Source organism: Diuraphis noxia, unplaced genomic scaffold, assembly GCF_037042655.1.
Source record: "Diuraphis noxia isolate RWA-SAM2 unplaced genomic scaffold, SU_Dnox_SAM2 contig0001, whole genome shotgun sequence".
Classification (NCBI taxonomy): Eukaryota; Metazoa; Arthropoda; class Insecta; order Hemiptera; family Aphididae; genus Diuraphis; species Diuraphis noxia.
In genome coordinates, this window is record NW_028301711.1 from 37854691 (window position 1) to 37926779 (window position 72089).

At 30.2% G+C, this 72089-nt stretch overlaps 5 protein-coding genes across 12 annotated transcripts; 1 reads left to right on the forward strand and 4 right to left on the reverse strand.

Moving 5' to 3' along the window:
- Positions 1-1013: 1013 nt before the first annotated feature.
- LOC107170102 (uncharacterized) lies at positions 1014-15772 on the reverse strand. The gene is made up of 8 exons (XM_015520160.2): positions 15569-15772; positions 8151-8296; positions 7904-8056; positions 7022-7172; positions 6586-6821; positions 5951-6106; positions 5788-5883; positions 1014-1134 (listed from the first exon to the last, which is right to left on the reverse strand). Exons 1-8 carry the CDS (start codon positions 15616-15618, stop codon positions 1031-1033), a joined length of 1092 nt encoding a protein of 363 aa, XP_015375646.2. The 5' UTR covers positions 15619-15772; the 3' UTR covers positions 1014-1030.
- Positions 15773-21356: 5584 nt separating this feature from the next.
- On the reverse strand, positions 21357-36921 carry Rbcn-3B (WD repeat-containing protein Rbcn-3B). Of its 8 annotated transcripts, XM_015523025.2 has the most exons (30): positions 36487-36921; positions 34834-35105; positions 32324-32525; positions 32143-32249; positions 31977-32055; positions 31743-31911; positions 31485-31678; positions 31246-31391; positions 31091-31181; positions 30812-30977; positions 30654-30736; positions 30420-30579; positions 29973-30196; positions 29713-29908; positions 29466-29635; positions 29161-29320; positions 28669-28806; positions 28332-28400; positions 27847-27939; positions 27276-27464; positions 26953-27211; positions 26633-26837; positions 26309-26479; positions 25695-25752; positions 25415-25636; positions 25162-25348; positions 24871-24988; positions 24636-24788; positions 23791-23973; positions 21357-23728 (listed from the first exon to the last, which is right to left on the reverse strand). In XM_015523025.2, exons 3-30 carry the CDS (start codon positions 32486-32488, stop codon positions 23447-23449), a joined length of 4437 nt encoding a protein of 1478 aa, XP_015378511.1. In that variant the 5' UTR covers positions 32489-32525; positions 34834-35105; positions 36487-36921; the 3' UTR covers positions 21357-23446. The 8 variants fall into 8 exon arrangements, with proteins under 8 accessions (XP_015378511.1, XP_015378640.1, XP_015378451.1 ...); XM_015523154.2 differs by lacking the exon at positions 34834-35105 and having other exon boundaries at positions 32324-32521; XM_015522965.2 differs by lacking the exon at positions 34834-35105.
- A 1703-nt stretch (positions 36922-38624) lies between these two features.
- Positions 38625-40637, reverse strand: LOC107168828 (uncharacterized). The gene is made up of 2 exons (XM_015518396.2): positions 40548-40637; positions 38625-40367 (listed from the first exon to the last, which is right to left on the reverse strand). The coding sequence occupies exons 1-2, from the start codon at positions 40635-40637 to the stop codon at positions 38625-38627; spliced, it is 1833 nt and encodes a 610-aa protein (XP_015373882.2).
- A 558-nt stretch (positions 40638-41195) lies between these two features.
- Positions 41196-43100, reverse strand: LOC107172635 (uncharacterized). The gene has a single exon (XM_015522929.1). The coding sequence runs from the start codon at positions 43098-43100 to the stop codon at positions 41196-41198; it is 1905 nt and encodes a 634-aa protein (XP_015378415.1).
- Positions 43101-49957: 6857 nt separating this feature from the next.
- Positions 49958-54776, forward strand: LOC149060655 (uncharacterized). Its single transcript, XM_089230050.1, is given in 4 exon segments — positions 49958-50024; positions 52223-52564; positions 52693-52785; positions 53557-54776. Coding segments are annotated over 4 exon segments (1722 nt in total).
- Positions 54777-72089: the final 17313 nt, after the last annotated feature.

Genomic DNA, 72089 nt, shown 5'->3' on the forward strand with positions numbered 1-72089 from the left:
AGAGAAATAACGAGATAAAGGGTCGTCGAAAGGGCGATCGTTTGATTAATCGTCGAGTGGCCTCCGTGATCGACGGCCTGTTGTACGCAGACCGCTGCTGCAGCAGTTTTGCAGGCACGGGACACATGTTCAATATTATAATACAATTTAATACAATAATATGTGAGGTCGAAATTTCGTGTACCGTGATGAAATTGTAATATTATCAAGCTCGATACTACTTTTATATTCGGCAATATAAAAATAACTTATATATGTAAAATTATGTTGTATTTGCACGTCATGCTCATAACAATAATAAAATATTAAAATATATATTATATACCTATACCTACGTAGGGACCTAACCTCATCGGCACGTTACACGTCGTCGTGTTCGTACACAGAAAATTTTATGGAGAAAAGACATGCGTGTAATGCGGGAAAAAACAAAACGGAATAAAAGTTATACGTGTAGTTGTATCAATTTATACTTTTGTAGCCAATACAGTGGTGGGACTTTAGTGTGTCTTCCGCCCTACCACCTTTGGCGGTTTTTTTTTTTTAATTTCGAATTTTTTTAAATTGTCTATTATATTTTTAATGTTGCAATATATTATTAAGATTTTAGGGTATATTGCTATTTATATAATATTATATATTGTCATATTTGCCTGCAATAGAATTTCGCTTGATACAAACTGTCATAAAAAGAAATAACCATCATAGAGTTAGCAGCACAACCAGAGTTGTTCTCTTGGAGTATAGTTGGTAGCATTAAAGTCAAATGTGTGTATAACTCTAATGGCGAAAAAATCCAACAAATTGTGGGAGTTATCAACATTGTCCGACAATATTGTACCCAATAAATTTGTTGTGTGTATACCTAAGTGTTTGTTAAGGTTGTGCTGTTAATTTTATGATAACTTATACTCGTATAAATATTTTTTCAAAAATCCCCCCCCCCCTTTGATAAACCTTTATCACTACTGGTGTCGATTACGTATATCGGGTATAATATTATACAAAAACTCTGAGGCGATTAACCCGTTTATTCTGTTCGGTCAAGCAATCGACTAGGCGTTGTTCGGCGACTTTCTCGGAACTCATCACTTCTTGTGAAACCGTATTTATCGCTTCCGGTGTGTTCATTACCTGCAACACATTATTTCACCCGTCAATCATAACGTATGTGGCTAAGATGGTGGTGGTAAATTAATTATTCTATCGACGACAAGAAGCCGGTTATGAATAAAAAAATTGATAATACATACAAACACAAACTGTACATGGAGGAATTTAATTTAACGACAGATTATATTATCATCAAGAGTACACGAATCGACTGGTACCTAATTGGTTACCGAGTCTAAATTTCACATGCCGAATTGGTTCGGGATTTGTTACCGTTTGAACAAGGTATTTTATTAAGTTGAGCCGAATTGGTTCCCATTAAAAATTAGTGTTTTATTGGGTAGCGCCGAATTGGTTCCCGTTTTATGACTCACATTCCTTCTCACTTTTATAGGCTTAAGACTGTTAACTTCAAAGTAAGATTGGTTAAAAATGTAAGTTAATGAATGTTAAAAAAATGTATAATAATATATACAATTTAAAATTGTTAAGGTCAACTATAGTTATCATTTAGGTTAGGTGTATGAAATAAAATAATAAAATATAATAATTACAATTTAAAGTCGTTGATTGGCAAATTTAAAGCCTCTTTAAATATTCAATTTGCGAAAGCTTCTCATCAATATACTCAGCTATATAATTCCCTTGGTATTGGTTAAGTTAGGGTAGTGAGTTATAAGTATACGTAAATCTCAATCGTTATCTTAATCGATCGAGGTATCAGCAATCATTTGCTAAATTACAATACAACAATATATTTACATTTTATTGTATATACTGTACGTAGAGTGTAGGACAATTTATATTTTGTATCAATTATTAAAATTCTAACTATATTACCCAAACACAAACGGGAACCAAATGAAAACTAACTCAGTTACTCCACACGAATCAAATGCAATTGATTACAATTCTTCAAACGGTCGTGGCTACTGCGGATTACAAACGAATAGACCAAATTACTATTGTTTAATCATTATTAACTAGTTTAATGTGTAGAGTTGTATGCTGATTGCTTCGAAAGACAAACAGATTAAGTAATGATTAGTTTGGTATGGAATCATTGATTAAGAAAACGGTTTCTTTGAAAAATAATTTTTGTTTCAAGTTTACCCGTGAACTCATGTATTTTATTATTATAAGTAAATTTTAAATTAATTAATGCCTCAATATTAAATGTAATTGCTATATTAATTTGAGTCATACAAAATCGTATCATATTACCTTTACCTTAAAAAAGAAATTATCACTTTAAATGATCATTTCATCCCAAAAGTTACTAGCTCTTGCTATTTAGGCTTAATACTAGACCAACGTTTAACCTAGTCAAACTATATTAAAAGTAAACGAATCATCTTAAACGCTAGTCGGAAATCTCTCTCCTACTTAATCGGTAAATACTCAAAACTAAACTATTCATATATAAAATTATATTGATGTTTATCTGGGCATACGGATTCCAGCTAAATGAGTGCTAAAATATCAAATGTGAATAAATTTTAAACCTTCCAATTCATAACACTTCACATAATTACAAACGTTCCATACTATGTTTCAAATCACACTCTTCATATCAACTTAAAAATTAACACAGCAAATGAAACTGCAAAGCTACCATATAAACGATTTTGTTCACGGGTAACCACCCAAATAGTGATCTAAACCAGTAAACCACGATTAAATAGAGAAAGAAATTCTATAAATTAAACAAATTTCTTTTATAAAGTGTCGCTTTTGGGTGGCTTTTTTTTTACGATTCACATAACAAATTAATATTTTATCCGCGTACATGCGTATTGTAAATTTAAATTATAGATTGTTTTAAAATAAAGTTAAAAAAAAATATTGATTTAATAAATAATGTCCACATCTTATTAAAAAAATCATAACGTTGTAACTATTTGGTATATATTTTGTAAAACAAATCAAAACTAAAAGCATATAAATGTGAAAAACTTATATTTTAACATTTTAGATTCTGAGAGAAGCGGACTCTGAAGGTATATTGGTTTTACAACAAAGTAAGTGATACCTTTTTTTTTTTATTTCGAGTGCCTAAAAAAACTTACCAGTTGTACATTTGTACCTATTAACATTACTTGGTCTTGAATTTCAAGAATGTGGATCTGATTAATTGGATATAATTGATAATTTGAGATCAAAAGTAATTATTATTCCCCAGTATTTTTCCAAATAATCAAGAAGAACCAATGCATACACTGCAACGCAAATTTTCGATATAATCGATTAACTATAGCCTGCCTCTGAGTAAAAAGTCTTACTCGCGTTTAATTAATATTGATTGACATTCATATGAATATCAACAATAAACAAAACAATCAATATATTACAATTCCTCTGATTAAAATTGTCAAAAATTAAGAGAACTACACAACTGATACAAGTTGGTCTGTAATTAAGTCCACCAACCAAAGAAATCACTCCAGTTAAGCCTACGAATCGTGCCAACTTCACAAAAAAATCCAATAAATCAATTTAAAAATTAACTGAAAAAATGTTTGTTTACTAAATTGATACAAAATACTGAAAATAATAATGACAAAACTCCAGCCAAAAACTCACTCACTCTCATCACCTAATAAGTTGACATCAACGAAATTGAACCTATTAAACCACTTTTTCCAGTTTTTATAGAAGGTGTTGTGGATTTTCCCGAACTTTTTAAAGCTCTTATTGAAATTATTATTGAAGATAACTTTATCTGTAAATCATATGATAAAAAAAAAAAAAGTCCAAACCTCAAACCCAGAATCATATAGAAATATAATTGTTTTCTTAAAGATGAGAAAGCTGAATATCATGCATATAAACTCATAGTGGATAATTTTTTTAGAATAGTTTTACTTATTATTATAAAATATAATTCTCAGGATTCAAATTAAATGGAACAAAACATCTTGATAATACGGCACACGGATGTTAAGTCTATTGCATTTTAACTTTTTCCTGATTTGCTTGACTTCTGCACATGTTGCTCAATTCAAATAAAATTAACTGTATTTCCTTTTAATTCTATATCAATTTACTCGTCCCCCAAAAATAATATAAAAACTTAGTTAATTAAGTTAGTTAGTTAACAAATGTTAGCAAATTCATCTACCCTTTATATTTCCAACCTACTTCTATAAATAATGATAAGAACAACGATAACTGAAAAGCGTAGTTCAGGAGCCTGTTATTCAGAATGTATAATCAACTGGAAAACTCTTTGAAAAAAACACTAACTTCACACAAAAATATAAAGATGATTTATAATCTCACTAATTATTTCTCAAAAGACGGCAGTTTGTGAGAAAGCCACACAAAAGAACTCCGTTATAAAACTTCTTAACTCCCTTTGAAAAAACCTCTAGTCTTACTTCCTTGGACCCTGAAAAATCTGAATTGTGTAAACATACATCTTTCTGAGATATTTCTACCATATCCAGATATATTTGATCTAGATACTATGAACCTTATCAATGGGTCTTCCAGTGCATCTCTTCAATGCACTATCCGAATTGAACCTTTCTGTCCAAACAATATAAAATATCTCATCCAAAAATACTCACAAAACAAAAATTTGAGTTTTATCTCATCACCGCTAAAGTAGTCAAATTTCTCCCTAAAAGAGCTATCTCACATATATTTACTATTCAATAATTAGACTGTTTTATTTTCCACTACTATGAAAGTTCTCAACAATCATTGTGATTCAAAAGTTAAATCAGCCAGCTGATGCAACCTCATCCTCCGATCTTCAGACCAACAAATCTTCTCTTTTTGTGAAGGTACTAGAAAAATGTATAAGTACTTAAATGTATCCTAACCATCATTATTGAGTTTAAAGTTCTGCCAGACTACCAGTTTGGTTATCGTTCTTCACATTTTACGATCCATCAACTGAAAGGGTAGTATATGCAATATTTTTCTTCTTTGAAAAATAAATTTTTTTGTACAGTTGCTTTCTTAGAAATTGCACAATTCTTCGATAGAATCTATCACGAAGGTTTTATACATGAATGAAAAATATTTCTTCCTTGACCTTTATCTTGTAATCAAATCATATATGTATAACTAAATGTAACTTCCAAGTACGATACGGATCTAACATGTCAAATATTGGCTGCAGTGCAAGTGATGGGGTCTCTCAGGGTGATATTTTATTTCCTATTCTCTTATTAGATAAAACAATCACACTAAATATATCAGTAGCAGGCCACATCACATTTACACTGACACTAGCTCTTTCCCCTGAGGTAATTCTAGATGGTGTTCTAATTCCATCTTGATCTACAGTATAATACCTTGAAATTACACAAGTACGAAGATAAATATATGACCACAGTATTAGAGCAAAAAACTATAACGGAACAACCGTTTTTGTATGTGCAAATTTTTTTAAATAAAATTTAATCTTTAATTGTATTTTTACTTATAAACGCCTTTGAATTCCATGCTATATGTTATTATATTTTAAATATTTTATATCTGTAACAGTATATTAAATAAAATAATAGTTTAGGAGGTATATTAATGATAATATATATGTTTGGTTGATCTCATTTTTACTATTTGCCACAAGGTCAATTATTCAATAAATCCGGGCCTGCTTGTAGGTGATAGTAAATATAATAATTATTTAAATAATATTTATGATAAAATATGGCTTACTTTCATTACAATACCCGGTATACTCATCAAACGTGGTATTACAAAACGATAGTTGATGATTGGATGAATCATCAAAAACAATTGGATTTCCTTTTACTGTAATTTGAAAGAAAAAAAAATAGTATAATCGGTCAATCAAAGATTGATAATATTTTCAATTTACTTTGAAATGGAACACATAATTTTTCATCTAATACGTTTGCCCAATTGTTCTTATGCGAGTATGAAATTTTTTCATACGGAGTGATGCCTTGAATTCCTTTTTGTGTCACCATAAACCATTGACATCTGTACCATAAATCTTGAATTTTTCCACTCCCTATGGGTTTTTAATCATATAAAATATATCGTTGTAATGGACTGCATATAATATAATTTTAAATTATATTTGATCTTTTATGAATGATCATAGATATTTCCTAAATAATAATCATTTTAATAAAGTTCTTAAATATAATAGGCACACTGACTACAATTAATAATAAAAAATAATAATATTTATACACCTCTCCGTTTTTCGTGTGATTTATTTTAATATTTTACAATTATTTAAATTGTGTATAATTAACACATGCCATATTATGATGGTGAACAAATTATAAATAAAATAGGTACGAAGTCAGCCCGAATTTATAGGTATATATAAGTAGTTATTCTAGTAAAAAAGTATGTCTGTTATATAAATATGTACTTATGTTAAACACATTATATACAGTATGTTAACCTTTTTATCTTTATCTTATTTTTTTAAGACAGTCCCAAATTGTATTGTTTGAATACTTACTTAGTATTACTTACCCATACTGTATAAGAGATTTCTTGTGTTTTTTGTTAATTTTTTAGACGCCTCGTCGAAAGTAAAAAATATTACTACATCCCCAACTTTAACCATATGATCAAGCCAATCATCTAAATTTGAACTATTATACTCATACGTATCAAAATTTTTAACATCCATGATGGTATATGTAGTTGAATCTATTACGGCTACGTTGATTCCACGACCACCTGCAGTTCGGTTGAATGATATAACGCTATATAAATTATAAAAAATTATAGTATCTATATCATATATTATTATGCGAGAACAAAATATTAAGGATATTTTTTATTTCAGCGCATTCACATTTTTATTAATTGATATTTTGTGATGTAAAATATTGTGCATATTATTGTCAATCATTTACACACGTACAAAAAGTACATTTTCCCAAAACAAAATTTTAATACATACTATTTGCCCATGATACACAACCTCGGAAAGTCAGTTTTATTTTTTCCAGTATATATATGAATTGGAAAAGCATTGTCCGAGCAAATGGTTTGTAATCCACAATTTGGTAAAATTTCAATTACTTCAATTGTTGGTTTTCCGTCATCATATTCTAAAATAACAAATATAAATTGATCAATAAACTAAATCTTTGTATTTTTTTTTCTCAGATCTAAAAGTAAAGATTGTAAGATTAAAAAAATATATATATATTTATAGTATCTAATATTGTCAGTTGAAAAATATCTTGTAATACCAATAAGCATGCCTCATCCGAAAATGTGTCAATATTTAAACGGCATGCATTAAAAATGAATGGACTGATTTATAATAATTATAGAATTTAAACTTGATAATTGATTTGGATTGACGTTAATTATATTTAACTAGCGAATACACAAAATATGCATGTTTAAAATTAATTAAACTTTAGAATCAGTTATAAAGGTATAATACCCACAAATGTATGTACTGTGTTTGCGCTTAAATGGCGTATAATATTATTCATCAAAGGTACTAAATACTAATAATTGTCAATTGATTGAATGTATTCGATGAATAGAAAGATTGTTTATCATAGGTGCCTATAATTATAATATTATGTACATCAATGCCGTGCTGCTGAAGGTGAATTCTTTGACAAGTCTACCATTCAAATGATGATGGCCAACCCCTATATTCTAGAATTCCTTTAAAAAAAATTTGAAATATTTAAAATCTAATGAAATTACGTTGTTTGAATATAATAATACGTGTAATACATATTATTATGAAATATAAATATGCATGCAGGTTTTATTTATGAAATATTTAATAACGCATAAAGTTTACGTATTTACCAACCGTATAATGTTTTGGTAGAGTTCCATAATGAAGTCTTCGTGGTCGGTATGGAAGATTTTTCATTCTTCAAGTGGAAATAATCCACGTAAACCGACTTGTATAGTAAAACAACCATTACGATGATTAAGCAGATGACGAATCGGAATGACGGACCTATTTTAGTATATAAAAAAAAATAATACATCAAGATATCGAAGAAAAAATTACATTATTTCCGTGAAACCTATCATCGTTTGTATTGGCTTACTCGACAGGATGTCGCAGAGCGAATCGTCCTTTCTCGTTCTGTTGTTATCATGATCACTTACGCTATCTCTGGCCCCGTTTCTCAAGTCACGTACAACCGGCAATAGTCCCAAAGTGTCCTTTTTCTTATTTTTTCTAGTAAAATTCCTTATAAAACAAACAACTTAATTTTTAATTTTTGGATAAAAATAGCTAGTTATTATTTATTAAATATTATTACAATGCATATACTATAATGCAGTGGCGGCCTGGGTTCATTTTTTTTAGTCGGCTAGAATTTAAAAAGGCCCCTGACCAATAAGACTAATAGCAAATGTGCAAATGCAAATGGCTATGGGCCTTTTTACAGTTTTACATTTTTAAAGATACCTAATCATTTTGAAGTTCTACTACCCCCCCCCTCTTCCAAAAAAAATGTATAATATGTAACTATTTTTGTAAGTACCTTATTTAGGTTTCAATTAACTTTACCCCTTTGGCTAATACGACTATCTAACACGATTTAAGATAATATCTACAAACTAAGTTATTTATGAACATTTAAAATAATATAATCTCAATCGGGTAATGGCTCTGGCTGTAAGGGCCCATTTAGCCAAAGGCCCAGTCGGCGATCGCCGACTCGCCGACCTGGCCAGGCCGCCACTGCTATAATGACCATATAAAAATGTATCTTTTTTTTTTTAATAAGATAAGATAAAATGTTCCTTTCCTTGGCTATCTACATTTATTGATATTTACAATGGTATATTTTTAACAATTTGAACATGATTATCAATTTATATAGAAATTTAAACAGTAAGATGAATTAGTGTTCATTAATATTAGTGATAGTTACGCCGAGACGTAACTGACTATAATATTTAAGTAACAGTGAACATATATAATAATATTAACAATACAAGTATAAACAGATATATATATATATATATATATATATATACAATATATGTCGTAGCCACTTCGTGAAATCGATCTTTTCATGAAAAGATGACCATTTTGTGAAATTCAAAAATATTTCACGAAATGGTCACTCAATTTTAACATAGTGTAATTTTTTTCACAAAGTGATCGTTCACTTTGTTTACTGAAATACAACATTTAACAACTTATTTTACCCTTATAAATTTAACTTAAACAATTATATACAGTAATAAAGTTTATTTATATCATTTTAATTTATTAACCGTATTGTGAACATTTTTTATTTATTAGAGCAGGAAAATGAATTGTGACAATGACTGTTACATTTTAGACTACCTTTAAAACAAACACATCTTTTGGTTTGACAAGCACTTTTACTCGAACATCTTGACGGAAACATCAAGTTTGATTATATACGTCATATTAACCTCGTCAAATAATACAATAACTACTTACTTAAATAATATCTAAATTATTCAATACGACTATTATACTGCAATTACTAGACTATCTGAAATGTGTAGATGATACTTATTGGTTTTGATAAAAGTCATAATTATAATGATGATTATGAGGAATTAATCTTGCGTGAAACTGTCCAAATTGTATTTGGAGGTCAGGGATTTTTAAGTTGTTCGTGTAAAAGTGTTTGTCAAACCAAAAGATGTGTTTGTTTTAAAGGTATAGTCTAAAATGTAACAGTCGTTGTCACATTCTTTTTCCTGCTCTAATTAATAAAAAAAAAATGTTCACAATACGGTTAATAAATTAATATGATAAAATAAACTTCATTACTATACGTAATTATTTAAGTTAAATCTACAAGGGAAGAAAGGTAGAATATATAGTTGAATGTTGTATTTACCAGTACAAAAAGTGAACGACCACCTTATGAAAAAAATTACACAATGTTAAGTTTGAGTGACCATTTCGTGAAATATTTTTGAATTTCACAAAGTGTAAAAACGTGTTTCCATTTCACGAAATGGTCATCTTTTCATGAAAAGAAAGATTTCAAGAAGTGACTACGGCATATACAGGGTGATTTTTTTATCGAAGAACACTCATACTCATACACTCATACTTTTTTAAATAATGAGTGTTCTTCGATAAAAAAATCACACTGTATACAATATACATATATAGTATATAGTAATATAGTATATAATATATATATATTATATAGTAATATAGTATAATATATATATATATATATATATATAACAAGTTATAAAGCTTATAGACGATACCAGTAACAAACAGCTGCTGTATATTGTGCGAAGTTGATAAACCAGAAGGTCGTGTGTCCACATTTTAATCTACGTTGAGGTGGATGTACGTATAGTTTATAGTGAAGTGAGCCAGAAGAGTTGAGCAGTGAGGTATGGAAGTTTTTTGATGAGGTTTTTATGTGGTCTATGATTTCCTGGATCTGTAGGTATTTGTGAAGGTTTTACATTCTTTATAAACCAAGGTGCGTTTGCAATAATACGTAGCACTTTATTTTGCAAAATTTGAAATTTACTGATGTGAGTAGTCGCGCATTTCCCCCAGACCGGACACGCAGAAGTGAGTAGTGGACGTAGAATTTGTTAAAAATATATCTAATCAACATAACATTATTGTTTGTTACTTTTTTGTATTTAACTTGAGATTTATATGTACATAATTTCATTACTTTCACATAGGTACCTATAATTAATTTCAGATACTTCAAAATCATGTTGAAAACAATTAAAGTAATTATTATGAACCAAACTTAAACAATACAATACTTATTGCACTACATTAAACTGTTATCACAGAATAATGAATTGATAATGATATATAAGTAGCCAACTATAACTCAAAAGACACAACAATTTATGATGTGCCTTTGAGAAATATTGAATTTAGAATATTGAGTTTTGATTAAACGATGTTCGTTTGAATTTAAAATAAATCTTACATAGAAGTGCAATGATTCTGAATACTAATTTGAATCAACATTTAATAGGCATAGTTCTATGAACATTTATCTTATGTAATATTTTGTGCGTTAAGATAATTTGTATTTAATCTTAAACAATTATTATTATTACATTTTATAACAAAATATTAACCTTTAACTATTAGCATAAAAAAGGGGGCTAGAGGGTTTAGTCTGTTGTATTGTTATTTATTCCCTATAAGGTTTTACTTTTTAACCTTTTCTGGGGCTCGTAATTGTAAGTATTTGGAACCCAAACCTTTATGCAGAAAAAATATAACTAAGAATCAATAATTAGAAACATAATATGTACTTATACAATATATAATATTTATATTGTGCATATAAGTATAACTTTGTCGTAATTGGTTCTAGTTTTTAAAGAAGAAATGTACTGTATTGATATATTATATTATCAAAATATAAATCTGTAGGTATTTGTTTACATAATGTTAATAATAGAATATTAGGCACGAATGTACGAATTTTTTTATCAATTTATAATTTTATATTATAAAAGTATATTGTATATTATATTAAATATTATATTTTGCATTGTCTATTTGAGTTAATACACTTTTTTCCCGATGATTAGTTACAATAAACAATAATGTGTTTATGAGTATCAATAGTATCATGCATCAAGTTTCAGATCGGTGTCCCAAACGCACCTATAATATTGGTTATTATATTTCGTGTCTGGAGAAGAATTAAAACATAAATCAAGTCGACTATGACCTAAAATAGATTTAGTGATCTGTTTTTAACTAATATAATATTATACTTATCTTATTATTTAGGTTTTTTTTTTTTAATGACGAGGTTACACTTTGATTGATTCTATTGTTTATTTTTAATTTAGATTTCTCGTGACTTTTAAATTCTGGAGACGCTTGCCACGATAGATGTGGGGCCGTGAAGCGTTCAGACTCATATAGGTGATTTAGAACTTAGGTTTTCTAAAAATCTAGCTCTTGTAACTTTTTAATCCTAAGTACGCTCATGGTTTTAACATACCCACAATAAGCTGTAGCGTAACACGAATGAACCCATCTTATTTTTTTGCATAAAAAACGCAACACGATTGCGCTCCATCAAATATAAATGTAGGCTTTTTACTAATTTTCGTTCCCAATTGTATACAAGCTTATAGATGACTACAAAATTAAATTGTTAGCTTAGTTAAAAGTGTTTTTCTTATTTAGACATTAGTACACACGGTACACTATTTAAAACAATTGATACACGACATCAAAAACTATACGAATTAGAATTTTTTAATAATAATATTTGATGTACATAATATATTATGCATGTATGAATAAAATCACTTATATTTCAGATACACGAAATAGTGATGTATTACTTTTAATTTTCTATAGTATAGATATTTAATTTTGTTCCAATTTTTTCCCAAGCTTGCATTATATATTTAAAAAAAATATTTTATATTTATATTGCTATTGCATATTAGTAATCTATAGTCAATAGTCATGTTATTAGAAATGTTGCCAATTATATAAGTTGAACTATTTTTTTCTGAAAAATATCATGTATATTTTATAATAAATTTAATATTATACCTAATATTACTAGATATATTAACAACTAGATAGATACCGACATACCGTAGAATAGTGTAAATATGTTATGTTATGTTATGGTATCATTAGCTTTATTATTCTGAAAATATTTTTTATTGAGTTAGGACCTAAATAATTATATACCTAAGTAATGGTTAAAAGTTTCAAGTCCTCAAGAATGATAATATGTTTTGAATTACCTACAGTAAAATAATTAAAAATGATATTTTACGTTTAATGCTCAGTTCTGTTAAAATTGTAATTTTAAAAGTCTATAAAAGACAATTTTACATAATATATATTATTTATAAATATATTATTTAGGTCTAAACTAGTGATAAACCATGTCAAGCATTTTTACTCATAAACAACATCATTCTTAAATATCTTAATCATTTATTTTATCAAACATTAAAAAAAGAGTGACCATTTTAAATATCATTCAAAAAACGATAACAATTTTTAAAAATAACATTGAAATGTATTGAAATAGTTTACGTTCGATCCCCTTATAATACCAAATAGATCCAATTTGAATCTAATTACTGCTATTAAAAACGACATCAGACAAAAAAAAACACACACTTAATTACTGGAAAACCAAGAACTAGAATGTAAAACAAATAATGGCGATGATAATGTAACATTCATTCATCATGAAAATGTAGATTATAAATTTCTTATATTATAATAATTATGACCTTATATATTATGATTTATGACTTATGCGTGTTTATATCATCACTATTAATTATATTATCATAGTCTCATCAGTGATTAGTAATCACTATAAACTAAACAATTATAAAATTAGTGGCGACCTAACAGAGTCTAACACGTCGTTTCTCTTTAATTATTCATACGTCCAAGTAAATTTACTCTTTATCAGATTTTTTTAATCTGAAATATTATTAAAACTATGTCAAATGTCAGTATGATATTGCTTTAAATTTATTTACAATTTAAAATTTGAATTTATTTTAACTAAAATATATATTTTAAATAGAAGAAAAACTTAAATAAGCTAGAACACGTCCATTATGACATTATAGACTATACCTATACTATACTATTACAATAATAATATACTATATCATAATTTTAATTTAAATTAGTTAAATGTTATTAATTTGACATGTATCTATACAACCTTTACTTTTAGTATAGCTATGCGATTACTTGATTTGTACTGTTTTATCATTTGACATAACATTTTTAAAAGTTTTTTTCTGTAACTTACCTATAAACATAAGGTAATTAATAAAGATAATTATATAAGTACTTGAAATGTTCACTATTAACTCACTATTAAAACATATTTTAAATTTAATTCTAGTTATTACATACTATAGTAATGAATAATAATAAGAGCAATGGTTTTCAATCAACGCAAAACCAATGCAATGGCATTCCAATATAAGTACTCAATAGGCAATTTATTCGACACCAACACAAGTAGGTTTGCTGTACGCCTGTACCCAAATATATACCCATAAAAATAAGGTATTATAATACTTTGTACACGAGAGCATATTATACAAGTTCTTATTTTTTGCACAAATTATGAGAAAAAACAGTATGATATGGAATTCAAATGAAGATTTGCCAGACGATAAATGCGTTCACGTAATATGAAACATAAATATTAAATAGCTCTAATAATGCATTCATACATTATACGAATCGTGATCGCGTTTTGTGACACAATAGATCAGTAGAACATAATACATATATAATTTCACTCTAAACTATACCACCAAAACCAAACTACAAAATTAAATCCAAAAATGTTTAAATAATAGTATGACTATATATGCTATTTTGAGAATAAATAAATCAAATATTTGTTGGATTGTTGGAACGTTGGAATTGTTAAAAAGTGACTTGTACAAGTAAAGTTACTAAAAAAACTTTATGAACCGATGAGTTATAAGTTGTAAAATATAAATCATATTATTTTCATATTTATAATATTATTTTTAAATATTTTTATTTATGTCATAGTGTGAATTATTCACAAAATGGACTGATTATAACCACGATTCGAGGGATAAAATATTATAGCTGAAAAACCTTGTCCTAACCAATATGAATAGCCGGACTATTAATCGTAGATAATCAAAAAATCAAATTCTTCTGTCTACAGTTCATGAAAAGATTCAGAACCAGATTTGAAGAAAATTCATGTAACATGAATTTCTTAAAATAACCATAATTATTACCTATTATTTTTATTTATGCCTGTTAACTATACCTGTGTCTTGTAATAACAAATTATGTGATATGCATAATTTTTTTCCTACCCGAAATAGTATAATCTTTCCGAGATTTTAAAATTTTTCTAGGTGACCGTATAAAGTGTCCTACAACCATAATAGGTTAGTTATATATGATATATATATATAGGAAATTTGTATTATTAATTATTATATTAGTAATAATTATTGAAATTATAACTAATTTAAAAAGTAAGTTATAAATATCCGAAATACGTACAATTATAAAAAAAGTACTATTATTGTACTAGGTACAACGTTATTACCCATGTTACAATAGGTATACCTATAAGGCTATAACAGTTCCATTTTTGACAAGCTTTCGACATCGCTGCAATTCTGCAAAGGTATGCTATGATACCAGTATATTGTCAAAATATCCCTTCCCATGAAAAATTGACCATCATATCATGTCCGATCATTTCTTGCGGGCCCTTTGAAGCACGCCGATTGAATACCGCACTACTCTTACGTAAAATGGTTTTACGGTATAAAAGTTCAATTAATATTATACATTGTATTGGCGATTATTGGTGCAATATTGTCGTCGGCGGTGGCAATTGACGATTCGTATGGCTACCTATGCAATGGAGGTATAGATAGGTACTACCTCATAACCTACATATTACCCCTACCCAACACATTATTACGCGCGTGTATGGCTTACCTGCTGATCATGTACCGGTGACTGTACACTGAGTAATATTTGGTTGGCATGTCGTCGTCGCGGTGGTCGTCGTCCACGGCACAGCGGTGGCTGTTACGGAGGTTTTTGAACTATAGTTCAACTCTGATAAGGCGTGTGTTGATGTTATTTACTGTTCTGTTATCACGCGGTCTGCGGCGACGACGGTAGATCGTTGTATGCGTACATCCTCTGCAGTCGTGACCGAGAGGGTGGTGGTAGTGGCGGTAGTAGTGGTGGTGGTGGTGGTGGTGGTGAGTATTGATTTTTTCAGGCAGCTGATGACGTTCGTCTGCGTCGTCCCCCTTAACTATCACGTGCGGGATGGTGAGGGGATGTAACGACGATCCGGTGATAGTTTCGGTTGCAGGGTACCTACCTAATACTGTTATTCTGATAACATACCTATTGCGGATGTTGTATAGCTGTCTCTGTCGGCCGTCATAATATATAGATTTGGCCAAAAGTAAACAAAATACAATTTTTCGTCGCCCACATAACTTATATGTTATTCCGTATTCGTGTCCATAGGTAGAGTCGTCTACAACAGAGTCATCACATACCAAGCACCAGGGTCGTATTTAAGAGGTGGTTCGGAGGGGCAATTACCCCTCTGAAATATGTTAAGTGGCGGCAATATTTTTATGGAGACTATAAAAAAATTTTCTGAACAATTATAAGTTACAGATTAATAATTCAAATGCATCACATAATATTATTTTTATTAAAAAATAACTGAAATAAAGATTATAATATATGATATATTTAATAACATGTTTTATATTTTATGTATTTTTAGTATATTACCTATATTCTGTCATTCATTGCCTATTATTATATAATATATATTTATATTATTTATCAGTCACTGCATTTACTTATTTTTTAGTTTTTTATTTATCTATATAGTAAACTGGATACAACAAATCCCTAAAATTAGTATTAATCACTAAGAAGTTATGCAATTGATATTAACCAATGTCAGGAGCACTAAAATGTTGTTGCACACGGCCACCAAAAATCTTAAATACCGCGCTGCACGCACCTCAACACACACCCTTGCAATTACTCAGTAAGAATAATCGTAAAGTGAATATAAAATATGAGATATGCGGTTAATAGAATACCTACTAGAATATTCTACGTTCTACCATTGGTTTTGTAAGAGAATTTGGGGGAGGGGGTGATTGTCACACACCCGATAAAGGATTATTTCTATGGGGCCCATACAAAAATATAAACGGTCATTAAGAATACCTAATTTTAATGGAGGCTGACCGCCATCTCAATATACATTGTATGATATCATATTCATTTGGTTTTTTTGAATCCGATCGACCGAAGTTACAAAATCATTTTGAAAACAGGGGTTTACAGATTAGTTATGTTCATTTCGTATCCGATCAAAAGATGCTAAAATATTTAAAAAAATATGCCAAGTATAATTTGGGGAATAGTCAAACAGATTTTATTAAATTATTATTTTAATATCATTGTAATCAGGGCTTGTGAGTTTGTGACTTTGTGAGCTTGTGATTTGCATATCAATCTTGCTAAGTTATATTTAATGCTAAATGACATAGAAATCCATTTCAAGGTACAACGGTTAAATATGTGGTCTTATTTTGTATGTTTTTTTGTCTATTTGGCATATTTCTATTTTATCCGGCATATTATACATGATTTTGATATTCCTATTCATATTATTTTATCAATATGCATTTTTTTTTTATGAAAATACTATGAAATAATCAACATTTGTCGAAAAAATAACGTGATAATTTAAACATTTTTATTTTAATTGTGACATAAAAAAATGAATAGATAATTCATATTATATTTCAAAAATTGTTTAAGGTTTTTTTAAGTGCATAATTTTAGATATTTAATGCATATAAATGCATATTTTTAAACTTTTTAAGGTATATTTTGCTAATTTTAAGTACATAAATGTATGCTTATTTAGGATTTTTTTAGGGGATGAAGCTACCGATACGTCGTAGAATGGTGTGAATAAATTCGTAGTTCCTCCCTTATATATAAATATATAACAAAATTATTAATCTAATTATTTTGAAAAGTTTCATGATTCATATGAATAATATTTTTTTAATAACAACGAAGTACTTAAAATTATTAGATTTCGTTTAAATATCAAATTTTTGTCAAAAATTGATTTCGAACATGATATGTCTAAAAAGTGTGAGAGTATTTTTAGATTTCTGAAATAAAAACTTATGAAGACATTTGCATCAAATTATCAAGACGTTGGGGGGAGAGGGGGTATTGAAGGAGCCTCCACGAAGATTGCGATCAACACTCGTTCTACACGAAAACAGCAAAGCAATCGGGCGCCCCCTGGAAACGACACAGGAAACTGTGTCGGCCAATCCTTCAACCACCGCATCTCCATAACCCAAAGAGAATACCAAAAAAACTCCCCACGAGTCTTTAAAACGGTTTTTATCAAGACCAACTCTCCTGACAACCTCGTGCAATATAGAGGGACTTTCTGTAAATAAGGAAATTTTATCAAGTGACTTATTTAAAAGGAGCGACTGTGATATTTTAGCTTTACAAGCTAAAGACTCAGTCACAACTAAGTGGTGTTACAGCAAACCAAGTTGCACACCAGCTACTAATAAATGGGAAATCCAAAAATAAGTTCAGGGACACTAAGATCCGGAGAGACGTTGCCAAAGAGAACAATTTCTTAATCCACCCTTTCTCTCTTCGGGAGCTTGCAAGACATGAAAGACTATAAAGCAGCCGGCATAGATGAACTCAGAGTCGTACAAATCAAATATTTTGGCCAAAGAACACTGGCGTGGATACTTGAGCTAATGGACAATTGCGTGACCAGCATGCAAATCAGGAAAGCTCGTGTCGTTGCCCTCCTGAAACCAGGTAAAGACCCCACAGAAGCCAAGAACTACCGACCAATATCGTTACTCTGCCATCTTTTCAAAGACCAGGAAGGATGATACTGAAACGCATCTCAGACTACGTAGACAAGGCTCTAATCAATGAACAAGCAGGTTTTAGACCAAGGAGGTCATGTTGGGGTCAGGTGCTCAACACAGTACATCGAAGATGGTTATGAAAGAGGTCAAGTGACCGGAGTAGCTTTCTTAGACCTTAGTGCTGCCTATGATACTGTCAACCATAAAGTTCTTGCTCAGAAGGTATACAAAGTAACGAAAGACTACATCTTGATCAGGTTCATAGGGTGTTTGCTGCAAGATAGGCGCTTCTTCGTAGTGCTTCATGACAAGAACAGTAGTTGTAGAACACAGAAGAATGGTCTTGCGCAAGGTAGCGTGTTAGCCCCAATATTGTTCAACATATACACCAACGACCAACCGCTGAACACTTATACACAGCGGTAACTGCACAAGACAAGACCTCCGAGGAAGTAGAAGGAAAACTAATAATAGCCCTAGAGGGACTAGTTACCAACCTACCCTTCCTAAGTCTCAGATCTGCACTTTCCATCTCAGAAACCGACAAGCCAAGAGGAAACTTAATGTCAGCTGGAAAGGCCAAGAGCTTGAGGACTGTGATACTCCAAAATACTTAGGAGTGAAGTTGGATAGAGCCATAGGCGCAACTAGATCCCTAAAACGAGGGGTGCTTAATCTGTGAATACATCACAGAGACGTTAGGGGAAAAGCCCCCCACACCTCCATGCACTTAGACAATTACATTAATCAATACATCATTTTATGTATTTATGTACGACCAAACAGTTATAAATTTTTTCAGGAAATTTCCCATCATTTAAAAAACATAAAATTCATAGTATTAGGTATTTAATAATAATTATATACAAAAATAAGGAGTGCTAAATTTTAACTTGGGGGTGCTAAAGACCTTTTTGCACCCCCCTAGTTGCGCCACTGGATAGAGCACTCATATTCAAACACCACTGCCAAGACACAAAAATGAAAGTACATGCCAGAAATAACATACTACGGAAGCTCACTGGATCTGCTTGGGGAGCCCACCCCCATGTCCTACGAACGACGGGGCTAGTACTATCCCTCTCTTGCAGAAGAATATGCCGCTCCAGTCTGGAAGAACTCAGCCCATGCAAAGAAGGTGGATGCAGCAATTAACAAAACCACTCGCATCATTTCGGGATATCTGATGCCAACAGTCATAGGCAATATTTATCCTATCATCGGAATAGCTCCACCTGAAATTCAAAGGCAAGTAGCTGCAGAGGTTAAAAAAACAAAACAAGAAGACTCTCGACACTCAATGTATGCACACCCATTTCAACCAACCAGGCTCAAGTCTCGGAAAAGTTTCTTAAAATTGATAAGTAAGCTGAAACTCAACCTAAAGCTCGACGACTTGACCTGTGGAAAGATGAAGTGACCAGCTACCCACTGGAAATCAAGGAGGAAGGATCCGCTGGCTTCCAGCTATCCTTCCTTACATGTAAAACCCTTAATCACCTCAGAACGGGAACCACCAGTTGCAAGGCGTCGCTCATGAAGTGGGGTTTCAGTGCAGATGATAAGTGTGACTGTGGAATGACGCAAAACTACGAACATTTATTGACATGCCTCAATCTGAAGGTTAATAAGTGCACGAAAGACGACCTGATTTTGGCAAATTACAAGGCAATATATGTTGCTGATTACTGGGGAAACAGAATTTAATTTGGTGATTCCGGGACACGAGAGAAGAAGAAGAATCAAGACGTTTAAATTAATTTTTCATTTTTTTTATTCAGTTTTACAACTAATTCATATTACTTTTTGGTAATGCTTTTTTATAATTAAATATGCTTAATTTTTGCTTTTTTAAAATAATATTTTCATTTTTGGGTTATTTATTCGATTTTAAAATTGGATCCCTACTAAACGTAGAGCAGCATATTCGCCTACTAAATATTGGTCTTACTTGACTGATTTTTTATTTAATTAATTTAGACGGTTTTGTTTGTGTAAGTATTCTTTAATTTTCAAAACTCATATTTTAAAATTAAAAAGTAATCAAATAAAACTATAGGTTTTTGAGAAATAATCATACCAGTTTAGACAAGGTAGGTAAATAAAGTTAAAAACTTGATGTGTGGACTTAGCAAATGTTATGCTAGTGAATCTAATTTGAATAAACATTTTGTTTTAAAATTTTTATTTTTTATTAGGTTACACAAATGTACAATTAAATTAATTGTACCTACTTAATGTTAAAAAATATATAACTACATCAGAAATAAAACAATTATTACCTTCGCATATTTTAAAACAGTATAGGTAGATATCGAGATTGTAATTAAAATGATTTAATGAATTCATTTTAATTTTAACAAATATTTTATAAATATTTTTGTCATCAGGTAAATGATTATATTTAATTATTGTTTATTTATGTTACATTGGTTATGATTTTTCAATATTCTGACATTCATACAAATAATTTTCCTCTTATTTTAAACTTCCACTAAATGACACTGGACAGATGCCTAGAACTATATTTATTTCACAACTAGAAATAAGTTTTACTAGAAATGGCTGTTATAGATTCTCATTTTCATTTTACATCTTTTTTACATTAAAAAAAAAAATAATCTGACATGCTAAAGACCTCAACATTATTGGTATTGATTGTAAAAAGTCAGTAATTGAACTTTCTAGACAATTTCAATTAGATTCTTGTTATTGATGTTACTGGCAAAAGAAATAATTTTAGGATTATAAGCACATTATTTTGGATTATCCACTATACCAGTGTAACAAAAGAGACACAATAAACATATAGGTAATTTAAATTGTGATATATTTGGAATAACAAGTGTGATATTATTGACACATATTTATAAATTTTAAGTATGTGTTATTTAGGTAATTTTTTTCTTCACTTAATCAATTTAAAATTCTAAACCAATACATCTTACATAATATTAATAGTAATAATAATATCTATAATAGTAATATTGTTAATGGTAAATACATAAGATAAATAAGCGTAGTTCTCACACATTTAGGCAATTTAATAACAACATTTTTAAAAATCCTTTTTGAAAAAAAGAATAGCAAGGGATAAGAATAATTGGAATCTTGCTATTTAACTAAATCGCAGCAGTAGGCATTCTTAATGTTATTAAATGGCTTATTTTGGGAAATTAGCATACAAGTTAATTTTATGTATATACCTATAAAATATTTGTATGAAAAAGGAAGCTAAATATTAAACTAATATGAACATTATTAATTATTATACTGAAATTATGTAAATATTTAGGTGTGTTGTGTGCTTATATCATATTATATTCATTGATAACAATTTTATATTTGATTAATGGTTATTATAACAAAAATCATAGGAAATGTATTATTATATCTATATAAATGTATCATTATATATATATATATATATATATATAACAAATTAAAAAGTTAAACGTATCAAAAAAAAATTACCAATACTATTAGAAATGCAAAAAAATCAAGCTATTGTGCATCTACACTACTTTTTGTACTTCACAACATTTTAAATTTAACAAAATAAGAGCAGATATGGAGTGATCATAACATATAATAAAGATATGTGCTAACAGCTAATAAAAGGAGGGAGGTTGGTAGGCAAAAATTGTTGGAAAACAAGCTATCTCTTTCTAAAAATGTTGGCACTAGGCAACTTATGTGGAATGTAGAGTAAGCCTATAGGAGTGATACAACAATATTAATATTTTCCACTATTAGCACTTTTGTCCATTAAACATAATGTGATTAATTTATGATATTGTAAACATTTTATATATATATATATAGATTAAATTCAATTGGATCTATTAAAAAATTCAAATTTTAAATTTTAACTGTGTATGGTCATTATTAGTAATTTTAGATTACACTATAAAAATATTTTGTGGAATAAAATCAAAAACCATGAACAATATTTGTATTTACCTTCAAAACTTTGAGAAAAAAATACTACTCATTAAAAAAGTAACTATTTGGCAACTAACAAATAAAAGTCCAAGTTAAGAAAATTAAATAATTATAGGAGTATTGCTAAGTTGTGTATACATCTGACCAAAAATACATGTTTATTGTTTGAGTTATTAGTTAATTTAAATAGATTATTAAAAAACCAAAATATCCACATTTTAAAATTTGTTAATAGATCATATAAATTTAATATTTATGTTAAATAATAATAATTATACATATATATATATATATATGTTTAAAAAAAAATGATTTCCGTAATTTAATTTTCTAAGCTTTTATAGTTTTACTTAAACTTTGTATAAATGGCTTATTTAAATTTAACAACACGTGGAACGACATTCATTAAACATACAATAATGATTAGCTTAAGTTATAACTTATAAAGTTATCTACATATACGATATATTGTATAGTTAAAAAAAAATCACATATGAGATCTATAATACCACTACATAATAAGATAAATTGAATTAAATGGAACAATAATAACAATAATAATAATAATAATAGTAATAAATTAACATCAGGGATTGAATCATTTATATTATAGTGATAGAACTGAAAATGTACTCATATTAATTATTAGAAATAAATTTGATGTCTAAATAGATAATAATATGATGTCCTAGGGTAATATTAAAATAATATGTTAACATTTAAAAGATTATACTAAAAAAGAACTTAAAAATTATAAAGATGAAAAGGTTTATAATAATGATACTTATACATGTATATTGTATAATATCATAAATTATTATTACGTTATTATGCCTAAATAATAAAACCATGAGAAATTTATTGTTACCAAAAACTTTTCAATCTAATAAAAATTTTATTATCAACACAACAATACATTTTTCTTTATTTGCATTTAAATTGAATTTACAATTTAAATAACAAATGTTGTTTCTAACCCATCTGAAAAAAATCGGACACTGCGGTTACTTGCCCAGTGTAACTTGATTTGCCGTAGTTGATTGGCACGTATCGAATCTTTCTTCTGAGTGCTATATGATTTAGTGCACTTAGTTTGACTGTTTCCTAAACCAAACATACCAGTAGATGTTTGCCAGAATGATAATTTGTTTTCTGCTGCACTATATGATGCAAGGAATTTGCCATCTGGTGAAAATGCACATGCACAAATAGCTGCAGTGTGTGCATTAATGGTCTGTGGAAGAATAAATTTTATAATTTTACCAATCCACATTGAATAAAAAGCTAGTTTTGAACCTGGCATTTTGACGATCTCAATTCATATAAAGCAATTGTGCCATTTTTGGTACCCACAGCTATACGTCTAGATGTTGAACAATGGGTCACCTGGCCATATCTGCTTATAGCTGGAGAAATCTCAGATAAAGGACGAGTTTTCAGTTGTGTTGGATCTACACAATGCAGTATGATATCCATTACCTAGAAAAAAAAACAACTGATAATTCTAAGCAATTTATTTATTTAAAACTACTAGTACTGCTCATTGGTCAAAAATTGACTATAAAACAATTTCAATAATTGTAAAATTAACATTATCTAAACTATTACATTCCTTATCATAAACACAGTTAGGTATCATAATTTGTACTTCTCCTCTTTTTATTTGTAAGGGTATTGTAGATAGGAAAAACAGGTATTTCAAATTTTATTTATTGTGTCTATAAGTTATAAACAATCACACATGGTCATTTGATAAGCATTTGAATTAAAAACAATAATTTATTATAATTTTCTTGAATTATATGCATTTGTTAGGTTACTGCTATTAATATTTCATATGTATTTAGTTCTGGAATAATAAAACAAAAAGGTATTCATATTTTCCTAAATAGATGGAACCTTAACATCTTTAACAGGTGCTACTGACATGTTCTTATTTTTGTTGTATTTTTCCTATCATCATATTATATGCAACAAATTGTTTCTTGCAAGTCTAGTTGATAGTTATCTTTCCATCTATTTTCTCCTACCACATGTTATTATGTCAGCAGAGAAATAGGTAAGAAAAGTGATTGCATATTAATATATAAACAATTATTATTTCCTAAATATTGGAAGAATTTAAATTCAATTTAATTTACCTCCACTAATAAATCTGTCATTTCAACATGCATTTTCTCGATCAAATGTTCCACAATAGATAAAATTTCTGGTTTTGCTCTGTGTAAAACGGAATTACTTATAGCTATATTCATAGCCTGAGTATTTTGTTGCATACTGTTGTAACGAGCCACCTATTACACATATATTATGATTAGTAACATCTTAATTTAAATTCATATTTTGTTTCTGATTATATAAACAATATAAACAGACCTCTCTTGCAATAGTTGTTATGAACACAGCAGGGCGAACATTTGCTATTGATATGAGTGCATGACGAGCAGTTCGGTATGAATCAGCAGAAGGTGTCAAAGGTAACCCATAAGACATGCTAAAAGAAATTGTATAGTTAAAATAGATGTGAATACAAACAATTAAGTACATATCCTTACTGGTCCGATTATTTAGTTGATTATTAAAATTTAATAGATTGGCTCTCTCGATCATATTTTTTGAACAAGTTAATTTATGTAAACCATTCTAATGTATAAGAAAATTAATTACCTAGGAACCAGTTTGTCATTGTCACAACACAATTCCAATATCCCTAATAACACTTTGCTGACATCAAAATAAGGTTCCCATACAGCAAAACCACGTCCAATCAAATCTACTGCTGCTCTTCGTAGCGCCATGTGAGTAGGCAATTTGGTAGAAGATGGTGTTAAAAGCAATTGAGTTAATGCCAAACCTATTAAAATTAATATTAGCATACCATTTTAAGTCAAATAATTAAAGTTTTTGTAAAAAACCATACTTGTTAGTCTTGATAAATTATTGTTTCCTATACCAAAACCTTCCACAATTGAACTTTTTCTTCTAATAGATGATCCAGGCTGTGACCGGCTTGATGTGCTAACATTATCTGATGCATTAACTTCCTGGCCAAACTCAGCTCCTATCACACCCATCAAGATTACAGCTGTAGACTGTTTACGACGCAATTCACTTAAAGATGATGGTTTTCTTAAGCATAGATCTGAAAGATGAGAAAAAAATAAATAACTGGGATACCATGCATTAAAATAAATTCTGACCTTCTTCTTCATCGTCGTCATCATCATCTTGAATGTTTGCCGACGATTCAACATTTTCCTATAAGACAATAAGATTAGTTTTACAATAATATAATAAAAATTACACAACATCTCTTCCTATTCAAAAACAGTTTTTATTTATAGACATATACATATTTCAAAATTAAAGTTAACTGAAAAGAAGCTGGGATTTATATTTGTTAGGAAAGCAATAGTTAGATGCAAAAGGTATAAAAAAAAGTATTCTTTTTTGTCATATTATCATGTTTTTGATATCAATCAACTAAAACTGCATACAAATATTTGTCAAGTATTATTACTTTGATAAACGATACAGAAAATAAATTATATATTAATACAATTTTAAAGACATTGTTACAAAGTCAACATTACATTAAAATTTAAATTAGTATCTTTTTTAATGCATGAAAAAATGTTTGTACATATGATTGGGCTGACTATATCAGTCTATTTAGTAAATACAAATTCCATAGTGTAGAATGTAATTAGTTTATACTAATCTTAATTAAGGAATAAGAAAAAAATTGTAAAATGGTGTACAAAAATACTAATGATGTATGTATTTGTTAAAAGCATTTATTAATGTTACTTACATTAATGTTTAGATTGGTTAAATTGTTAGAGCTAACTGCAGTAGGTTTCATGCTACCATTAGAGTTGCTTACTGGTAAATATTGAACCCAGAATTCTACTAATGTTTTTCGACCTTTAGGTCCAATACGTTCCAATTCTGCTAATAACAATTCTTGAGCTGCTGTTCGCACCTATTATTTTAATAGTTAATTTCAGTTTATTTTACATACTAAACATTTTTTAAAACTTATGTTATAAGTACATGTTTGTTAGTTTTATGGTCCTTGATCTATTAATAATTGTTGGTATAACATATATTATAAATCGTAATTAGCTATTATAACCTCTAAACAATGGTGTTGCCAACGGTGTGCTAGCATTTCAATTTGTATTCGTTTGTAACTCTTTGAACCGTGATTGACAATTTTTTCAGGCAATGATTTACAATGTAACGTCTTTAGTTGTATCCATCCTTGTTTGACAAAAGCAACCTGTGAAGTACTCTGTTCACCGTTTCCTTCCTCTGAACGACTTTTCACAGATTGTTGTCTTTAATAACAAACAATAATTTTTGATATTTTAAAACTAAATTAACTAACATTTAATTCAGTAATTCTGTCACAAAATATGTTGTTCAATGAATTTGTCTAATATATTGTATTACCTTGAGAATGTGTTTTCAAGGAAACATGGAGCATTTATTGATATTAGTGTATTAGCTATAGCCACTATAGCAAGTAAATGCTGACTAGTTACTGTAGTGCTTACTTCCCAGTGAGTTCTCGCAGTGAAAAGCCTAGTTAATAATTCAAGTCGAACCATCTCTGGAGGTAAATCCATCAGTGGACCATTACTGGAATTAACATAATTATCTTCAAGATCAATACTACTTTGCCATGTAGGCAATAGTAAGCTCATAAAACCTATAAAAATAGTGATTTCACAATAACTATAATGGTTTATTTTATTTTATTTTTCAAAACATACCTCCTTTTGAAATAACTCCAAACGATACAGGTATCATCGGGCGTAATAATCCAAGTTTAGTTTCACAAATTTTATCTACTTCGAAATCTAACCCCCATGCATAAAGTAATGACATCAACAATTGGGCAATTTCCATTGTCAAATTTGCACCACATACCTTACGACATACTACTCCACTAAGATTCAAACCTGAATGTGGACAATAGAATATTACATTTAGTATTTTATTTTCAAATAAAAATAATTAAATTATGTATTTAAATCTTCAACAATGAAAAAAGTTCACTAGATCCTCTCAAATTAAATAAAAACTGTGTTAAATAATATTAATATAACCATATGAAGGGCTTGCTGTAGCAATTAAAAATTCACTTTTTAAAAAATTCCAGTACCAAGATAGTTATTTTTAGTGACAATACTTGTTAAGACTAATTTTGTTCATGATTCTTTAAATAATTATACTCGTTGTTAACTTTGAAAAAAAAAATTATTTTGATAGATTTATCTATTTGAATTTATCTGATTGTTGCAGCAAGTCCTTCATAAAATATAGTTTAGTATACAACAATACCTTTATCATTAGATTTGCTATCAAAACCTTCAATTACAGACTGTAGTTTTGTTAGTATAGTTTCTGAACCATCCTTTCTTTTAGGTAAAATTCCTACAATAATTATAACATTGACATCACATCACAATATTGAATTAAATAAAAAATATATCACATACAATACAATAAGTTCCAAACAAAACTCATACAAGCAAGATAAAAACATCTAATACTTTAAATAATATTTTTGGAAAATTATAATATAAACTAATAAAAATAATTTAATTTTGTTTGAAGTTTATGAAATCAAAACCATGCTTAATGATAATAACTTAGTCATGTTTAAATGAGTGAAATATAACCATACTATTTTTTAGTTTCTTAGAAACATAACAAGACTATTTACCAATAAAATTTATTCAAATATGCAAATTTAAATTTTTTTAATAAAACTGATGTATTCAAAGATATTTGTAGAACATACATTAGGCATCATGCTCATTTACCATGTTTATCTTTTTCTTTCAAAATACGTTCCATATTGTCAGCTTTGTCCTTAACTTTTCCAAAAAAGTCTTATCCAAAAGTAAGCAAGCATAAAATATTTCAATATTATTAAAGATATAATTTAATTTAGCAAACCCTCATGTTCAAAAGTTATAATTATACCATGATTTTAAATGGCTTGAAATATGTAGTTATATTTTAAAAAATAAAATAGTTATGTTAGGGGGTTTGCTAAACACATGTGTTATGTTTTATAAAAAATTAAGAAAACAATTGCAAAACATCACGACATAATTATTAATTTTTGATAATGGTTAATGTTTGATGATTGTGTACCTGCAATTTTTTTATGAGCATCAGAAGATACAGACTGAGTTAGAGCAGTTATTTTTTGAAATTCTGTTGCATTTAACAGACCTTGTGCTTCCATGGTTTTTGGAGACATCAATCCATATTCTTCACTCAACAGTTGCACTTACATAAAATAAAAATATTATGTTAATATGGAATGTTATCACACATAGCCATTAGCAAATAAACTAAAAATAAGGGACATGCTAAAGATTATCAAACTTGAACCACTATCAAACAGTGCCATATTAATTGAGTTTTCATTATTCTGTATCATTAAAATAATATTAAAACTAAGAATATTATTTTTGTTGATATAATTCCAATAAAATTGTATCTAATAGAATTAAAATGGCTAACTCCAGGTGTTAATAAGAGTGCACTATTCAATGCATGTTCTTTATTTACAGTTCAGTTTATTGAATTTATTTAGAAATTTAATTGCAATTTAAAATGGATATCTTAAACTTAACTGACCAACAAGAGCCTCAATATCAAAACATAATATATGACATTCTGGATCGTTAGGGTTAGTTCGAAGACCTTGTACCATTAATGGATAAGCTCTTGTTTTACTATGATCAGTGCCATCAGAATGAGCTGAATGATGCATTTGTTGCAATTGATGGATTCCTCTCTGAAATAAAAATTTAAAAAATGTTTGAATAGGAAAAATTAAACCAAATTTTATAACATTTATTATTCATTATAAAATAGTACACAATCTGTAAATAAGCACAATAAGAATATGGAATTATATTAAATTTATAAAACCATTTTACCTGTGTCGCATGTTTGATAGCACTGATATTACGATGACGTAATCCTCTGAAGAAATGCACTGCAGGATTAGCCAAACCTGAATCAACTGAACTAGATATGGTTGTATTTTCGTCACATGCATACAGAACTTGTTCACCGCTAATTCCATGCAACACTCTATCCAAGTGACCTAAACATTGTAATTTGTAGTATAGGTAACATTAAAATCAATAAAAATAATAAAATATAAGTCATTTAAATAAATACCAGTTTCCATTTGCCAAACATAAACAGTGGCATCAGAACAACCAACAATCATAAAATCATCTAATGGACGCCATTTAATTGTAACAACAGGAAACAAGTGTCTGGATGCTAACACCACACATTTGCGTTCAGACAAACTTAACAAAGTAACAGAATGATCGCTAGCAACTGAACAAATGCATTTCAATATTCTAGGCTAGAGAAAAAAAATATTAATATTAATTATTATTAAATTCACTTTTAATAAGAAAAATACCAACATTAGCACATGTATTGGGTGGGACTAGAAGTTGTGTTATTTCCCCAGCATGAACACAAAATCTGTGCAGTAATGTTCCAGCATATAAGTCCCATAAACATATAGCAAAGTCTACTCCACCAGATAATAAATGGGATTTGTCGTATCTTGGATGCATATGATGCGGATAGAGCAAACAATTGACTCGACCATTATGGCCCAGTAAGATCTGATGTGGAGGCCAATCTAAAAAAAAATAAACCAATTATTTATTATGCTAGCAAACATTATAATTGATCAACAATAATTTTATATGTTTCTAAAAGTTAGTTTTTTCTTTTTACTAAACTATAATTTTTTACACCATTACAACGTACAATTATGGATTTTATTTTAATTAGTATCCTCATAAAATAAATATTTTCGTTCACATTTAAGTAAAGTAAAAATAATTAATATATTTAGGTACCTTTGTAATGTTGATGATTTCCATGTAGTAATTGCAACATTACTGTTTGAGTAGCTGGAATGATAATTATAGAACCATCTTGACGACCAATGACTAGACGACTTTGACCAGCCAAATATATACTAGCAGTCAACTTGATATTTGGTGCATTTTCACAGTCCTAAAATAAAACAAATGATAAACTAATGTAATTTATATTTATCACAATACTAAGTTAATAACATTGATATTTACCAATTGGTTGAGAATTCCAACAGGATTGGGTGTCATAGATTCCCATGCCTTAGATAAGCTTGTACTTACAAATGGAGAAAGGCCTATTTGACATTAAATATATTATATATATAACATAATATATAGACAATTGTAACTTAATTCTAACTCTACTTTACCAATTAATTTTTTTTGAGGGTCATTTTCTTTTATAATTGATAATTGAGCTGGAGAAAGTTCAGGAATTTTCCAAATATTAACAGCTCCTTCTGAATCGCCTCTTATTAATATTTTTCCATGTTGAAAAGATTCATAAAACCGAATAGCTGGAGAACAGTATAAGTGCTAAAATATAAAATAATATATAATTTTATAAATCCTTCTTTATTATATACATCTAAAAAAATTAAAACGTTACTATACAATAATCTAAATTTAATATTAAAAAGTAACGATACCGTGTTTGAAGTTACAGATAATAAACTGTACAAATAGGGAATATCACCATCCTCGGCTTGCTTATGGAAGTTTTTATTTTCAACGATACTACTATATTATGAAAATAAATAAAATTGTATAATATTTATATAATGGGACTAAATAAGATAATTACTTTGCTGGTAGTTTGTATAGATAACCTTTTCCATCATCTGTCCAAATAAGAACGCGATCAGGTGCTAAAAATTCTCCACCCAACCAACGTACTCCTCGAGGTGCATAGACTGTACATAAAGCTGAGAAATCACCAGCATCATATATCTATAAGTAAATACAATAAAATTTAATATTATTCCTATAATTTTAAACTAAATATTATGAATTATTATAATAAACGTTGAATATTATATTAACCTGCCAACACTTAGAACAGACAATTAACACAGTTCTTTGGTGTTGAGAACAGCAAGCCATAGTCAAAGCATTAAGGCATCTGATTTGTTTGCTTTCATTTTCAAATACTGAAACATCAGTAGGTCCATAATCTCTTGGCTCTAAGGTCCACACTTTTACTGTTCCAGTTGTAGTTAATCCCAAAACAACATCATCTAAAAATAAAAATAATTAAATACTTAAAGCACTTTGAGAAATTGCAAATACATTTATAATTACCTTTACACGTATGAGGCTTCAATACATATAGAGCACTTATCCAGTCAGGATTGACACGTGATGATAAAGAGAAAATAATTTCTAATGTGAATGGATTCATTATGATGACCTCAGCATAATATCCATTGCAGAATAAACGTACATCTTCTGTCCCAACCATACGGTATGCCTATTTAAAATATTAATTAAAATATTTATCAAATAATAAATAATAATTCAAAAATTGACGTTAACCTGAATATTTGTATGAATATAAATTGATTTTGTAACTTCTCTACATTTTCCATCAACTATATCCCAAGTACTCATTTCACTAAAATCAATAGAATTTAAATAAGATATGTTTTCCCTTATTTAGTAATTTTATAATAGAAATTAACACTCAATTCATATTTCTTACCCATTTTCGGATGAACTAACAAAGAATGCATTATCAGGGATAATACTGGCATGTGCTAGGCAAAGAACTGGAGCAGTATGACCAACTAATAAGCATCTTGGAGTCATCTGTTAATAAAAAAAAATATATATATATTGTTAACATCTAGTATTGTTTTAATGAGTAACTTGTTTATTTAAACCTTTAAAGTTTCAGGAGATACTGCCCAAAGACATATCTGCCCATCATAACATCCAGTTACTAGTGTTCTCTGATCCGGGGATAAATAAACACACGAAACACAATGTGTTAAAGGTGTTTTACCCCATAAAACAATTGGAACAACTAAGCTAGTTCCTCCGGCCATGTTTAGTAAATGTTTCCTTATTGCATTAGATATCTATCTAAAATCAAGTCAAATAAATAAAAATAATAAATATTTTTAAACAAATACAAAATACAATATGTTTGTATAAAATGTACCTTTTCATAAAGAACAATTTTTAAATAAGTTCCTAACGTTTTAATTTTTATACTCTTTGAAATAAGTTGGGGAAAACTGCGCAACTTTTGAATGGTAGGACTGCTGTGATGAACAATATCGGCATGGCCATGGCTGCTAGGCCACAAACGCATCAGGGGCCCTGGGGGTATTTGTCTTGAGGGGCCTAGATATTACTAAAAACGTAAAAATATAAAATTTCACTACTTACAAGCATTTTTTTTTATCATTTTATGAAATGTATCCGGGGCCCATTAAGTACCAGGCCAACACTAGTGATGAAACTTATTTGGAATACAGAATAATTATTTTATTTACATTTATCAAAACTCATAGTGTTTTAAATAAAATATGTTTATTAAATAATATATTAGAATAAAATATAATATCATTATAAATTTGCACTTTCAATAACCAACTTATTTTTATTAAAATAACAATAAAATATTGTAGGATTAACTTAAGGAGTTTGATTGTAATTTTGAACTTTATTTAATGGTTTTTTTTACAATAAGTTATCAATAAAAAACAAAAATTAAACAAATTAAACACAATATAAATAATATAGGTACTAGTTTGTTGCCATAATTTAAGTTGTAAAAAAAATATATATTAGTAATTGCTAATTGCAAATAGATACAAGCAGTATTAATTTTTTATCTAATACTACCATAGATGTTATTTATTTTTATTTTTTTTTTTTTTATTGATCAAATAAAAACTCGGCAACTACATGGCCATTAGTTACAGTTAGATGTTATTTAATATTACAGTAGAACCTTGATTATCCAAACCTCTGTTATATGAACCCTCTATTATCAAAACGTTCTGTTATTCTATTATCGAAAACTCTTGTCCGGCTGGTCAGCCAACCAGTTTATTGAATTTATCATAACTCTCACTTTTGGCTTATTATTAAGGACAAGTCCGTTTTCGACCAAATTTAAAATAATAAAATAATGATATACAATTTTTGTCAATGATTATTAAGTATAATATAAATATAAAAAAATGTAAATATATAGGTATTTTTACATTTTAAATAATTTTCTATATTTTATTTTATAAGATGTTATGCAACTTATAATAATTTTAATTAAATTGACAATGCAATGGAAACGTAGTTTGATGATTTCTTATAATGTAATGTATGTAATTCTAATAAAATATTAATAATAATAAATATTTCACTATAAAAATAATAAATTATTATAAATTATTTTATTTTATATTTCAAAAATCCAAACTAGGTTCAGTCCCAATTAGTTCTAATAATTGAGGTTCTACTGTATTTTCAGTTATTATACTCACTTACAGCAATGGATTCAGGAAGGGGTCCAGACCTCAAGTACTATAGGGAAAGTAGGTACCGTATTTCAAAAGTATATTCCATTGCCTCGAAATAAGTCTTATGGGACAAAATTATCCTCTTTTAAAAAATATGTCTATTTTCAAACTTAGAAACATATGCAAAGAAAATGACGCAACATTTAAAATATAATCTTTGCATGGATCGATGACAATTCAGCGCGGTCATTTTAGCGCAAGAAAATTCAGCGGTGATATTTCAGCGCAAGACAAATCAACGTATACAACATTTCAGTGCAAGACAAGTCAGCGCGTCATGTTTATTAAAATATACCAAATTAATTAAACATATAATAAAATACCAAATTAAAATCATATTAAAAATATCATTAAATATTGCTAAACGTTAAATACCTATATATTACATTATTTTAAAAATCACTTATTTAAATTAAAATTATGTTTAAAATTTAAAAAAAAATACAAACATTTATAAAAAAAAATATCATATTATAATCATTTATTTAAATTCAAATTGTGGGCTATCCCTTGTAAGTACTCATTGAGTGGTCGATTTTCAAAATCTTCACATATGTATAATATTTTTTTTGCTGTATCTTTATTGTATTATTTTGTTATTTTGTTGAGTTAAAATGTCACACGCTAAAATGTCGTATTCGCTAATTTGACGCACACCAAGATGTTGTATGCGCTTAATTGTCATGCGCTATAATTTCCACGCCCAATTAACGTGCGCTGAAATTATCACGCGCAATTGACGGTACACCCTTTGCATATCTACATTAAATATCAATAAATGTATCATTATACATTTGTAGAATAATATTGTTTTTATTATATTATTATGATAACCGATTTGCATAAAAATTTAACTTGATTACCTATTTGAATGTAAAGTTATTTTTGCCTTCTTCATAATGGACCACATCCTGCGTAGAGGCAATGACAATCAAGACGTCGTGAATGACCAATAATAAGACATAATAGGATAATAAGACACACAGTAAAATATGTGCATATTATTAGTATATTGGTAATTGGTATATGATTTCTGGGATGATTTCTGGGATGATTTCACTTGTACTGTTAGTCTCAGTGAAATATTTAGAATTTTTTATATTTTGTCAGTTAGCATCTAGCAATTCATGATTTTCTGTTGGGAAATAAGACTTTTATTAAATAAATTTATACAAAAAATATTCGTTTTATTTTACTATAATAGGTAGATAATATATCTAACTAATTTTAATAAATACTAAACATGTTTAGAATTTGTAAAATTTTAATCAAATATCCAAAAAAAAGATTAAAATAATAATGATTATTTTTAGTTATCAATAAGACATTAAATCCTTAGGTATTTAATACAAAATATATGGTAATTTATTTTAAAAGATAAGTCCTGTATTTCCGTATTTAATATCTAGCCACCCTAATTAGGTACTAGATATTATTTTTGTTTATAAATAGGTACTAAAAAAACTGTATTTATAAAAATTTTAAATAAACAAGATGTTTAACTATTAAGGTAGTTAGTTAATATTTATGATCAAACATAGTATCAACTTAGATATGATTTTGAGACATCTCATCAAAGTTTTAAACATCTAAACACCTTTAAAAGATAGATGTACAATATGAAGAATTCTATGTAGTAAGTAGATACACAGTTAAGTAAATGATTAAAACACTTTTTTTTTCAACATTAAAATAAAATTTCATTAAAAGCTTGGAAATTATGTATGCTATATATAAAATTAAACAAACCTTAGGTAGTAGATCATAAGAGAGGATAAATTGTAGTAAAAATAATTGGTTATATATTTTTTTTTTTCAAGTAGTTGGTAAGCAATAATAAAATTCAATAGACTACAGTAAAAATAAACTTATCTAGCTAATAAAATATAAATATGAATACCTACAGTCATAGTACTTTGAAAAGATTCTAAAATGTACAAAATAAAATACTTTATGCTGAGGTACTTATCAATATTATTAGCATTGTATGATTTTGAAATGTTTTAAAACTACCAAATATTCTGACAATTAAATCATAACACTTATTTTTAGGTGATACTTAAATAATATTTTGGGATAAATTCAGTAACATTTTGAATCTTAAGTTGGGGTGTTGAAAATAAGTTTAACAGGTATGGGGAGGCGCATAAGTAAATTAATTATGCTGCATACCAGAAATTCAATCAAATGGCTGTTTAGTTGTGAATGAATATTATAAAGTTACATAGACTTAAATGAAAAGAGCTATGTAGAGGCGTGGAGCTCGTGCGAACATTTTGATCGATCACCCATGGCAAATCAAGAACGTCTGTCCAAAGATTTTTAAGGCCACTTTTGTAGGGCGGACCGCATATTTTAACTGAGACGGCGTAATACCTGATGCATCGTAAATTTGTTTCGAAATAATTAGTTTGTTAATAGTTTTCAATCTGAATAGATTTGGAACCAAAACCAAGTACATTCTAACAGCGATAATAACCATAATATTAATAATGATAATAGTTCAGTCAGGTTACCTGTTAAAAAACGATTTTCGTGGTGTCGCTCTAATATCCGTTGTTCGTCCGCAACATATCAAGACGGAAATCAATTAAAACAAACACGACAAATTACTGCGCCGAAATGACGACGACGGAGGCGGTGATGGCGGCGGTTCGATTAATTACGAAGGCGCGTATACTATTATTGTACGCAAACAGACGGTCGCATTAAGTGTAAAACGATGTCACGACGATGATTATTGAAAATGATAATAACAGTGTCGATTACTCTAAACTTTTGGTACCTACGTTCTAAACCACAACGTATAAATTAATAATATTATGTTCCATCTCATGGCAGTAATAATATTATAATAACAATTATGAATTTATGATGTTATAATATAATTAATACTGTTGCATAATGTATTTTATCGTATTATGAAAGTAGGCTTATTCACGAGAATAAAAGAAAAAAAACAAGGATGATAACGAACGAAATGATCGATAACGGTATCGCCCCAATCGTCATTCGTCACCAACGACATATTATTATTATTATTATTATTATTGTGATAACATGGAGGGCACGAGTGTTACGCTGCGGGCAGAACGTTTCGTCTGTGACCCGCCGCCCTCCAATCGGCCCAACCGATGAGACGTTTGTTTTACAATCACCGTAGCGTTACTCCAATACATTTTATTACTTTTCGTGGTTGAAACGAAAACATCTTCATTTTTCAATGTGCAATTTTTTTTAGTGTTCTTAAATTCAAAAAAAAAATAAACTATAATTCAATAACTGTACTTTAGTATGGTGCTATTAGAATCTCCTATGTACCTACTATTGCCTATCAGAACAGAACCGTATAAATAATAACAAAATAATTATTAAAACCTCATCGCGCCTATGACATGTTACCTACCTAGTACCAGTATTGTAAAGTATTCGGTTAAATGTATTCAAATACTTTTTTAGGTAGGTACTTTTTGAAAAAAAAAAACACCCGAAAACGTATTTTCTCAATATTTGTTTTTTATATGTTTTTATTCATTAAAGTACTTTTTAGAACTCAAAAAATAGTTAATAGCAGTCACAAATACAGCGTGACGATAGGCTATCCTTCACAATGTTTAATATTTTGCTGCTAATTATGAAGGAGTTTAATTAATAATTGTGTATACAAAACAAACATAACTTATCGAAGATATTATTTTTAATTCAAGTAATAATATGGTTAACTTCTCAAAATGATTTATTAATTATTTACTTATAAATATTCATATACCTACCTACAAATTGAAATGAACCTAACTTAAGAATTAATAAATCTAAAAAATGTATATGTATACGCACCGCCGCGGAGCTATTGAACTGACCGTAACGATACTCGTGGCGCGTTTGTCTCCAATGAATTGGCCGAGGTGTATGAGGAATAATATTACACAGAATTATAAGGCGTGCGTCTGAGCACGAGAATAAACTTATTATTTTCCACGAATAAATCAGTTAACAACAAATATGTAGTAGGGGGATGTGATCACACCTCAACATCAATAATTGACCTAGTAAGTACGGGGAATGGCGATAAACATATACAGCTAGTAAACAATAACAAATAAAAAAAAAACAGTTTTATCTGATTATCGATGATAGTGGCCTGAACTGATAGCAGCCGCAACTGATTCCTGGACGGCGGCGATTGTGACTGGTACCAACTGCTTGTCAATAACGGGAGAGTATATCACCAACCGGCGTATCGCCGGGAGCAGGGTGTTGGTACCCCTGACTAGTACGACGCTCACGGCGTAACAGGCGGGCGAGTGGTTTGTTCGACACTCGGCGGCCGTGGTTTAACTCGTGCAATAATTGCTCAAAAAAAGTACGTTGTGACTCAATCACTAACGTGCAGAGGGATGTGTCTATCTCATGACGGGTGAGAGCTATCGGTCACTCACACTGTAGGCGGCTGCGACACCTGGACACCTGTGTATGAACCGATGAATACGTGTGACGATGCGTAACAATCTGTCATACGACGAGAAACGGGCGAACATTCGCCAGCGGGAAGTTGAGCGCAGACAGTCAACGACGACACTCGGACTTCAGGTAAATACTACTGGCCACGATGACAGATCATGGCGATGAAAACTAGGACCTTCCCAGTAAAGAGTTAACGACGCAAGCTCAGATGGTAACACACCCCGGGAAGCACAGTCGGCGGGGTTTCCGCCGACGAAACATGTGACCAAATACAACCCGGAAGGAGAGAGTTTATTTTGTACACTCGGTTGGATACATATACCTTAAACGTTTCATGGCGGTTGACCAGCCATGATAGTTCGATCGTCGAATCCGTGCATGCATAGACACCGATGACGTGAAGTTGTTGATCGAGAGTGCATTTTACGCGGTACAGCCAACGCGCCAGCAACTCGGCGGCGTTTAACTCTAACCTTGGGATAGTTAAGGGTTTTATTGATGCCAGCTTTGTTTTTGATCCGACCAATGAAATCTGAGCGTCACCCCGGTCGTCCAGCACGCGAAGGTATATGACAGCAGCGTATCCGTATTGTGACGCATCATAAAAGCCCAACGACAAACAGGAAGCGGCGGACCGCGTGTTAAAAAAACAAGGAATTTTTATCGGACGTAAAGACGGTAATGATTCAACGAAGGCAGTCCAATCTAGTTGAATATCACGAGGAAGCGGTTCGTCCCAGCCAAGTTTCTCTAGCCATGTTCGTTGCATAATATGCTTCGCATAAAATGTGGCTGGCGAAAATAGACCCAACGGATTTAAAATACGGGTGATCGTCGATAATACGCCGCGTTTAGTGTAGACATGTGATGACTCACACCGGAGTGCACACCCGAAAACATCTTCGTTTGGCTGCCATTGCAGACCGAGAACCTTAACGCCACCCTCATCCACAGCGTTTAAAGGTAACGGGCCCGTAGCATTCGCGGAAGAAGGTACGGCGTCGAGAACTGAGGGACAGTTGCTGGACCATTTCTTAAGCTCCAAACCTGATTTGCCGAGCACGGTGATTAAGTCACGTTGAAGCAATAAAATATCGTCGATTGAATCTGTACCCACACATATGTCATCGACATATGTTTGTTGCAATATTGCCTGACGTACAGATTCATATCCCGCGCAGTCTTTTTCAGCGATGGCCGTTAACACACGGAGCGCTAGGAACGGTGAGCAATTCAAGCCGTACGTCACCGTATTCAACTCAAATTCCACAAGTTGGTCTTTCGGATACGCTCGCCACAACACGTGTTGGAGTGGACGGTACTCGGGCGCCACTAAGACTTGCCGATACATTTTACAAATGTCAGTGGTGAACGCCAGTTTGTGTATTCGGAATCTGGTCAAGATGTCCACAATATCCAGTTGAAGCTTAGGACCCTGGTGAAGACAACTATTTAACGACGTTCCGTCGTGAGCCGTGGCCGAAGCGTCAAATACGACCAGGATTTTTAAATCACCGTTAGACTGTTGACATACTGCATGGTGTGGGATAATGTATCGCCCTGGGGTGGCGGCCACCGACATGTGACCGAGCGACAAATATTCGGACATGAACTCACGGTACGCGTCACGCAGTGTGGTATTGGCGCTCAATTTGCGTTCGAGCGATTCAAAACGCTTAAGTGCTACGGAACGCGAACCCGGGAAGTTTAACTGTGGAACCGGTTTACGAATCGGAAGCGGCACTTGAAAGCGACCGGATGGCAAACGACGATGCTCGGCGCGGAATTGGGTCTCGCACCAACCCTCGCCAGTAAACGATGACGGTGCTGCATCCGGTTCTTCGACAGCCCAAAATTGGCTGCGACACGATTGAGCATAAAAGACCTTTTTCGCAACACGATTGAGCATAAATTGTCGGCGTATCAAAGGAAACTGAAATACAAAAGAAAACCAACACGATTGAGCATAAAAAACCCTGCAACGTTGCCATTTTCAATTTTGAACTGTATAGGTACAAAAATATTTAGTTAAATTAAGTTCGGTGCGAATAATTTTAAGTCGCTGTGTGAAAATTGATTTTTCAGCTTTTCTCTTGCAATTTTCTCTCAAAACTTGTGTTTCTATTTTTTCAATAGAATTTTGATCGTGTTTATGTTGTCCAGCAGTTTCAATCACTTTATGTTTGTTTAAACCTGAGAACATTATTGCTGAACAATTATTATTCGTACACCTCCATCTTTAAAGATTATCTTTTTTGCGTTTTCCAATTAATTTATATTTGTATAAATTCACTAAGGCCAATTCTTTGCTTCTTTCTGATAAAATAATTGTTATATTACTTATATCCATATTAAAAAAAATAGAAACTATAAAAGCACTTGTACGAAACGCACTATACACGACTATAGGTGATCGAACACTGATATTAGTTCTTTAATAATTTTGGAATTGCATCTTAATTATCTTATATTTCCCCCCGATGCTAAATGTCTAAAACGTCGTTTTGCTCCGGAACTAATTTATTGATCGATAATATTGTCGATAAAGCCGAGGAGCTCGGCTCACGGTTCGCGTCTGATATCATAATAATTGGTGTAATAACAACTGAAAATAATAAATTTCAAAATATTGTGAATATGGCAACATCACATAAAATATTCTATGCTCAATCGTGTTGCTAAAAAGGTCTATGCTTAATCGTTTTATGCTCAATCGTGCTTTACCACCAAAATTTGCCCATCATATCTTCAATGGAGGTCGCTAGAGACACTGGTGTGGTGAGGTGACAAGTAAGCATCGCCGGGAGTGGCCCGATAGGACCCATCCGAATATCGAGCTAAATGCCGTAGGTAACGATTCGTCGATTTTGACTTTCCGCCCGTCCAAAATAGCGGAAAATACGTCCGCACCAAGTAACATATCAACCGGCTGAGTTACGTCGAATTGAGGGTCCGCTAATGCCAGACTGGAAAATCGGTCTTTTATATCCGTAGGGAGTGAGGTGCGTGGCATGTCGCTTGTGATGGAAGGCAACACCCACGTCCGGACAGTGAGCTCGGGCTCGGACGCGAATCGTGGTCGTACATGACACTCAACAACACCTTGGACGCTAACAATGGGCGTGCCGGATATACCACTTACGGGCATAGTCCATGGACGGGGCCTGAACCCAAGACGAGTTGAACACGCGACCGTCATAGCACTGATTTTCGACGCGGAATCCACCAAAGCGCGGACAGTTTGCCACGTACCCGCCCTATCACGGGTGTGAATTAACGCGGTACCTAACAACACGGTCGGTATCGCACTCGGGTGCGTCGATAATGATGCTGCGCAACAGGACGCTTCCCCGGCGTCTTCGCTATCTTCAACCCCGTTTTCCCTCCGCGTAGAAGTGGCACCATGTAAAAGCGTATGGTGCTTTTTGGAACATGTCTGACATCTCGACTTCGATGGACAAGCGCGAATCCAATGGTTACCTCCTAGGCAGTTAAAACACAACTTATTGTCATGGGCCCACTCATTCCGGTCGTCCAAGGACCATGATCGAAATTTTGAGCACTTGCTAATGGCGTGCGAATTAGAACAACAAGGACACGATACGATTGAATCGCTAGAGCCTTGGATTGGTGGCTTTGCAGCGACTAAAACCACAGAATTGCGTTGTCCCGACCGAAGGTTTGGAGCCGATCCCGTGGTAGTGTACGCCCTCGGATTATTACTGGTTTTCTTCGATTCACTGACGTTTTCCAGCACGGTTATACGACCACGGATGAAGTCTAACAATTTATCGACGGAAGGGTAAGTAACGTTGTTGGACATGGTGGATTCAAACATCTTCCGAACACTTAGCGGTAACGTACGAAATGCTAAGGAAAACAAAACGAACGATCCGAAATCGGGAATATCCAGCGCAAACAGTAACGGAATATTTTCCTCGAATGTTGTCAACAGGGTGGTGAGATCGTGCAGCGATTCCTGGGATGACGACGGCGCATTTAGCAATCTTTCGATCAAGGACGTGGCGACCATACGAGGTCGGTAAAACCGAGATGTCAGCGTTGACCACACAAGCTTGTAGTTGTCGTCAGACGCGGGTATGCCACGAATAGCGTCCAAAGCAGCACCGCGCAAGCAACCAGTCAAATAATGTAGCTTGTCGATATTTGAGAGACCCGGGCGGACATCGACCAACGCTGTGAACCTATCGCGAAATGTCGGCCACAGGTGGAAATCACCTCCAAACTTCGGTAGAGGGATCTCAGGGAGTCGCGAGAAAGTTAGACACTGCGATGCGTCAGATATTCTTGACGTATTACCGGCATTATTGTCCACCACGGAGATGGAACGAGTTGGGCGATGTAAATTGGCGACGGCTCTTGCGGAGTTAATTAGAGCACTTATTTCACCAGCTTGTCCTACCGAGTACTCTGACGCTCTATTCAATTTAACGAGACATTCTAGAAGTGCATTGTCATCGACCTTGAATTGGGACCACAAAACATCGAGACTATCAACGTTTAATATAAACTCGGGAATGAAGTCTGGCTCTGTACCCACGCGAGCTGTCATGGCATGTACAGCCTTTATACCGTCGATCGCGGACTCACGTTTGAGCTTCGCAATCGTTCGGCGCTCTTCAAGCTCTTTCTTAGTTTCAACCATGGCAAACAGTTAAGACCAAATACGTTTAACAACGAAGGAGACAGCAAATTACTTGGTCACGTGATGACGAACTCACGGTAATTGAACGTATGCAATAACACTACTAATCCAAATACTATTTTAGCACGCCGCTACGCTGGGAATCCCTAAAGGTACCAACCACGCTCTGCTACCAAATGTATACGCACCGCCACGGAGCTATTGAACTGACATCGCTAGCTGACCGTAACGATACTCGCGGCGCGTTTGTCTCCAATGAATTGGCCGAGGTGTATGAGGAATAATATTACACAGAATTATAAGGCGTGCGTCTGAGCACGAGAATAAACTTATTATTGTACATGAATAAATCAGTTAACAACAAATATGTAGTAGGGGGATGTGATCACACCTTAACATCAATCATCGACCTAGTAAGTACGGGGAATGGCGATAAACATATACAGCTAGTAAACAATAACAAATAAAAAAAAACAGTCTTATCTGATTATCGATGATAGTGGCCTGAACTGATAGCAGCCGCAACTGATTCCTGGACGGCGGCGATTGTGACTGGTACCAACTGCTTGTCAATAACGGGAGAGTACATCACCAACCGGCGTATCGCGGGGAGCAGGGTGTTGGTACCCCTGACTAGTACGACGCTCACGGCGTAACAGCGTACAAGCGTACAAACTATATCCACAATGCGACACCACGTGGTTCTATCCCGAACGGTCGCGAATCACGGGGGATTAGCGACTGGGCTGCGCTCAACCCCAGCAGCAGCACTATGGCAGTAAATGCGAAAACGCAATAGCCGAATAACTTCGGGGTGGCACGACGGAGGACGCAGTAACAAAACGTGGTCGGACACGAAGAACACCAAAAAACGGCACGACGGCACAAGCTGTCACGGATTAGTACAACGGACGAGCGGCGTTTTGCTAGTCTGTCGACGCGATGAGCCACGGATAGCGGACGTTCAAAATCCAACAGGCGAACAATCTGCAAAACAAAAACAAGATGGCCGATCGACAACAGCGCGTACGTGTGTAGAGACAGAAGTCAGAACCTGAACTGGTTGACCGTTGATGGAGACGACCTGCCGCTGGCGGCGCACCACAATCGCGAGAAGGGTGGGGGGTGAGGTTGGATTTCGCGTATGTTCGACACTCGCCGTGACGTACGTCGGCGCAGCGACAGTGTTGCACAAACAGGTTATAACGCTTGAAAATAAATTAACTACAGTAAAATACTTAATGTCTCTCGAGAACAGAATAAATAAATTGAAACATGTATTAATTATTATGAATTTCTAGTAAATACTAGCTATTTACAAATTGTAATAATAAAGTAGACGCTTAATCGTATATCAATGTGCCATAGCCCATAAATATACATATCATACCTACTGCAGTCGAAAATCTAATGTTAAGAATACCTACTTATTATATCAAAAATGATTATAATTTACTATATTTACTATATTTATTATAATTTACCTGCCACATGAGGTAGTTGAAAAACATAAAAACTCGTTTCTAACCTGGATGGTTATAATATTTGGAAATATTTTTTTTTTTTAGATACCCACCTTTTTTACTAGACAGAGGGCTTATAATCATAGGATATATGAACGTAGAGTTCACCATAAAACTAATTTGTTTTTATAAGACAATACCTACTTCTTAGTTATATCACAAAATAACCAGGAGAATCACTTTTCGAAAATAAAATGATGGGTTCTGATGGGGGATAATCATAGGCGCAATTTCATTAAAAAAAACTAAGAGTGCTTACAATGTGCATTTTATCACTTAAGTTTTTTTTTTGTGAGTAGAAGTTTTTGATACATGACATGAACATTATTTGAGGGTGCTAATATTTATTATAAAATTAGGGGAGATAATACGCCTTTCAAATTTGTTTAGAATTATTTATGAGGGGGTGTTGAAGCCCCCCTTCACAACTTTTAAAATGGATTTCCGCCTATGCGAGGTATCATTTCGCCAAATTTATTTTTCAACTAAAATTAATTTATAGTTTACAAATTAGATTCTAATTAGTTATATTTTTGTAACATATATTTCTGTATAAATAATAATTGTTATGTATATTTTATACTGATAAATAAAAAAATCAATATTTTCATGATTCAAACATAATAAAAATAATCATATAAAATAAGATAAAAACAGTTTGTTTTTAACTAATCAAAATTATTCGTTGTGTTTAATTAAATAGCTAAAATTCGTCCAAATATTTAATCTATTTTCATCTGCGGGGAATCGCTCGTCACTCTTTCCTTAAGACTAATATTCTTTATTTCTTTATTTCGGTACCCGCCGTTTTTCCCGAATCGAAATTCCCGAATGAATTTTTTCCCGAATAGTATTTTGCCCGAAAATCCGAAAATCCGAAACCTGTTTTCCCGAACATCTTTTTCCCGACAGTTCTTGTTCCCGAAATAAAAAATTTAGTTATTACTGGTGTATTTTCTATGTATTTCTATCTATTTTATACCTATATGGGTATATAAGATAAAGATAGTGTTTACGAAAAAGTACGGGTATTTTACCTTTATCGCAATTTACCGTCGTTACAACGACATATGTATACATGTACTATTACTATCTTTGCTCAACTAGCATTTAATTGATTTTTATTTTGCACCTATATAGTATCGCTAGTTATACCTAGTATCGCTCGTATATCGTTGTAATTGTAATCGAAAAGTCTCGTTTTTCGCGTACTATTAGTTGTGGTTATACTACTTTCGTTTTAATTTTCATTGCGTTATATTGTATAAGCTTTTTTAAATTATTAAATATTAAACATTAGGTACACTATAGGATTTATTATATTATTATTAACTTTAGCAATTCATTTTTATATTTTATACGTATTATAATTTAATTATTTCAAAATATTTAGTTACACTACAAGATTTATTACATTATTATTAATTTTACCAATTAATTTTTATATTTTATACGTATAATAATTTATCGATTTTAAAATATTATACATTAGGTACATTACAGGATTTATTATGTTATTATTAATTTTACTAATTCATTATTACATTTTATACGTATTATAATTTATATTCGGGATAAAGGTGTTCAAGAAAAAAGGTTTCGGGTTTTCGGAATTTCGGGAAAAATACCATTCGGGAATTTTAATTCGGGCAAAATACCGGTAACCCTTTATTTCATCAACTGCAGTTTTATATATTTATTGTAGGTACATTTTTTTAACTTATTTTCAACGTTGAAGTACCTAGTTTCATGTCATCTTTAATTTCGGCCTGTTGTTTTTTTAATACTACTATAAACTCAAAATACTCAAATATACTGGTATGATTTCCAATTGCTGCTTTATTTAATGCATAATGCAAACGTTCTAAATTATTAGTTGTCCGCCTATCTGTATTAGTCCAGTGGTTCCAAATATGTTGGCTAAATATAGGCGTTAAATCGTCTAACCATACTATAATAAATTATTTTAAAAATTCTTCCACTTTTTGATTATCATCTGATTTTTCACTTTCAATATTATTAGCCATAAATTATCTGACTGTTTCTTAGAAACTTGTGGTAAAGCCGAAATTCTACGAACCAAAGTTAGTGGATCACCTGTAGATGAAACACAATCGTTTCGAAAAGCAATATCAACAACTTTCCTATCAATTGCCTGATGAGTATAATGGAAAAAAACATTCACGAATTTGTGCACCCAGATAAATTTATTTTTTATTGTATTTTATATCGTTACTTCATATTCTAATTGAAAAATTGTTGTTAGCAGTAGACATTTTCCTAAGCTATTAGCTTTTGCTATTAAAATGTCAATTATCTGATTATATAATATAGGTATGTAGTTTCAGATTTATATGGATGTAAAGCATACATTCCTGGAGATGCTACATCAAAATATACAAAATGTATAGTATATAATTGTTAAAATATTTTTGATATACTTTTAAAAGTGAGAATCATATGGCTAATTCGGTCGGCGGTAAAATGGGATTAATTTGGCAGTGAAATGGTACCCCGCTAAAATGCAAGGGTGGCGAAATGGGATTACGAGCCATGAGGCATTAATAACTAACCTAAATTGGAAGAGTCATTTGTAGAATAAGATTTAAAGAATGCTAAGTGTAAAGACCTATCCAATGTTTTTTTTAATGAATTTTATAGTATCTACATAATATATGGCATATATGTATCCACCATACATTTTTTTAAATGTATGAACACACATATCTGTAAGCATTTTTCTCAGAAATATTTGATTTCCTGTTATTCAACAGTACCATTTTTTATTGGTATAAAATTAAAAAACATCATTTTATTCTGCAGAAACAAATAATGATTAGTTATTGAGTCATCACTGATGTAAGTTAGTACTTTATTGAGGTCTTCTAGACAGTTAGAATCTGGCGAATGTTTAAAATACTGAAGACAAAATAATTTTTTAAGAGTTTGAATAAATTGATTAGTTGTATGAATCGTGTTGTTCCCGTGTTGGTGTTTAAAAATAAAAAATAAAATAATTAGTTAAAAAAATAAGTTCTCAAGTCAATCTTGATTTAAATGACCTGCAGAAAAATGATATAGATTGTTTTGAGAAAGTAGAATTTAAGGATTTCTAAAGCATTTGTAGTCCAGAAACATTAATACAATTGGTCCGTTTTGCAAAATCTGTATTAGGTTAGGTTAGAACTTTTCAACTAGTTTTATAATGTGTTTTTTTTTTTTTTTTGTTAATGAAATATTAAGGACTTATAATCTTAGCGTATTTTATACAAAGCTAAACATAGTTTTGGCTATTTATACATTGGAAAGTACAGCTTTGTCAGTAATATCCAATTTGTGTTAATCTCATATCTACAATATATCATATTTTAATTAAGATAATAGCAATTATAATTTAACAATCACCATTGACATTATATTATGCATTGGTGAATTATATATTGTTGAGATTAACTGGGAGCTATCGAATCATTACATTGAGACTGGGGGGCCAAGGTGGTTGATAATTTCTTAATTCTCAAGGTATGCATTCGATCCAAGGGGCTACGGAACTAGGAATGTTATACGGAACAGAGTTTCTGAGGAAAACCCGAGTAATTGGAGTTTTTCCGGAGTTTCCTATAAAGTATCTAGTCTGTTCAGCGAAGTATTCGGTAAAAGTCATGAGGAAGCGTTACGGAGTAGTTTTTTTGGTGTTAAACGTGTAAATTTTCCAGATAGCCTGTTGATTCCTCAAAAAGAGTTGAATGTGGGCCATACGTTAGAGTTTGTAGATAAGAAGGAGAAATATCCAGTGCGGTTTTTGCTCCAAGCCGAGAAAATACTTAAGGAACTGGTAACCACAAGGCTAGATGAGTAACCATTTTGATCCCTCTGTTTAAGGCCCAGGCAGGAACATGGTAGGGACTGATGAATAATGGAAACGTTGGCCTTACCATGGCAAGAGTTCAAAGCTGAATTATAAGTTCAACTAAGAAGATTCTGGTCTGCAATCAGAACTGTTGAGCACAGTTAATACCAAGACCAATACCAATGGGGATTATGTCTTAGGTTATAATTCATGCTCGTAATCAACAACTGAAAGCGTTCAGAAAACTACGAGTGTTTGTCCATGTTATGAATAGTAGCAAGGCCATAGTATCAGATAAGGTGGATGTGAGCACCACCAGAGCGCCAAAACTAAAATGATTGGATAAAAAATCTGAGAGTGCTGGGAAATATTAGGTGCTGAATCTGAAGCAATAACTACCTTTGGGAACAGGATGCAGGTTATTTTGAAGTCATGATTACTGGAAGATAAATGTCCAAAAAGAAAGTCAGAGTTGGGAAACGTCAAAACGACCGTTGAGTACGATGGGTTCTGATCAGGTAGGAAGAAATCGTCGAAAAATTCATGAGTCGTCCGAAGAGTACTAAAAAAAACGATGTTCTACTCGAGCAGTGAGTAATGTTCCGGTACAGGAACTACAAGTTACAAAATCTGATCCGGAGAAACGGGACGTCGAAGATTTATGGACTAGAGACTCGAAGAGGGATCGGAATAAATCAGATATAGATGAGTTTTGAACCAAAGAAAGCTGATAAGAACAAGATATCTTTAGAGGGAAACTATGGTGACCCAAAGATAACCTCCATACTGAAGATTTGTCTGGTGATAACCATCGAACTTTCGGATAAACACGGGAGAAGATGCCGAAGCCTACCCGTGAAAATCCAGTAAAGGAACCACAGTGCGGATCCGGACATTTCGGCATAGGTCTATTTCGGAGTATAGTCATTTTTTTCATAATCTACTCGGAAGAGTTTGACTGGAGTTTTATTGAAGACTCAGATATTGTTCGTGTTAATGCCGCTGATGTCAGCATTTCCTTCCCCACATCTTAATCGGTGATAGCGTCCGGTGCGTAAAATTGGCAACTCTTTTCTCCCCGCTCTTCACGTTTTCTTCCTACACATATTCACCATAATTTATATCAACTGTTTTTTGTAAAGCTTGTTTATGTGTGTGTGTGTGTGTGAACATAACCAAAAAAAATGGTTCGTATTCGGAATCGTTTTCAAGTGCATATATAAGTACATTGTCGTTCGTAATTATAACAATCTTTTTCTAGTATTTTCTTAGTCTTTTTCTAGTATTTTATCTATTCTCGCCATTACTGCAAAATATAATTATGGATTACAAAGTCATAAAGTCCTTTTCAATGAGCATCAGATCCGACGTATCTTGAATTGCATATTTCTCACAATTTCGGGCGCTATTATCAAACTGGTCACCGTGCGCAGTTCTTCGATCAACAATTGTTAACCCCGTGATGCCCAAATCATACAGTCCGAATGATAGGTGGTCAAATCCAAGAAATTACAGTTTTCCTAATTTTGGGTTCGAAGAGTGGATCTGGAGGTAATCTTCATGCCACAGTGTCAGATAATCTCATCGGAAATGTCTTGCTGGGCAATGATTTCCTATTGGAGCAATAAGTCACACGGGACAAAAGTGGTTGCATTATCTATCTTGAGAAAAAAAGAGAGGTATGCGAATAACAAAAATATTAATCATAAAACATATAATATTTTTGCAATCATCGTTATGTCTAATTATGACAGCTTGGTTTCCATTATCTGGAAGTTTTTATGTTTAATTATGAACTTGCATACTTTTTTATATGAAGTTATTTTAGTTTCATTTCGGTCAACTTGTTGTGAAAGTAACAAAAGTAACATATTAGCGTCAATCATAGTCCATTGAGATGGTATACTTAATTTTTAAAGGTAATACAATTATATTTAAAGTAATAATATAAGGTTCATAATTAATAACTAATATAAATATAATATCTAATTACATATATAGTATGTAATAATCATCTATCTATAGTAGATGGATTTTATTAGATATTGTTTAGCTAATTTGTATGGTCTCTTAGTCCATTGTTATACATTTATTAACTTTAATATCTTGATAACATAAAAATATACTAACGTATTATAAGAAAATGTTAATTAGTAATGCGAAAGAGGTTTTGTCATATCCTTTTAATATAATGTCATAACATTGATATCACATTTTGTTTTAAAAATAAACAATCCATAAACAAGAAAAAAAAATTCCAGTATATTATTATTTTTTAATATGTACAAATATTTAAAAACTAACATTTTTATTTAACCCGGAAGCTTAATTTGATACTTTATGAGGTCTTTTAGTTTTTTCAAAGAATCATTTATACATTTACTAAACGTAATAGTATACGACCACTTTCTTCTTAAGTTATGCTTCATCACGGTAGTTAAGATGGTACATCAGTATAATTGTATTACCTACGGTTTGTTACACATAAGTTATATGGTTAAAAAATCTCTTAGGATTTCACTCATTATTATTATATTGTTGAAATGAAAGTGGTAAACAATTATTATACCAAACCATAATATGATTTTCAGGAGCTAATTTTAAAATTTTGATCTTTCCAAAAATTATAAAGTTTAATATTTAAAAAGGTTTCTGAAAAACACACACATTTTATTTTTTTTATAATCGTTAGGTAATGATACCTTAACTTCAATAATATATTCTAAAGTAGGTATCGAACAGTTTTTACTATATTCTATATTTCTAAGACTGGAAAAAAAATGTAAGATGATGGACCCTTTTACAGTTTTTTTTTTATTGAATCTTAATAAGTATACGTACGTAGGTGCCTGTTGTAATACTAGATATACATGTAAATATTCAATATAGTATTTTAATTATATTTATTTAAATGAAATAAAAAATGTATAATATTAAATATTGTAAGATTTTTGTTATTAATGAGTTATTTATACTTAATTGTTGCAAAATAGTGTGCATTTATTGAAATTTGTTGCTCAGTAGTATGTTTTGGGGCATTCTGGAGCTCCTCCCCCTTAAATTTTACATGTAAAAGCATAGGCTCCTCTGTATAGGCAATTCGTAGTACATGCTCCTCCCAAGCTCCTCCGAAACCGACAATAATTAAGCAATATAGGCAACCCGCAACATGAATAAATTCGTCACACGCCGCCAGATCCTACACGTGACCAACACATATTTTACCCCTTCCTAATCAAATACATAATTTCCCCTTTTATTTCCCCTTATGAAATTTTTTTTAAATATAATATTCTGGTATACAATGTTATAATATTGATCCGTTGTGGTATTTTACGTATTAAAATATACACGATACCACATAGCACACATTAGTTTTCCATTAAGTGCATTATAGGTAGTTAACCAGTCATTTGTTCGTTCATGGCACACACACACACACAAATTCGCACATAGTTTCAAGTACACACATTCCATTCTATCCCTAACACCTTTTCTCGCGCCTTTACCTCATTATCCGTCTGTACGACTACACACCTATAGAGACATGTCCGAACATATCCGAGACATGTCTGAGTATTGTCGATGATTACCAGACAAAAAGTAGTGCATTAAGTAAAACGAGGCCAGTCCATATATTACCGTCTATGTGTATTGTTGTGTTTTGTCGTATGAGTTCTAAAGTGTTTTTAAGTGTATTCAAATATTTCACAAATATTATAAAAATTTAATTATTTATTTTTCTTAAGCAAACACCGTAGTTCATTTTTCCACCACTAGTTTGATATTAGCTCATGCGTCAATAATTCGCTTAGATAAAACTATTTCACACTGTTATTTAAAGTACAAGATATTTTTCTATAATTCATTACATATCTATTCGTTGAAGAGTCAAGTCGTGTATAGTATTCTTCATTCAACATACCTAATCATGTTCTCGTGTAGTGTATGTGATAAAACATTTACATTGATTAAAAATCTACACAGACATGCCAAGTTGCATGATGTACCTAATAAAATTTCGTGCAGTATATGCTCAGAAATATTCACACGGAGAGATAACCTCATCAGACATAGCAAAGAAAAACATCGTAAGTATTTAACAATTTAATATATTTGTAAACAAGACGACTAAGTGTATCTTAGCAAAACTTAGTTTCATTACACTATCTAAATATAATATTATTTTAAATTATTTAACTATTAATATCATTTCTAGGCTCAAGCATTGTAATTCAACAAGAACCAACCATAACCAAGCGAGAAATCCAAGATTTCTTTAAACCAGCTGAACATATTTACGATTATAATGGTAAATATATCATTCATATGTTTATTCACCTCCTATGATATAACAATAATATAAATATATATATAATAAAATAATATTATGAACACCTCTCATATATACATATTTACCTACTAGTACTATTATTTCATAGTGTACAATAGTACGTATATATCTACAATAATCTGATAATATTTCAAGTTATAATTAGTTATTACTATTATTATAACGAATGCCAGCATGTGTAGGTATTACTGCTATAACTGAGAGCTCTATATCATTTTTGTTTTTGCTTTTAAGTATATAATATATTTTTTATTTTTTATTTTTTATTTGAATTAAGCCTCGGCAACTATGGCCATTGGCAACAATGGGTTTAACTCTAAAATATTTAAATGGTATAAGATACATATTATATACTATTTATAAGGTTGGACTTAGTAATAAAGGATATTATTTGTCGTATATTGTCTGGGTGAAGGGCTTCTGACAGGATGTTTGAGATGCCTGCATAATATATTTATATTACATATACATGTATGTAATACTATAGCTTCACAACTATCTCCCTTTATTAATATATATTTTTAAAAATCGTATTTTCTATAATATGTTAAACATATCACTAAAATTTTTTAAATTCCTAATTTTTCTTTATAAAATTTTACTGAAAAACAAAAATTATTTATAACCATTTTATCTTTACACACATATTTTCTATAATGTTTATCAATAAAATAGTAAATTATTTATTTTATTTCAGTTCCTTCGGCTTCAAATCGCAATGATCTTAAGCGTGTACAATGTACACTGTACATGCGGAAAATTCGAACGAAGCAGTAAATGCTAAAAAAACACGCATGACCATCGTTAAAACCCCCGGTTTTGTTAAGACTGGTTCATCGCTCTCTAATAAAATCATTTGGTATTATAAGAAAAATACAGATAATTTGAACAACTTCAGCGCATTTTTAGTATCATCAAAAAAAGACTTAATTCAATTACTTAAATCATCGTCGACACAACATCCAATTAAATTCAACCTGAAACTGGAAGCAACGTACAGCCGGCCAAACGTAGAGAATTCAGCTGAGAACCGTGCGTTTAAAACTTCAGCTAAAGAAATGTTTATGAATACGGATATTGAGTCAATAGTAGAACAAGCGTTCGCAAAATTATTGACCGAAGAAGATGTTTATACATCTAAAGGAAGTGGATTTACTTTGGACGCCATAGACGGCTTATTATTAGGTGTATATAAATATACACCTATGGGTGGCTCATCGTTCATTCCGTTACCAAATTACATTAAGAATAAAAAAGCTGTTATCAATCCACAAAACTCAGACCAACAGTGCTTCAAGTGGGCAATCTTATCAAGATACGTTTCGGGTAAGGCCAAAAATCAAGTGGCTGAAAATTATACATCGCTCGAAGACAAATATAATTTTTCTGGTTTATCATTCCCAACATCTGTGAAGGAAATGAAAACATTTGAAAAAAATAACCTGAACACGTCTGCCAATGTATTTGGATTAAAAAAAGAAAAGAATAAAAAACATATTATTTATCCACTTAAAGTTGTAGATGAAGAAAAAAAAGATCATTTCGATCTCTTACTAATTACCAACGGAGATAAAAGCCACTACACATATATATCAAATTTCTCACGACTAATACGCTCACAGAAAACTGCTCATCATGATAGTATCATTTTTTGCAAACGTCGCTTCACATCATTTGACACTCGACCCCGGAAAAATACGCTATTCGGACAAGCAGCACTTGATCAGCATAAATTGATATGCGGGTCGCATAAATCTATCCTACCTCAGATGCCTGAGTCCGATTCAATGTTGGAGTTTAGTGCATGGAACAAAACACAACGTCACCCCATAGTTATATATGCTGACTTCGAGGCGCCTCGTTAAATGTAACGAGAAAAAAGGAAAAAATACAACTGTAATTCAAAATCACGAGCCTATGAGTTATGGTTTTTTCATAAAAGCAGATGATCACATACCGAAAGAACTGCTTGAAGAATTTGAAATACAAACATCGCCAGTTATATACCGTGGAAGTAATCAAAATAAAGAGGTAGCAAAACATTTTGAACAAAGTATTGTGGAGATAGCAGAAAAAATATACAAACTGCTCAAAACCAACACACCAATTATAATGACACCGGAACAGCGATGCATACATGAATTATGTAAAAAGGGATTTTCCAAAGAAAACCATAAAGTAGCTGATCATTGCCATCTATCGGGAAAATTTAGACAAAGTTTATGTAATTCATGTAATCTCAAGCTTCAACAACCAAATTTTGTACCGGTTTTCTTTCACAATTTACGCCCTAGATCCAGCATTCTACTATACTTGTCCAGGCTTCTCTTTTGATGCGATGTTGAAACATACTTCAATGAAGCTCGAACTACTTCATGACTATGATATGTCGATGATGATCGAAAAAGGTAATGATATAATATTTTATAATATTATAATGTTATTATTTAATAATATATGATTTATTTTAGGTATACGTGGTGGTCTCACGCAAGCAAGTATGAGATACGCCAAAGCGAACCACAAAAAGACTCCAGATTATGACCAGGCAAATCCAAAATCATGGTTGATATACCAAGACTGTAAGTTTTATTTGTAATTTTAATTTATTCAGTTAAATATATTTTTCTTAATTTAAGGCAATAACTTATATGGATGGGCCATGTCACAATACATGCCATATGGTGGGTTCAAATGGGTTGAACCAACACTCGACAAACTGTACAATTTGACTGATACTTCACCCATAGGAAGGATATACAAGGTGGATATATCCTATCCGCAAGAATTGCATGATAAACACAACGACTTGCCTTTTCTACCACAGAACGGTATACCTACTGGTTCAAAAGTGAAAAAACTAATGGCAACATTAGAATCCAAGAAAAATTATATTGTTCACTACCGTAATCTACAGCAAGCTATTAAAAACGGCTTATACAGAGGAGCCTATGCTTTTACATGTAAAATTTAAAGAGGAGGAGCTCCAGAATGCCCCAAAACATACTACTTTAATTAATATTATATTAATATTAATTAATATTCTAAAATTGATAAAATAGTTTAACATCTAAGTTCTTTTACTAATAGGGTAAATTCAAATTCATATTTATTATTTTACATTTTTCTCGTTATATTTTCACGAAATAAGTTGAATAAAGGAATAATAAAAAATAAGGAACGGGAGTTTAAATTTCAGTAGCTTTCAAAGCTGAAAACGGACAACAAAAACTGTTACCCGTTTTGTAAGTAATCACATTAGTAGTTAAATTTTAGTAGACAAATTGTAGATGATAATACATATTATTACCCAACGTAGTATCAGTTTAAATGTCAGGGACCTCTAAACTATGATTTGAATCTGTTGAATAGCTAGTTGGTAATGATGGAGTTATAACTGTTGAATCAATTGTAGAGTCTAAATCTAACTAAGGATCTTCCAGTTTTGTTGGATGACTTATTGTTGTTCCACGCATGGTGTTTGGTATTGGAATCACATATGTTAAAATTAAGTTTAGATCCAAGTTTAGAATGATGTCTAAGTATTTTGTTTGAAGTTGAGTTCCTGGGATTTTGTACTCCGCAACAAGAATGACTTTCAAGTCATGAGTTTTGACTTGGATATTCATGTTGGTGGTGGCTATATAGTTATAATTTCAACGTGGCGATGAATAAATCCTTTATTTCACTAGGACAGCAGTATCATCAGCTAGTGTACGTTTTCTAAAAGTTTGTTGATTGAATAAGTCATGCAGGTTGGCAGGAGCGAACGCAGGAAAAAATTTCGGGGGAGGTTTTGAAAAAATTTAAAGTAGGTATTCATAAATATCATATTATTCATACTGTATTACACTTTTCTATAATTTATTTTAGTCACTTGTATACATAAATACATAATACATATATAATTTACTTATTACATAATAATATAATATAGATAATAATTAATAACTAATTATTACAATTTGTAGGTTAGTGTAGGTTAGTTGTAGAACGTAGTGGTAGACGGCAATTACACTCGTCGTCTGTCTACATTACGTACATCATCGGATTGGCGGCCTTCGATGTCGATCAGTTATTAATAAGTTATAACATACTGTCATACTCACTTCGAAATTACATTATCATACATTTTATTGGTGATTTTACTGTATCCATTAATTTACAAACCACGGGAGAAGCGAAACTTTTTAATAACTAACATAGGTGGCTCCATAAATGAATCTCAGGTGCAGCCATATGTTAAAATTAAAAGGGGGGGGGAAGTCTTGAAACTTCTACAAATTAAAATTTTTTACAAAAAAAAGAAATACTAATAATTAGTTATATTGGTTGCTAAGGCCTTCGGCCAAGACTCTGCAGGTCACTTTACTAAGAGTAATGCTGCTTGCTAGCCACCCTCACCAACTATTCAACCCTTTTGGGATATTTTATTTTATTAGTTATAAATTATAAAAAATTGTTCATACAAGACAAAATAAAATACAAAAAAATATTAATATTATCAAAAAACTTAAATTTTAAAACTTAACATTAAGTATTCTAAAAAAAATAATCCAATAAGTAATAAATTATAAAACCATTCGACGTGTCGTATCATTTAAAGTTTTGAACTCTTCAATAACATCATCAGTATTCAACGAGTTTGTTTTCTCTTGTTCAACAAACACATTAGTAACTATAATCAATGACCCATGGTTTTACTCACGGTTAGGTTTCTAGATTAGCGTATATAATATACCTATTATTATATATTATACAAGACATAACATATTAGAATACCTAACATGTTACACTATCGATCACGGAAAAACCATGTAAACAATAGTCAATAATATGGTACGCAGCATCAGTGCATCACAGCATAGTAATGATTAGTAATCGTTATACCTTACATGATACGCAGTATATATATTTATTTACTGTGAGAGTACGCAAGGTTTATTATTATCTATAAACCTTAGAGAGTACCTACCGCCAATATCACTTAAAAGTTAACATTGATAATTTTTCAAATTTGGCATTGGTAGAATTTCCGATGAAAATTGTAATTTGTATGTTACAATGTTATATTTTATTTCCGTTTGCTAATTGTTATATAACCGCATGGTAAAATTTTTGCGGCGGCTGAAATGTCAAATGCAGCCAAGGCTGCAGTGGCTGCACCCGTAAAACCGCCTATGATAACTAATAATTTATTTTAATTTTTTTGAAATGTTATTAGTAATACCTACACTAATACATTTGTAGGTCAGATTTTTTATTTTTTGTACCTCCTATTTCGGAGGGTGTTTTAACACCCCTAAAACCCCCCCTGCATTCGCCCCTGCAGGTTGGCAAAATAAATTGTCGATTTGAAGGAATGAAGATATGCGGTCGCATTAAAGAGGATGTTGTTGACTTATATGATTGTAATTAATATAATTTTACAATTATATTTTATAATTGACATTATTGTTAGTTAGTTAACTGACAAACTGCAGTATTGAAAAATTATTTATTGACTTATAATCAATAATATATATCAATATGTGTATATATATATATATATATATATATATATATATAATAAGCAAACAAATTATTCGTAAATGTTGGCTTATTGATTACAATAAAAATAACAGCAATTGTTGAAGAATAATGGAGAAAGAATGTTTCTGGAGAAAAATGTAATGAGTTACATTTATAGTTATGGTCGTACTTTGCTAATCAACGAGGTATATAATTTATAAACTATATTGTAGTCCACTAGTCCGCAATTCTAGTAAATAGGTAAATGGTATTGAAATACGGTGGAAAAAAATCCACTCGACAATATTATAATATTATAATATTATACTTATATGATATAGGTATCGTGATCTTTAAACGTTACCTACCGACAATTTTCTTTTTGTTTTTCAAAACGTGTTGTTTTTTTTAAACATAAGTCTCTTATGTATAAATTTATTTAAAAACAGAATTGGCTCTGAGACTTTGTGTATGAATACCAGATGGTAAGATAAATTTTCCTAGAAGATGTAGGTACATAATATTAATATAAGAGAAATTTTAAATAATTAATTTTTAATGTTATTCATATTTATTTTTTGCAAGCGGGGTTAGTGAAGCGAATAGAATATCTGAAAGAAAATAATTATTTAGTTTTTAACCTTATATTGTTTATATTTAAATTGTTTCTATTAAATTTCTCTAGGTAGATATAATATGTTTTTATCAAAATTTAATTTAAATTATTATTTTTATGGCAATTTTATGTATACGTATTTTTTTTTTTTTTTTTGTTAAGTTACTACAAAATAAATTTAAAAATCGGGTGAATTTAATTAATTATTACGTTTACACTAAGAACATATGTCACACCAATTTTTCCAATTATTTTTATAATTAAAATTTTGATGTGCCTTTATGTTAGTGTCCTGTTAATTATTATTGTGAGCAGTTCAAAATATGATTAACATACCTATTTTGTTTTTTAACTTAAAGCAATATACCAAAATTAATAATTTAATGCATGTATACATAATAATTACTATTAAAAATAAAAATAAAACAAAAAAAGGAAAATACTACACCTAGTTTAATTAATTATTCTTTCTTGTATCATTATTTATTTATTTATCGATGTAAATTACTGTAATTTGTTGTAAATATCATAATTAATTTATACTTATCAATTATATATGTTATATTTTCTATTATATTATCAATATATTTGTATGTACAGGGTCAATGTATGTCAGTAACACTTTATAATGAAAAAAAAACTATTTAAAAAAATTAACTACTTTATAGATATTCATGGATAAGAATGCGATTAGGTAAGAAAAAAAATGGATATCTGGGACGCATATATAATGTATGATCAATCCAAATCTTTGGTTGTATTTGAATGCAAAATGTAAGTACCAAATACGCACTGTCGTATACATATATTTAAATTTTTTTACACCAAGACAACTAACATATGGTTTATGGTTAATATTTAGTGGAAATGTCTTTTAAGAAAATAGATTTGTAGATAATTAAATTAAATCATAAAATTGGAAATGGGAATCAAAGCCTTACGTTATTGGCAGAATTCTATAAATCTATAAAAAAAAATATTCAGAATAATCTATTTATATGAAATTAACAATAGAATAACTATAGATTTCAATGAAGAAATATGTTGTACCTACACTTTTATTTTAAGAACCTGTTGATGGTAAAAATGTACATATACGTATTATTGCCTTATCAAAGATAATAAATACTCATGATGACGTTTTAAACATTTTTATATCCCTCTCCTCTCTCAAAAAGTAAGTGACAAAAATAGACGGTAGTTATTTTTTTTTTACAAAATTACAGAAGTTTTTATCAAGTACCGATAATTGTACTTTAAAGCATGTTGGTGGTTTCATAAAAAAAAAATTGTCATAAAAGCTTTAAGAGTAGATAATTGGATTTGAAACTACCATGATGGTTTTTAAATTTGTTATTTATTCCATGAACTACCATCTATTTGATTTTGAATGGGAGTTAGATACGAATATAAATATATTATAATATCAATAGTTTTAGACTGGGCTAATTATTTCGTTTTTTGATCCTTATACGACGATAGTAGGTGGTTGTTGTATTCACATAACACAAATCGAAAATAATATTTTAGGTTTCTAACTATAAAATTACACGAAAACCAGATGCTTAGCATAAAATATTAGTCAACAATCCAGTAAGCTCTTAAAAGATTTTAGTTAACAGGTTTTGTAGAGATTTTTTTCGCAAATTATCGTTTAGTATTTTGTTAAAAATATTGAAAATGTACAAAATTAAAACACTAATTCTTCATTATTGAGCCTATTTTAATTAAGTCATTTAAGACACTAGAAAAAAAAACATTCCTATACCTACTACTTAAAAATTTAAACTAAGTGAATTACAATTGATCAACATTTTGGAAACATAGTATGCTTAAGAATAAAACTTTCAAGACCACAACATTGGTGATTTTTGCAGATAGTTTATAAGTTAATTATTAAGAAAATAATTTAACAAACGTTTGTAATATTGGAAAATGATAATTGAGGAAAATTAATGTGATGGGTAGTAAGTATCACCATACGTAGTGGTTTTACACTAGAGTGTATTGATGGTTTGTTATTAACTATATGTACAGCCTATTCACACTAATAAGTATTTTTATACATAAGTATGCGTGACTTATACAGATACATACAGTCTAACAAATAGCTCAATATCGCAGGGCATCTTAGTTGAGTCTCGTTAAAAAGGTATATATTGCTTCCCACTATATCTATTGTCTAAGTAAAAGAATTTTTATTTCGTTTTCAGAGGTTCTCCGAGATTTATTAATTATAAGGGATTCTGGGTTCTGATATGATATTTCGATAATGAATATATAAATATAAGCCTAATTTTTGGCTGAAATTTGATTTTGATTAGATCTAAATTATTTAACATTTATTTACTTTTTTATCACATTTCATAAACGATTTTTTGATTGACTTGTAATTATATTTATTATATTATGGACTATATATGTTAATTTTGATTAGTTCTAAGTGATTTAACGTTTATATTTACTTTTTTATTAAATATCATCAACAATTTTAAACTTTTGATTATATTTATGATTTTTATTTATTTATTTTTGTTAGTTGTTTTAGAAGTGTAGAACCCCTGATTTAAATACACGAATTGCTTCCTGTATTTTTTGGAACACAATTCGTGTAGGTATACCTTTTTTACGGTACGAAACTAAGGTGACCCCCAGTGACCCCCGGTGACCCCCCCCCAAGGCTGGCAGGAGAAACTTAAAAAATACGAAGTGAGAAAATTAGATACCCATTTTTGTTTCATATAGGTAAAACCGATGTTATCATGAAGTATTGTTGTAAGTGTTTATATTCATATCATCATCATAATATAAAAAGAGAAAAATGTAATAAACAATCTTAAACCTAGCCTAGTAACAAAATATATTAATATATATTTTTATTCTTTGATGCAATATGAAATATGGATCAATGCATTTCAATCAAATTCACTATCCTTCGAAGTATTCCAAAATACATCGAAGTCTTGTTTGATTAAAATTATTAATTTATTCTACAACGACTAACTTGATGAAAACGATAATGGACCTACGACCTAATATTTTCAAACATTTGTATTATCAAACATTCAAACCTAATGAAACAATTAGAAAATAGTATTTATGTAATAAAATTGATAATAATTTCATAAAAATAGGTACCAATATGTACTTGTCTGATACCTACATATTAAAAAAAATATCAATTAATATTATATTGGGAATGGTTAGGTTAGTAATATGAAATAACTGTGTGCAACACTTGAATACTATAATATAGGAAGTAAAAACCACTACTAATATTGAAGCATTTACAATTTGTTTTCGATGGCATATGATCATTTAATACTACCATTATGTGACAATAATATGTTATGATTTATAATATTATACACGAAATATCGTAGTTGATCCAAATTTTATGTCAATCATTGACTCTTAACGATTATCATACTGATACAATAATTAGTCATTAATAAATTATCATCAATATAGTGATTTAGATAAATAAAATTCAACTTTTAATAAACAATTTACTGAATAGAATATATAATTCTTCTTGATTTATTTACCTATCACAATGGCAAAGTAGACATTGTGTATACAATTTATTTTTCCTTACCTATTGTCGTATTATGTTGGCGTCGTTGGCGAGTATAAATTCTTGGTTAGATTTCGAAAAAAACAACACCGGTCCGTGTCTGCTAAAGTTTTAAATTTTATTTTTGGATGTTAAAATATTTTATTTTTTTAAGTGGCTAAAATGGTAATATATAAAGCAAACAAAAATCTTACATCATCATGGTCGCAAGCATGCATACATATCGAGTTATTTCTACTTTTATATTATTGCAAGTTCATAAATTCCCATCTTCATTAAGACTAAGTGTGACTATATTATTATATAACAGATTAATACAAATATCTTTGTACCTTAAATCACGTATTCAAAAAACGTATTAAACGTCACTTTTATTTTACAAAAATAAAACAACTGCCTCAGAGTTATTAAATGCTCTGAGAAACACTAGTGTTTGTTCGTTCGATGGCATATCGTTTCCATCATAGATACTCCTGAGTTCTGATCGCTTAGATAATTAAGGTTTAAGCCTAGTTTTTAAACAGTTGTTGGTATTAAACTAATTAAGAATAAAACAAATATCCTTTTGTATTCATAAAAAAATATTAGGTTTATATTTTTATGACTGATATAGTATAAAAAACTGAATGTTGTCGATTAACGAGAAAATAGATTTTATTACAAATTGCATGATATGTTTATATACAACGTTTATGTTGATATGTATCGTAACCTTAGAATTCGTAGAGTTTTTTCAAAAATATTTATTTTTTTTAAGTTGGTTTGTGTATATTTCTGATTCTGGTCAGGTTGCCCATTCCCCTCAGAAATATACTAATTTAAAGTTACTAACTAAATCCAATTTTCTCCACACACAACTCTTGATATTGAAAATCAAAGTATCTATATATTGCTCTTCTATGTTGAGTCGTGTTGACACATAGAAAAAACAACCATCAATGGGCTCATAATCTAAAATAACACCATTAAAAGAATTGTTCTGGTACCTACTAAAAATTGCCTGTATCAACAGTTATAGATGCTATTATTATTGTACAGTCTGCATTTTTTACAAGTTTCAATGTACTAATACCCGTAAAGTGTAGACTGTAGTATTGTTCGGAAAGTAATACATCCCCCTAAAATTACCTAACCTGGCGATACGTCTTTTGGTGGAAACGGGAATCAAGGATGTTTAATTGTTGGCCAGCAATGGTCGATTTTATTTCAATAGAAACTTGGGATCATCCTTAAAAAAAATATTATGTACTTTATCTTAATTTTTCAGGTACTGAAAGTTGTGTTACGATGTTAGAATGTGTCAGAACCAATCAACGAAGTATAAAAGTTATCTAGCATTACTAAAATAGACATTATGATGGGAAATTCTAATTATTTTCCAAATATTCTTAATTGTTTTCTAATTGTATTATTATCTATAAAAATTACATAAACCAACAACATATTATGCTATAAAGTATCAATAAAAAAAAAAAATTATTTAATTAATTAATACCTAGGTACATATTGTACAATCTATTAGTTCAAATTCTGTAAATATTATTAATAGCAAAAGTAAAATTTACGTTTTTATTAGTTGAAAATATTATCAGGTAAATATAGGTATTCACTAATTGATTTTATTATAAGTACCTTATATTTTATTTTAATAATTATTTATAGTATTATGCAACTATCATACAAATAATATTATATTCATTGTTCAATGACTAAAATTAATACCTACAAGGTATACTGAAATGTAAGTATGATTCATAATATTATGCAATCCACCATCTTAAAAAATATAATAAAGCATCTATGATAAATAATTAAATTTCATAATAATTATATTGTATAGCGATAAAATACAATGTTTAATATTAAAATAAAATGTATCAAACGGACCGTGAAAATTGTTGAGGTCGTAGTTAAAATTTATTAATTATTTTCTATTAATCCATCTTATATATTGACAAAGTTTGTTAAAACTAATAAATCAAGTTTCAGTAAATAAATATGATTTTGTATATTAATTAATATTATAGAAAAACGTTTCTCGGTAAAGTAAGTATTGAAATATTAAAATAATATTACATAGTTGATAAACATTTGTTGACATTAAACAGCATATTAGATCAGTTTTTACGAATAAAATATAATACTATATTATTTAATAATATATCCGATGAAATATGTCTGATATTTAAATGATCAGATGATGTACCTAATAGGTTATTCACAAGCTGCTCAAGTCAGTTTTCTTTTCATAGGTACTAATAACACGTCAGTTCAATATTATTGCACGATTTAAAATATAACGTTTTAAACAAAATTCATAGGTGTTTTAATATAAAACAATTATTTATTTGAGTTTAGATAGCGTAAAAAAAAATTAAGCGTAGAGAACATGTTAATACAAGTGATGATTGTCAATAACAATGGTTCTCAACTTAACATTAGACATGAACCACTACAACTGTTGTAAATTGTCCGATTCTATATAACTTATTTATTTATAATTTATTCACTCACAATAAAATCGGCATTATGGTAAATATGATGTAAAAAATTTGTTTTTTTAGAAAAAAATAATACAAGTTTAGGTTATCAATATAGTTACTAAATTAACGTGATTTATAAACACGTAAGAAAAATTCTAGAGATTATTCCACAGACTATAGTCTTAAATATTAACTATTATAGCTAGTATTATACCTTTACTATAATATGCAATTATCAACCACTTAATAATAATATTGCCGATTACTATTTCATTTTGGTGTTAAGAGGATTTGATACCCGTTTTTACACCTTGAAATATTCATTACTCACTTTAAAACTAAAATATGATAAAAATCCTTTAAAGTTATTAGATAATAATTTTACCTTTAAATTTTACTAGAGGTCAATTCACTCTAAATTTTAAACACGTGCTCTGTTGAGCGTAAAAATTGCAATGTTACGCACTAGTAAGACGGAGACAACAGATGTAGGTATCACGTCCTCTTAAACTAATACTTTAAAATCTTAAAATTGAAATACCGAACTATCGAATTTATATGTTGTATTTCTTGGTTTATTTAGGGGGCAAGTGGATACAGTTGGAACTTCTTCCTTTTAGTCGAGTTAGTCACTGTAAATGATGTAAGTAATTAAAATTTTTAAAAAATGTCAACAACTCTAGCTTGAGATTCATATTTTACATTAAACACATGATTTCTCTTAAATAGTTTTTACTGAAAAATAAAAGTAAGATTAATTTTATGGCAAGTACTGCGTGATTATTATAATATATGGTATTTAATCTAATGTTTATCAATTGTAAAATAAATTACTAATAGGTATTTACTAATATACCTGTGGCCTGTGGTTAAATATCTGGTACTTTGTTTCAGTCTAAATCCTTAGGTATCAGTTTTTTAATGTTCAATTTATTTTTATCATGTTATTTTATAAATTTATAAAGCATTTTACACAAAAACATAAAAATATCGAGCCCAGTATTTTTTTGTTAATTCCTAGTTACGACTGTTACGAGTTCGAAATTTCAACACAAAAACTTAAATTGTTGCGATTATTGACTTTTTAAGTAGTTTTTTAGTTCACTGATTATAGTCTTATCAGTATAATGTATATAGCCGATAAGTATTTATTTATTCTGTAGTATTTTCGTCGCTATTAAAGTAACTCATAATACCTTACATGCTGTTACTTACATGCTGTAAGGTGAATGCTGCCACCCAGGCAGCAATAAAATTGTGTAATAACTATTATTATACAATATTATGATACTATTAAAATCTCATTATACACAAATATTATTTAATACATAATGTATATTATTTTAATATTTAATAACTAATAACTATCAATTTTTTTTACCTTTGTTTAAAATTTTGAATAATTTGTCCTAATTAAAACTAATGAAAATTCAAACAAATATTTTGTCCAAGATTTTGATGTTTTTCCTCTTTGTGAAAATTTTTCTACACTTCTTAACATTTCTGAAATATATTTAAATTCACTAGTCTACTTAATACTTAGATAGGTAGGGACTATACGTTTATAACCAAATAAATAAATAAATAAATGTAATCCCTACTTAAATTTATTTCAATAACAATAGTGAATAGACGCATTGTTACTTTATATAATATACTAATAAGCACCATTTTTTTTCATCGTAAATGATATTATTATTTATTTGAAAAAAAAAATACTATTAGTATAATAATAATAATAATAGTTATTATATATACAATATATATAATTCTGGTGAGTTGTTTCTTGTATAGTATTTTTTATTCCTATTATAATAATTTAATTTAAAAGTCACTGGACCATTTTATTTTAATTTATTGTTATTTAGTAGATCATTAGTGAAGAAATAGAAAATCAGAGGATTTTAATGAAAATATAGTTTTTCGTAGAATCATTTGTGAAGTTTATAAGCTTACCTATTCAGGATCTGTGATGGTACCTAATTATATTATTCAAGTCTGTATAAAGTATTTGAGTGAAATATTTGACACGTATTATACTATAAGAAACTATTTTAAAGTTATTGTTCTTTCATATTATTAATATTTTAGTAAATATTCATAGAATAAAAAAGGTGGAAAAGCGGATACCTCCAGCTGAATAGCAGTGGTTGAACATGCCTTTGTAATAGAAGAGTTATATTTAAATTTAATGATAAAACAATCTTGCATAGGAAAAACTATTCTCAATGGGAACGTTTAGTCATTTAATCTTAGCATAGAAACTTGTATAAAATATAATCATATTTAATAAAAAAAAAATATATGATTTTTTTTTGATAAAGATAGAAAATCTTCTTGGGAATCTCCTATAAAACTTTTAATGTTAGTTATAAAAAGAAAACTTATATGAATTTTCAACCGCAAAATAATTTACAAAATTAGTAAAAATTCTTATGGCTATAAATGGTACAGTAATAGAGAATATATTTTGAAAAATCTAAAATGTGTAGAAAATGATAACATAAATATTTTGTGAAAATTTCGAGTGTCTTTGGTTATTCGTTTTTGAAAGCAATAACATACGCAATACCCTGCAATTAAGAAGGTATGTTTTTATACTATGGCCCCTCATAACCAAATAGGTAACAACAACAACCCCCCGCCTAAACACTCCATCATGGACAACTCTAATTCACTCATGCCACCCAATCCACAACACACAAAACATTTGCAGGAACAACAGCAAACTGATCCTTCCCGAAAAAAGATCAAGCAATCATGTTCAATACATTAAATTACATCCCAAAAATCGAATACATCAAAGCAATCAGTCAGTTTACATCAACTAACAAAATAAAATTCACTTTGCGCATATCAAACAATAGATTTTGTACATATTTAGCCAGTAAGAGTATCATCGACCATATTATCTCAAAACAAAACATATATCGTTATAAATAACACACAAATCGCTTATTGTCAGCTCATTAACCTGGAAAAACGAATCATCATATCAAATGTGCAGTCATCTATACCTGATGACATAATTATAAAAGCTATTAACAATATCCTCATTAAAGTATTATCTCCCATTACTTTTATGAAAGCCGGTTTCTCAAACGATGAGTACAGCCACATAGGCAGTTTTCTACAACTAGTATATTTACACCCTGATGATATCCATAGACTACCGAGTTCATTATTAATTAATTACAATCAAACCGATTACTGCATATTCTTTTCGAATGACACTATATTATGATATATTTGTAAACAAGCTGTCCATACCCCAAACCTCTGCAAAAAAAAGATTTTGATAATACGATTCTAACTAATCGCATAAACCCCTCTCCACCGACATCCGAAGAAATCGTTATAGATACTAATTCACAAAATGACCCAAATACCCCGGATAAGGACAATACTAACATAAAACATCTTATCGAACATGATAATCAACAATTAAGCAACAAGCTTACTCAATCACAGGAATCAGTTGATCACATAAAAAGACCCATCTCATCATACACCAGAACCAGCGACACCGACAATGCATCCATTACAGAGAGCCCTATTAACACAACAACAACACCAAAGGAAAAGTAAAACCACCAAACTAATAATAGCATCCTCTCAACAAAGCTATTAGAATCCCAATCAAACGGAAAAAAGCTAAAGCTCGGTTTATAGAACAATCTCATTATCTCAACCCCAAATAATGCTGGTTTGAAATAATAAAGGTAAATATAACAGTCTATCCAAAATAAACACAGAAATTCAAAACACATACACTTGAAAATCAATACTTAGATATGATCAGTCTTAATTTGATGAAATCCTATGATACAACATGGAAACCGCATATTTTAAACAGTCTCACTAAAATACTAAACCAGATGTTCAATTTTATCAGTAATTTTCTTAAAACAAGAACATTCCAAGTAAGAATTAACCAAACTCCATCCAAGTCTTTCTCACAGGTGAACGGAGTACCTCAAGCATCTACAATTTAGATTACGGTTTTCCATATTGCTATCAACAATATCACTCAAAACATTTCTCCACATTTCCATTCTATCCTCTACGTGGATGACTATAATATTTATTGCCCAAGTAAGAGCATAGCAACAGTCCAAACCCTTCTACAACAAGTCATCAACAATCTTCTTAAATGAACCCTGACATCTAGCTTTACTTTCTCACCAGAAAAATCACAATTCACGGTGTTAACTCGTAAGCGAAATCAAAACTCTATTAACATAAAAATGGGTAATTACCAATAATTAATTAATAATAATACAATTAAAATATTAGACATTACTTTCGACAAAAGAAGCTCCTGGACCCACCACATCAACAACTTGAAAAACTCAATCTCTCTACGTCTCTATGTTATAAAAATGTTATCTCACACATCATGGGGATCTAAAACTCATGTTTTATTTACAATATACAATACAAGTCACTTATACTTTCTAAACTCGACTACGGATCCTTAATTTTTAAAACGGCTTTCAAATCAATATTAATAAGACTAGATACAATCCACAACTTAGGTCTTCATATGTCAATTGGCGCTTACCCGTCAAGTATAATACCCAGTATCTATAAACTTGCCAATTCACACTCTCTTGACATAAAAAAACTCAAAATCACATTGAATCATGAATTAAAATTAGCATGTACCCTTCCAACTCTCGACTTCAAACCAATATTTCAAATACTATCATCACTACTCCAGGAGAACAATCTTGATATGTACAAAATACTCTCTATTACACCTTCCCTGACCCTCCAACGGAAAAATCTAATCGAAACCAGCACTGGACTTTCCATATTCAAAAAAGACAATACACCCTCTTCTATCTACAAAAAAGGATATTTTCACACAATACAAAACATAAAATTTGAAAAAATGTACACGGATGCCTCCAAAAGCCAAGACGGTGTCGTCACTGCAGTAATTTGGAATAACGTGAAATTAATGTATAAACTTCCTAACTCCTGCTCAGTATTCACAGATGAGTCCACTGCTATATTAAAAGCACTCGAGATAATATCCAATTATCACTTACAAGACACTATTATCTTTACAGAATCCCTCAGTTCGATCAACAATATAAAAAACACAATATATAATCCTTCAGACATCATTGGGATATATTATATTCAAAATAAAATCTACACCTTACAATACCATAAAAACTTTAAAATCAAACTCTTTTGGATCCTTGGACATTCTAACATAAAGAAAACGAACTCGCTGATTTCGAAGCCAAAAGTGCTATCACAATATCTTTACTATCATCGCCCACACAAATCATTTCTTCCAGTGACATACGAATGCTCATAACAAAGAAATGTCAACAAAGATGAAATCAAAGGTGGATATCTTATTACACAAAATTAAATCATATAAAACATAACACCGATAATTGGACATTTCCCTTCGAAATTCACAGAAAATTAGAAGTAATAATAACCAATCTAAGAATTAGACACACGAAAATCTCCCACAGTGTCCTAATGTCCAAATAAAAACCCCCAATGTGCACAACCTGCGGTGTCCAAGTCACCATCAACCACATACTCACGGAATGCGAAACTTTCGACAGTACCTGAAGAAGCCACAACCTACCAGAATTGCTATCAGAAACTTTATGCAATCACCCTCAATCCACCAACATCATTCAATTCATCACAGCCACCAATCTAATATCCAATATTTAATGTACCTTATATATATAATACATACAATTTTTATAATTTTTTGTAATTTCTGTAATTTCTGTAATTTATAATTTTCGCATTGTAAAAAAAAAAAATTGAAAATTTTAGGATTCTGGAAATTTGTTAACTAATTGGTGAAAATTCAAGACCATAATATGAAACTAATAAAAAATAAATTTTACTTCCGGTATTTTTTTTTAAGGTGGAAAAATTTCTGGAGAATCTTCCAATAAATTTTCTTATGTAAGTTATGAAAGGAAAATAGTTACACATTTTTAACTAAAAAATGTTGTCTAAATTGAACTTTAAATGCATTTAAAAATAGTCATATCTATGTATCTTTAATATTTTTGAATTTTCATCAAATAAACTTATAAGAAACCTTGTATAAAATATTCTGGTTTTTTACCGAGTGAAAAAGTTTTTATCCAGAATAATTTTGAAAATTTTTATAAAGTTCAAAACATTGATAATTGCTGTAAATAGCTTAAAAACAGTTAAAATATTTAAAAAAATGTCCAATCGTTCAATTGTGATTTGAAAATGATAATATAAATATTTGGTAAAAATTTAAATTTCTAGTATTAAATATTACTTTATTAGACTTTAGTGTTATACCAAAAAAAATAAGATAAATTTTTTCAAATTAATACATTTTACTATTGAAGTACTTGTTAAATGAAACACAAACAATATTGTATTAATATTATGAAATGAAGATACCGTATAAATAAATAAAATAGTAGGTATTGTATAACTATATTTTCTATTCTGATCCTAACCTAACCTGCAATCTACATATTTTTTTGATGATCGAGACAATATGGATCCTACAGTAGTAGGTGATGTTGTCTTATATAATTATGTGACAAAATAAGCAAAAATGCCAGGTAGATTATAACGCGAACTGAGTTTCCACCATTGGTTTAACATGTACATACTGGCAATTTAGTGACTTTCAATTGTCAATTGTCAATTGGTATTAAAGTTAAGTTGTAGGAATATCAAGAGTTAAAATAATCAATATGTGTATACCTATACAATCATCAACATGTTTGGCTGTAGTAGTGTAGTGTACATTAATGGATTAAATTAAACATTATTTGTTCGACCGTTGACATCGCCCGCGTGATATGACGTGTATCACAATGGTGTAGTGTAAATTATAATATGCATATATTTGCCGTCTATGGGTACCTACACTCAAGCAGTCCTCACAATTTTGGTATGGTATAGAATATAGATATATAATTTAATTCCCCAAATGGCTCAAACACTCGACCCAACACGTCCAATTCATAATGTATAGCACGATGTACGTGTGAGATATGAGTAAATAAAATCATCAACGGTGCTAAATAAT

Bases quoted from the DNA above. Each gene is read 5' to 3' on its own strand.
- LOC107170102 (XM_015520160.2), bottom strand. From the start codon at position 15,618: ATGCCAACCAAATATTACTCAGTGTACAGTCACCGGTACATGATCAGC. The intron at 8,057-8,150 runs GTAAGCCAATAC...ATACTAAAATAG, and splicing joins GCTCTGCGACATCCTGTCGA to GTCCGTCATTCCGATTCGTC. The intron at 6,107-6,585 runs GTAAGTAATACT...AAAAACCCATAG, and splicing joins AAATCTCTTATACAGTATGG to GGAGTGGAAAAATTCAAGAT.
- Rbcn-3B (XM_015523154.2), bottom strand. From the start codon at position 32,488: ATGGCCGGAGGAACTAGCTTAGTTGTTCCAATTGTTTTATGGGGTAAA. The intron at 30,978-31,090 runs GTATCGTTACTT...TTTATATTTTAG, and splicing joins TATCTGTAACTTCAAACACG to CACTTATACTGTTCTCCAGC. The intron at 27,465-27,846 runs GTATTGTTGTAT...GTCCACATTCAG, and splicing joins TAGCAAATCTAATGATAAAG to GTTTGAATCTTAGTGGAGTA.
- LOC107168828 (XM_015518396.2), bottom strand. From the start codon at position 40,637: ATGTTCTCAGGTTTAAACAAACATAAAGTGATTGAAACTGCTGGACAA. The intron at 40,368-40,547 runs GTTTTGAGAGAA...TTTGTATTTCAG, and splicing joins TTGAAAAAATAGAAACACAA to TTTCCTTTGATACGCCGACA.
- LOC107172635 (XM_015522929.1), bottom strand. From the start codon at position 43,100: ATGGTTGAAACTAAGAAAGAGCTTGAAGAGCGCCGAACGATTGCGAAG.